At 45.8% G+C, this 71281-nt stretch overlaps 3 protein-coding genes across 3 annotated transcripts in view; 1 reads left to right on the forward strand and 2 right to left on the reverse strand.

Moving 5' to 3' along the window:
* FAM163B (family with sequence similarity 163 member B) overlaps window positions 1–4985 on the reverse strand; it is a 37678-nt gene extending 32693 nt beyond the window's left edge. Inside the window, exon 1 of the mRNA XM_070758912.1 lies at window positions 4646–4985. The gene's annotated coding sequence lies outside the window, so the exon portion shown is untranslated. The remainder of the gene's footprint in view (window positions 1–4645) is intronic.
* A 16558-nt stretch (window positions 4986–21543) lies between these two features.
* DBH (dopamine beta-hydroxylase) lies at window positions 21544–52689 on the forward strand. Its single transcript, XM_070758913.1, has 12 exons — window positions 21544–21921; window positions 26467–26613; window positions 29729–29989; window positions 31518–31694; window positions 32589–32691; window positions 35631–35797; window positions 37411–37554; window positions 39872–39910; window positions 40958–41017; window positions 43306–43433; window positions 49329–49488; window positions 51774–52689. The coding sequence occupies exons 1-12, from the start codon at window positions 21577–21579 to the stop codon at window positions 51894–51896; spliced, it is 1854 nt and encodes a 617-aa protein (XP_070615014.1). The 5' UTR covers window positions 21544–21576; the 3' UTR covers window positions 51897–52689.
* Window positions 52690–56351: 3662 nt separating this feature from the next.
* Window positions 56352–71281, reverse strand: part of SARDH (sarcosine dehydrogenase) — a 66310-nt gene continuing 51380 nt past the window's right edge. Inside the window, exons 17-21 of the mRNA XM_070758941.1 lie at window positions 70288–70381; window positions 66137–66299; window positions 64459–64627; window positions 61066–61201; window positions 56352–56842 (exon numbers count right to left, since the gene is read on the reverse strand). Of these exons, the coding sequence (XP_070615042.1) occupies window positions 56717–56842; window positions 61066–61201; window positions 64459–64627; window positions 66137–66299; window positions 70288–70381 (688 nt within the window). The 3' untranslated portion in view covers window positions 56352–56716. The remainder of the gene's footprint in view (window positions 56843–61065; window positions 61202–64458; window positions 64628–66136; window positions 66300–70287; window positions 70382–71281) is intronic.

Consider the following 71281-nt stretch of genomic DNA (forward strand, 5'->3'; position numbering starts at 1 on the left):
CAGCCTTGGCATCATCTGGAGAGCAGGCAGCAAACACACAGCCCACGATTTGGGGGCGGCCATCAAAATGCAGATGCAGAATTGAAAAACGAGCAAGTTCTCAGCCTCGGCTGCTTAGTGACACCCCAATCCCTAAAAGGATCAATTTGGGAGACTCTCCCTCCTCCCCTACACCCTCCGCCCCCCTAAGCAAAGCAGGGCTGTTGCTTTCCCTGTGCTGGGCTTCCTGTTTTATTTATTTATTAGAGTTGAAAGGGACCTTGCAGGTCATCAGGTCCAACCCCGTGCTCAAGCAGGAAATCCTACACCTCCCAATCTCCAATCTCCTCTTGAAAATGGGTTGATCAGTCTGACCGTCAGGAAATTCTTCCTTATGTCCAGGTTGAATTTCTCCTTGGTCAGCTTCCATCCGTTGTTCCTCGTCTGGCCCAATGACTCTTTCACAGTCACTACTGCTAAGTGAGGTTCCTCCCAGACTGAATGCGTGTCTAGGGTTTTGTTTTTTTTAATCTAGGTGTAGGACTTTTTATTTTATTTTATTTATTTATTTATTGGATTTGTATGCCGCCCCTCTCCGCAGACTCGGGGCGGCTAACAGCAATAATAAAACAATGTACAATAATAATCCAATAAATACTAAAAAAGATTAAAAAACCATTGATATAAAAAACCAAACATACAAACAGACATACCATACATGAAATTGTAAAGGCCCAGGGGGAAAGAGCATCTCAATTCCCCCATGCCTGGCAGCAGAGGTGGGTTTTAAGTAGCTTATGAAAGGCAAGGAGGGTGGGGGCAATTCTAATCTCTGGGGGGAGTTGGTTCCAGAGGGCCAGGGCCGCCACAGAGAAGGCTCTTCCCCTAGGTCCTGCCAAGCGGCATTGTTTAGTTGACGGGACCCGGAGAAGACCCACTCTGTGGGACCTAACCGGTCGCTGGGATTCGTGCAGCAGAAGACGGTCCCTACTCTACTCAACATTGAACATCATTTTGTTACTTTGGGCCCACAGTGTTCATCTATCTAGGTCCTTCTGTATTCTGAGCCTATCCTCTAGGGCAGTGTTTCCCAACCTTGGGAACTTGAAGATATCTGGACTTCAACTCCCAGCATTCGCTGGCTGGGGAATTCTGGGATTTGAAGTCCAAATATCTTCAAGTTGCCAAGGTTGGGAAACACTGCTCTAGGGCAGTGATGGCGAACCTTTTTTTCCTCATGTGCCGAAAGAGCATGGGTGCGCGCTATCATGCATGCGCAAGTGCCCACAGTCATAATTCAATGCCTGGGGAGGGCAAAAACAGCTTCCCCGTCCCCCAGAGGCCTTCTGGAGGCTGGAAATGGCCTGTTTCCCAACTTCTGGTGGGCCCAGTAGGCTCGTGTTTCACCCTCTCCAGGCTCCAAAGGCTTCCCTGGAGCTGGGGGAGAGTAAAAACACCCTCACCCACCCCCTGGAGTCTCTCTGGAAGCCAAAAGTGCCCTAGAGTCTCAGCGTGAACCAAAAATCAGCTGGCCGGCACACACATGCACATTGGAGCTGAGCTAGGGCAACAGCTCGCGTGCCAGCAGATATGGCTCCGTGTGCCACCTGTGGCCCCCCTGCCATAGGTTCCCCATCACTGCTCTAGGGTGTTGGCTACCCCCACCAGCTTGGTATCATCCGCAAATTTGATTAGTTCCCCCTCTATTCCCTCATCTAGGTCATTAATGAAAATGTTGAAGAGCACAGGGCCCCGGACTGAACTCTGTGGTGCCCCACTGCCTACCTTCTTCCATGTGGATTTGGAGCCGTTGAGGACACCTCATTGGGTGCGGTTGGTCAGCCAACCTTTTATCCATGTACATGTGTTATAATCTACCCCGTTTTTTTCTAATTTGTGGATGAGGAGATCGTGATTTACTTTATCAAAAGCTTTACTGGTCCAAGTATATTAGGTCTTGAACTACTGATTTGGTTATGGTGTTGAAAAATGATATGAGGTTGGTTTGGCATGATTTGTTTCTGACAAACCCATGTTGGCTGTTGGTTATTATCTTGTTTGTTTCTAGGAAGTGGCAAAGCTGGTTTTTGGTTATTTTTTTCCAATATTTTTCCAGGTATAGAAGTCAGACTGATTGATCTGTAGTTGCATGGGACTGTCTTTTTTTATATTGGGGGGGATGGGGACTACATTGGCTCTTTTCCAATCTTCCGGTAGCTCTCCTGTGTTCCAGGATTTTTGGTAGATAAGGAGTAGTGTCTCCGCGGTGATATCTGCCAGTTCTTTTAGGACTCTGGGGTGTATTCCGTCTGGTCCTGGCAGTTTGTAGTTGAGCTCCCACAAGTAGTTCCTTATTGTGTTTTTATTTATGTTGAGTTCTGGGGCTGTTTTTTGCAACTGTGTTGCAGGTTAGTGGGTTGGTGGTTTCTTTTTGTGTGAAAACTGATGCAAAATAGGTGTTGAGCAGCTGTGCTTTGTCTCTGTTATCTTTGATTTCTTTACCATCTGCATTTTTTAGTGTAGCGACTGCTTCCTTGATTTTCTTCTTCTTGTTTATGTGGTGGAAGAAGCTTCTTTTGTTGTCATTGACTTTCATTGTGAGGTATTGTTCGCGTCAGGCCTTTGCTGTTCTTATAATTTGTTTGCAGATTCTGGCTGTTTGTTGAAATTCTGCCTTGGTTATGTGTCCTTCTTTCCATTTTTTGTATTTGACTTTTTTTTTTCTTTTAGGTTGTCTGGGAGGTCTTTGTTTAGCCATGCTGGTTTCTTTTTTGGTTTTCTTTTTTTCCCTTTTCATAGGGATTCTGTTGTTTTGGACATCTATGATTGTGTTTCTCAGGGCCTCTCAGGCTTCCTTTGTAGATTTACTGTACCATTCATTCATTCATTCATTCATTCGTTCATTCATTCATTCACTCATTCATTTTTTATTGGATTTGTATGCCGCCCCTCTCCGGAGACTCGGGGCGGCTAACAGCAATAATAAAACAGCATACAATAATAATCCAATACTAAAAACAGTTAAAAACCCATTATTATAAAAACCAAACATACATACAGACATACCATGCATAAAATTGTAAAGGCCTAGGGGAAAGAGTATCTCAATTCCCCCATGCCTGGTGGCAGAGGTGGGTTTTAAGCAGCTTACGAAAGGCAAGGAGGGTGGGGGCAATTCTAATCTCTGGGGGGAGTTGGTTCCAGAGGGCCGGGGCCACCACAGAGAAGGCTCTTCCCCTGGGTCCCGCCAAGCGACATTGTTTTAGGACTTCCTTCTAGGGGATCTTTCCCAAGTTGTCTCCAAGCTTATTGAAGTCCACTTTTCTGAAGTCTGGGACTATAGTGGTGTTGGGTCCAGCAGTTAGTGATTGCATTATACAGTATTGTATTTTTGGATGTCGTGATCACTTTCACCCAATGTCCCTTTTACTTCAATTCCCTCTATCATTTCTTCTCTGTTTGTGAATATTAGGTCTAGTGTTGCAGTCCCTCTGGTTCCTGTTTCCAGTTTTTGGGCCAGAAAGTTTTATTTATTATTTATTTATTTATTGGATTTCTATGCAGCCCCCTCTTGTTGTTTGAGCAATAATTTTCTGTCCTCCTACCATTCTCTCCAACTCTGCAAATAAAGTTGCTCACCTTTCCATACACACAGAGAGAGACACACACACATCGGCTGTGAACTCTGGTCAATTCCCAGTCCTGTTCTGTCCTGCAAAGGTGCTTGGTGGAGAATCTGCTCTCCTTTGCTAGAGCCGGAAAGGCAAACTTTGCAAGGAACCAAGGATGCTGTCCCCCACAGAAAGCCCACCCGTGAGCCTCTTGGCCAAAGGGGGCGAGGGTGGGGTCTGTAGGCCCTTCTCCCACAAGCCCTTCCAGACCCAACCTCTTCCACCCTGCCAGGGCCTCTGCAGTTCTCCTTCAGGGCTTCCAGAGGGCTGCTGCCGTGACAAGGCCACGAAGGAGCAGGGCCTGCTGGGGAGACCAAGGTCACCTCTGGCCACAGGACCCCCTCCCCGCTCTCTTGGAGCCCAGCAAGGACCCTCCCCGCCCGTCCTCCCTCCCCCTGAAAGGGCTTCCAGCCGCTTTCCTCCTGGGCAGGGAGCCGGGCGCTTAGATGCCTCCAGCATCCTTCCTTTGGGCAGCCTTCCTCTTCGAGGGGCGAGGGGAAGAGAGATGACGCCTCCTCACAGGCGCTCCTTTCGGCTGCCGGTGGTCTAGTGCTCGCAGGCAGAGAAGCGGCGGCCAGTCCCCCACCCCCACACGCCATGCCTCCAGCCCCGAACTTCTCTGCTGCTCTGCCTGGCGCCCGCAGCCCGGAAAGGCCAGGCCCCAGCTGGGCACCGGCTCTCCACCGTCCGCACACTCCGGACTCCGGCTTGCAACGCTCGAGTGGCTCCCTCCCTCCCTCCCTCCCTCCCTCCCTCCGTGGACCGGCCGGCAGTCCCTGGGCCGCTCCAGTTTCGGGCCGCGTCTTGCGGCAGGCAGCCAGCATCCTGAGCGAGCGGGAGCGCCGCCACGGCTTCCCCGGGAAAAGGTCACGCGTGGCCGAAGCGGAGCCCGCGACAGCAGAGCCGAGGCTGAGCCAGGCGGAGGCGGCGCAGCGGAGTCTCCGCTCCGGAGCCAGCGTTGGGGGGGGGGGGAGGCGCCGCTCTGCATCTCTTACCTCCGACGCACGGAAGGGAGCGGGACCCGCTGGCGCAGCTGTCCGTCTGCTCTCAGGCCCGCACCGCCGCTGGCCGGGGCTTCCGCCGGGGGCGCATCAGGGAGCAAGGGAGGCGGCCGGCACGGAGCTGCTTTCCCGTTGGCTGCGCCGCCGCCGCCGCCGTCGGAACCCTCCCGGGAGAGCCGCCGGCCCCCGCACCTGCCACCCCGGGAGAGCTGGGCTGGGCCGGCAAGAGCGGCCCGCGCGGGAGCACCTCCGGCCGATGTTACAGGGCAAAGCGAGGCGGCGGGCTCAGGAGCTGCAGCCGGGCAGGAGCGAAGGATGCGTGCCGCCGTTCTCGGCGGGAGGGGGGAGCGGGAGGGGGAGGCGCGCACGCGCGAGGCGGCCCCGCGGGGGCGCCGTCTCTCCTCTGACCCCCCCCCCCCTCGCCGGACCCGCCCCCTCCGCCGCACGCCTCCGCACGGGCCGTTTCTGGCATTCCGCTGCCCGTTCCCCTCCCCCCGGCAAGGGAGGCTCGGGGGCGCTTCGGCGGATCTCTTCCCCACGCCCCGTCCGTGGGAGCCGCCCTGGGAATGGGGGAAGGCCGGGGCTGGTCCGCCCCGACGCCGCTCTGGCCGGCCTTGTCCCCAGCGGAGAGGCTGCCTTGGGCCGCCCCGGCGCCCGACGGTGCTTTGGCCGGTCCCGCTCTGCCCTGGCAGCGGCGCGTTGCTCTTGCTAGAGCGGAGCTTCTGAGCGGAGTTGGCAACCTCCGAGTCCCTTTGGTTGGCCTTCCCCAACTGGCCTCCGGGCCTGGTCAAGAGCTCGCTGGCACCCGGAGCCGCAAGGGAAGCCTCCCAGACCCGTGGACGATGGTTTGTCACCCAGTTAACGGGATGTGGTCAAGTCTCTGTCATTATATATTATTATAGGCTTCTCCCCAGATTTAATACTCAAGATGAACTATGATCTAGCAGAACAGACCTTGCGACAAAGGGTGGAGGACATGGAGAGGCAGGAGGACTTGGGTAGAGCTCCACTGTTTCTGGCCCCAGATGCCACTAGATATGTTATGGCTCTTGCAAGATACCTGGGACAGATAGAGCCGGCAAGCCATTGAAAGGCATTTGCTCTTGTACTGTGCTGTGCGCTTCCATCTGCCGTTTTGTACGGCAAGTACAAGGGAAGTCCAGCCACTGAAAGATTTTGCCCTTGTGGCTCAGGAGAGGTGGAGACTGAGGGACACATGCTCCTGAGATGCTCCTTTTACACTGACATTAGGAGAAAGAATATTCTACCACTTATTGAGGGATATCCTGGCTGCTCGGATGTTGCCTATTTCGGGTGGTTGCTTGGGGATGAGCAGGCCAGGATTATGGCGTGGGTGGCCAGATTCTGTGCAGCAACAGCGGGGATTCGTCGCAAATGTGTGCCTTCATAGCGAGATATGTACATCTCTTGTATCGTTACAATGGGTCAATCTTGGTTGTTCAGCCAAAAGTTCTGTTTCCTGTTCTTTTTCCTTTTAATTATTATTAATATTATATTGATGGTCTTTGACCTTAAATAAAATTTATATATTACTATTATTTATATTATTATTTATTAGATTTGTATGCCGCCCCTCTCCGCAGACTCGGGGTGGCTCACAACAGTTATAAAACAATATACAATAACAAATCTAATATTAAAAGTCTAAAATAACAATTTAACATTAAAAGCCTAAAAAAACCATTAATTAAACCTCATCATCCAGGGCCCGGTTGTCCCAAAGGTCCGGGGAGGCAACTGGACAGTCCTGGGTGTTGTTATTTTTTTTCAAAGAACTTTCGCTTCTCATCCCCAAGAAGCTTCTTCAGCTCTGACAGGGTAGTGGGGGGTGGAAGGATTTATATTATTTGCAGACAGTAATTTCAAAAGAAAAACAAGAATGTCTAGTTGCCTCCTGAAAAAACACCTTTGGGATAACCGTGACTTGGACGACTGAGAGTCTCTACAGACTTGTAGCTATACCATTTGGGATGAAGACCCTTTGAATGGAGTGGGAGTAGGAATGGATTTCCAGAGGGGGGGAAATTACGGACCACAGGTGAAACTCAAAAAATTAGGATATTGTACAAAAGTTCATTTATTTCAGTAATGCAATAAAAGATGAAACAATATATGAGAGAAGCTTATTGCATGCAAGGCAAAATAGTTCAAGACGTGATTTGTCCTCATTGTGATGGTTATGGAGTGCAGCTCATGAAAACCCCAAATCCACCATCACAGAAAACTAGAATATTACATGCAATCAATAAAACAAGGATTGTACCTAGAACAATATTGGACCTCTGAAAAGTATAAGCATGCATATATACTCAGTACTTGGTTTGAGCCCCTTTTGCGGCAATCACTGCCTTAACGCGATGTGGCCAGAAAGCTATCAGCCAGTGGCACTGCCGAAGTTAGTTAGTTAGTTAGTTAGTTAGTTAGTTAGTTAGTTAGTTAGTTAGTTAGTTAGTTAGTTAGTTAATTATTAGATTTGTATGCCACCCCTCTCCGTAGCCTCGGGGCGGCTTAGAGCAATGATAAAAACAATTATAATGACAAATCTAATAGTTACACTCTAAAATAACAATAATACATTAAAAAATGTACGAATCCCAGCAACCGGTTAGGTCCCACAGAGTGGGTCTTCTCCGGGTCCCGTCAACTAAACAATGCCGCTTGGCGGGACCCAGGGGTAGAGCCTTCTCTGTGGTGGCCCCGGCCCTCTGGAACCAACTCCCCCCAGAAATTAGAATTGCCGCCACCCTCCTTGCCTTTCATAAGCTACTTAAAACCCACCTCTGCCGCCAGGCATGGGGGAATTGAGATACTCTTTCCCCCTAGGCCTTTATAATTTTATGCATGGTATGTCTGTATGTATGTTTGGTTTTTATATTAATGGGTTTTTAATCATTTTTAGTATTGGATTATTATTGTACACTGTCTTGTTATTGCTGTTAGCCGCCCCAAGTCTCTGGAGAGGCGTGGCATATAAATCCAAATAATAATAATAATAATAATAATAATAATAATAATAATAATAATAATAATAATAATAATAATACAGTAATAATAATAATTCTAAAAAACAAAAAACGCAATATATAAAAAACATACATGCAGTCATATCATGCACAAAACCTACATAGGCAGGGGGAGATGTTTCAGTTCCCCCACGCTTGATGAAAGAGGTGGGTTTTAAGGAGTTTACCAAAGGCAAGGAGGGTGGGGGCATTTCTAATCTCTGGAGGGAGCTGATTCCAGAGGGTCGGAGCCACCATAGAGAAGGCTCTTCCTCTGGGTCCCGCCAAACGACATTGTTTAGTTGACGGGACCCGGAGGGAAGTGTTGTAGAAGGCCAGGATGCTTCAGCTGTTCTGCATTGTTCGGTCTCATGTCTCTCATCTTTCTCTTGGCAGTGCCCCGTAGATCAGTGGTTCTCAACCTTTCTAATGCCACGACCGCTTAATACAGTTCCTCAGGTTGTGATGACCCCCCAACCAGAAGTATAGCGCCAATTCTCCCAACAGAACTTTAAGCTGATTGGCAGGAAGGCCAGAGGGATACCTCCACTGTAAACACCTGATTGGTCGGATTGTAAAAATATGTTCCAAGCAGTGAAGGGCTACCAAAATATTGACAGCCACACTGTGGGCATGACTTATGCATTTTCTTTCAACATCTTTCAGCGCAAATTGGGTGCTCTGGAGTGCAGCTCCATTTTTTTTACCCCAATGTGTTCCCCCCTCCCACCTCAGTCCAGGCAGTAGCCCACCCCTGGTACCAAGGTGCCAGAATAGAAGCTTTCGTTCCTAACACCATGGGAAATTTGTCTTTTCCCATGGTCTTAGGTGACCCCTGTAAAACGATCATTCAACCCCCAAAGGGGTCCCAACCCCCAGGTTTATTTATTTATTTGTTTATTTTTTATGCCGCCCTTCTCCTTAGACTCAGGGCAGCTTAAAACATGTTAGCAATAGCACTTTTTAACAGAGCCAGGCTATTGCCCCCACAATCCGGGTCCTCATTTTACCCACCTCGGAAGGATGGAAGGCTGAGTCAACCTTGAGCCGGTGATGAGATTTGAACCGCTGACCTTCAGATCTACAGTCAGCTTCAGTTGCCTGCTGTACAGCACCCTACCTGCTGCGCCACCCCAGCTCAGATTGAGAACCATGCCATAAATCCTCTATGGCAGGGGTCTCCAACCTTGGGCATTTTAAGCCTGGTGGACTCCAACTCCCAGAATTCTGGGAGTTGAAGTCCACCAGGCTTAAAATGCCCAAGGTTGGAGATCCCTGCTCTATAGGGTTTGGGTCAGGCATATTTGCTGGTCAATCAAGCACAGTAATCCCATGGTCATTGAACCAGGTTTTGGTGCTTTTGGCAGTGTGGGTAGGTGCCAACTCCCGCTGGAAAATGAAGTCAGCATCCCTATAGCCACCCCAAGTCTACGGAGAGGGACGGCATACAAATCAAATAAATGAATGAATGAATGAATGAATAAATAAATATACAAGCAAGCAAGCAAACAAACAAACAAGCAAGCAAACAAGCAAGCAAACAAGCAAACAAGCAAGCAAACAAGCAAGCAAACAAGCAAACAAGCAAGCAAACAAGCAAGCAGGGAAGCAAACAAGCAAGCAAACAAACAAGCAAACAAACAAGCAAGCAAACAAGCAAGCAAGCAAGCAAACAAGCAAGCAAGCAAGCAAGCAAACAAGCAAGCAAACAAGCAAACAAACAAGCAAGCAAACAAACAAGCAAACAAACAAACAAGCAAGCAAGCAAACAAGCAAGCAAACAAATAAATATAAAGCTTGTCTGCTGAAGGAAGCATGAAGTGGTCCAAAATCTCCTGGTAGACGGCTGCACTGACCCTGGACTTAAGGAAGCATAGTGGACCGAAACCAGCAGATGACATGGCTCCCCAAATCCACACAGACTGGGGAAACCTTTGTATGTGATTTTGAAACCAAGGGCCCAGAGTATGGAGAAAGGATGGAGAGGCACTCATTGCAACATGCTTGAAGTCCAATGTGATGTTTCCACTGTCTGTGTTGATTTGGGGATCCATGTCATCTGCTGGTGTTGGGGTCACTGTGCTGTCCAGGGTTCTCCTACTTGAGAGGGCTGGACTAGAAGACCTCCAAGGTCCCTGAAAGCTCTATTCTAATTCTAATTTTATCATCCTTTCTTGTATGAAGATATTTGGAAAGCAGAAGAGGCAGTGAAAGAAGCTCGGGGATGATCCAAGAGGGATTTGTGGGGATGGACAAAATAAAATAGGTCTTATACGTTTGAATCATCCTGTGTAATATTGAAGGAGACTGAAGTAGCTAGGAATGTCTAGCCTAGAAAGGAGAAAGACTGGGGAGTCATGACAACTGTCTTCATATATTTGGGGGCCTGTCACAGAGAAGAGAGGATTGACTTGTTCTCCAAAGTACCAGAGGGCAGGACAAGAAGTGTCAATTGCCAATTAGCGAACCCAAAACAAGGAGACACTCTCGGGAGATCTGAATTCCCAAAAGTAAAACTTTAGTGGTTATATCATGTTGGTGCTGAAGAAACAAAACCAGCTCTAGTTTTCCCACGCAAATGCTTCCCCAGAAAGGGAACAATACCTTCCCTTTCTCCACAAACCTGGGTCATCACATTGTCTAATTATAAGACGTTCTTTTGTTATGGGAACAGAGTCCATCTCTTTCTTAAGCACCTCCAGTGGTGACCTTGATGGCTTCCATGCTCCCAGGATATTCTCCATACATTCTCCAGGTTCCATTTCCCTCCCTCTAGTTCATTGGCAAGGGGCGAGTACAAGTGCACTAGAGTGCCTTCCGTCCCCTGTCCTATTGCTCTCCTATATCTCCAATACCTTTCTTCTATTCCTATATCTCTTCTTCTATTCTTTCATTGATATGTTCTAATACTATATCTTCCTTTCTATTATTTTTTAGATATATTTTACTATGAGTATCCCCTCTATAACCTTCATCATGTATTTTACTATGTGTATATAGATACACACTAAAACCCTCATTGTGTATTGGACAAAATAAATAAATAAAATAAGTTGAAAAGCTTTAAGGTTTGAAAGGAGCAAAGTGGTTCAATCTTGACAAGCTTGTTAGACACCCAACCTAGAAGTAAGAAGAAATTTCCGAACAGTGCGAACAATTAATCAATAGAAAAGCTTACTTGGAGTTGTAGCTACTCCATCGCTGTGAGGTTCAAAAATAAACTGGACATTCTTTTTCCGGGAAGGTATTGAGCAAGTATTGGACTAGAATATGTTTGTGTGTATGCTTTTTAAATAATGGGTTTTTAGACTTTTAATAGTAGATTTGTTATTTTAGACTTTTAATATTAGATTTGTTACTGTAAATTGTTTTATTACTGCTGTGAGTCGACCCGAGTTTGTGGGGAGGGGCGGCATACAAATCTAATAAATAATAATGATGATGATGATGATTATGATGATGACGACAACAACAACAACAACAATAATAATAATAATAGTAATATGATCCACTGGAACTTGTGCCGGAACTACCATTTACCAGTGGCAAAGAACTGGTGGGATCATAAGCCCAAAAAAGTGGTCGAAAATGAGCAAGCAAAACTACTGTGGGACTTCCGACTTCAGACTGACCGAATTCTGAAGCATAACACACCGGACATTGTGATCGTGGAGAAAAAGAATGTATGGATCATCGACATCGCAATCCCAGGGGACAGCAGAATTGAGGAGAAGCAGCTAGAGAAATTAGTGAAATACGAAGATCTAAAAATTGAGCTGCAACGACTCTGGCATAAGCCAGTGAAAGTGGTCCCAGTGGTACTTGGCACACTGGGCGCAGTGCCAAAGGATCTCAGCGGACATTTGAAAACCATCGGAATTGACAAAATCTCCATCTGTCAATTGCAAAAGGCCGCTTTACTGGAATTAGCACACATAATTCGCTGCTACATCACGCAGTCCTAGGTGCTTGGGAAGTTCCCGACTGGTGATGAAATACGAAATCCAGCATAGTGATCTCGTTTGCTGTGTTGTATTGATGATGATGATAATAATAATAATAATAATAATAATAATAATAATAATAATAATAATAATAATAATAATAATAATAATAAAAGACTTCGGAGGTCCCTTGGAGTCTATGATTGAAGGAAGAAGTGGAAGAGACATTTATTGCTTCTGGAGTGTTGAGAGAGCAAAGATCTAAAAATAATGGAATGAAATTTAATAGAGATAGACTTTGCTCTTCCTTTACGTAACAGAAATAAAATGTTAAAGCAATCCTGGCTTGCCACTAATACTTTCCCAAAAGTTCTTGAAATGCTGGTTGATGGCACGTAGAGTGCAGGCAGCAGTTGGGTAGATCTGCAGAATGGCAGGCACCCGTCAGCTGCCTGCTAAATCCTGTTGCAGGTCAGCTGCAAAGAGGCAAAGAAAGGAGCAAAAAGGAAGAGACCTCACCTACAAAAAGATATTGACAAAATGGAACGGGTCCAAAGACGGGCTACAAGAATGGTGGAAGGTCTTAAGCATAAAATGTATCAGGAAAGACTTAATGAACTCAATCTGTATAGTCTGGAGGACAGAAGGGAAAGGGGGGACATGATCGAAACATTTAAATATGTCAAAGGGTTAAATAAGGTTCAGGAGGGAAGTGTTTTTAATAGGAAAGTGAACACAAGAACAAGGGGACACAATGTGAAGTTAGTTGGGGGAAAGATCAAAAGTAACATGAGAAAATATTATTTTACTGAAAGAGTAGTAGATCCTTGGAACAAACTTCCAGCAGACGTGGTTGGTAAATCCACACTAACTGAATTGAAACATGCCTGGGATAAACATATATCCATCCAGGCTCAAGGTTGACTCAGCCTTCCATCCTTCCAAGGTGGGTAAAATAAGGACCCAGATTGTGTGGGGCAATATCTTCACTCTCTGTAAACCGCTTAGAGAGGGCTGTAAAACACTGTGTGGTATATAAATCTAACTGCTATTGCTATTGCTATAAAGTGTTCCCTTGATTTTCGCGGGTTTGAACTTCGCGAATAGCCTATACCACGGTTTTTCAAAAAATATTAATTAAAAAATACTTTGCGGGTTTTTTTCCTATACCACAGTTTTTCCCGCCCAATGACATCATACATCATTGCCAAATTAATAATTTTTGCAAATAAATAACAAAAAAAATAATTATTGTTAATAAATAATTATGCTTATAAATATCAGGATCACTAAGTGTCTTGTTCAATGGTGAGTACCAGTAATAATGGTGAGTAAATGGTTGTTAAGGGAATGGGAAATGGTAACTTAAGGGTTTAAAGTGTTAAGGCATGGCTTGTGATCCTGTCCATAACCCAAAATGGTGTATTTACTTCCACATCTCTACTTCGCGGAAATTTGACTTTCATGGGCGGTCTCGGAATGCATCCCCCGCGGAAATCGAGGGAACACTGTAATATTGATGACAGCATTCCTTATTATTATTATTCTGATGGCTGCAAACAAATCTATTCATGTTGAAGCTTTTTTTTTAATAGTCTTCCCTAGTTAAAAAATAATTTGAATTATTTGCTCAATAGTGAAATTGCTGTTGCCACAGAAAGCAACTGCATAAACAACATAAATATCCTGTTGCTTTGAAAAGTATTGTTTTAAAATTGAAAATATCCTTTACTTGTCACGTTATGAGTTGTAATGCTACATACATTTACCCTTAGACTATCCACGGTTGACCTCTGCAGATTCCTAAGAGTTCAGTAAGGGGCGTACATAAGCACACTAGAGTGCCTTCCGTCCCCTGTCCTATAGTTTCTCCTATATCTCATATTTCTTCTCTACTACCCTGTTTCCCCGATAGTAAGACACCCCCGATTGTAAGACATATCGGGAGTTTCAGGGGGGTCAGCTAATATAAGCCGTACCCCGAAAGTAAGACATATGTCTTACTTTCGGGGAAACACGGGGGTATTGCCGGGGGGGACCCCGATGACGTCGCTTCCAAGCTCCCCGCGCGCCCCTCGCCTTCGCCTCGCCGCGGCGCCACCGCCTCTTCCCCGGCTTGGCAAAGCGAAGGACGGCGCTGGTCCGAAGCGAGCCGAGCGGGCGGCGGCTTGCAGCGAAGGTGCTCGTCCCAGCAACCGAGTCCTGCCGAGGCTCGGCTGCAAACGGCCAGCGAGGCCGACCAGCTCCGAGGCGAGCGGCCAGAGCTGCGCCCTCCTTCGCCCGCCTCCTTTCCGGCAGGCAGGTGGGGCTGCCCAACTGCGCAGAGCGGCTCCTCCCCTCCAGACACACGCTTCCCCGACACGCATCTGTGGCTCCACGCGTGCACGCCGCTTGGAGCCCTGAGGTTGAACTTGGAAAAGGGCTCACGAGGCTCCTGTCCCGCGGCTGCCCTTATGGACTCTGGGGAGATGCCTTCGGGAACGCGACCCTTTCAATTTTTTTCCAATGTAAGACATACCCCGAAAGTAAGACGTAGTGGGCTTTTGGGGGTAAAAAGAAAGTAAGACACTGTCTTACTTTCGGGGAAACACGGTATATCCTCTATAACCTTCATTGTGCATTATTGTGTATTGGACAAAATAAATAAATAAAATAAATAAATAAATAAGTGCTGGTGTGCACTAACATAAACCTAGAATTGGGAGGAATCCTGGATCATCTAGTACAGAAACTTCCTTGCTTTTTATAAATGTCTCCTTAATTTGTTGCTATTATTGGATGATCTTTGGAAAGGACTAGTCCAAAATTGTAGGATGGAACTGATAGGGGTTTTTTCTCATCAACAGCTGAGGCAGAAATAGAGTTGGTAGCTTTTGTTCATCTGCTGTTCTTCTTAGCCAGATTGCAAAAAAAAGAAAAAAGAAGATCCGTCTGGTGTTTTTTTTAAAAAAACCCAGCTGCTGAAAGTAAAACCCAGTTACCACCCACCCGCAACAGTCCCTTCCCACATGCTAGTTTTATCTAATAAATAGAAAACTCCTATAACTAAAGATTGTATTTGAACCCGGAAGTCAAAACACCATCTGCGCATGCGTGCCCTTTTTTTTCTATGGGCACGCATGCGTAGATGGCGCCCGGCAGATCAGCTGCTGGGCGGCTTCCCTGGGTCTTCCCCCTCTTGCTGGCGGGAGGGCGAGCGGTGGGCATCAGCAAGGAGTTTCCCCACCGCCCACGCAAACTCCTCGCTGCCGCCCGCCCTTCGCCCGCCCACGCCGTTCATTCTCGCCGCTTCCCACCTGAGTCCTGAAGCGAATTTGCTTCAGGACTCAGGTGGAAAGCGGCGAGAGCGAGCGCTAGCGAACGGCTTGTCCGCCGCCCGCTCGGGCGTCCCGCGCCCACGCCGTTCATTCTCGCCGCTTCCCACCTGAGTCCTGAAGCGAATTCACTTCAGGACTCAGGTGGAAAGCGGCGAGAGCGAGCGCTAGTGAACGGCTTGTCCACCGCCCGCTCGGGCGTCCCGCTCCAACGCCGTTCATTCTCGCCGCTTCCCACCTGAGTCCTGAAGCGAATTCGCTTCAGGACTCAGGTGGAAAGCGGCGAGAGCGAGCGCTAGCGAACGGCTTGTCCGCTGCCCACTCGGGCGTCCCGCGCCCACGCCGTTCATTCTCGCCGCTTCCCACCTGAGTCCTGAAGCGAATTTGCTTCAGGACTCAGGTGGAAAGCGGCGAGAGCGAGCGCTAGCGAATGGCTTGTCCGCCGCCCGCTCGGACGTCCCACGCCCACGCCGTTCATTCTCGCCGCTTTCCAGCTGAGTCCTGAAGCAATTTCGCTTCAGGACTCAGCTGGAAAGTGGCGAGAGCGAGCGCTAGCGAACGGCTTGTCCGCCGCCTGCCTGCCCGCTAGCGAGGAGCCGAAGATTGGGGGCGGCGCGGCTGTTTTAAAACATCGCCGCCGGCATGGGGGGCTTCCTAGCAGCCTCCCAAACCCGGGTTGGGGGTCCGGGGGGTGCTGGCAAGCCCCCCATGCCGGCGGCGACGTTTAAAACAGCCGCGCCGCCCCCAATCTTCGGCTCCTCGCTAGCGCTGCGGAAGTAAAAACACCATCTGCACATGCGCAGATGGTGGTTTTACTTCCGCAGCGCTACTTCGCAAAAACCCGCTCGTTGCGGGGGGTCCTGGAACGGAACCCTTGCAACGAGCGGGGGATCACTGTATATATATATATTTGCATTATCCAGATATTATTTATTTTTATTTATTTTATTTATTTATTTTGTCCAATACATAATACACATTGAAGAGAATAGATATGAAGTAATATAAATAAAGAAAAGAATAGAAGAAAAGATATAAAAGTATAGGTGAACATATTTCAAAGGAGGAAAAGATAAATGAGATAAGGAGAGACAATTGGACAAGCTGCGTACGACATTACTACTTTGTAATGTTGGTTGCTTTGTTTTTTAAAGTTAGTTTTCAAAAGTGTCACTGACACACTAAATGGAGGATTAAAGCAGGCAGCTCTCCTCCGAGTTACCGTCATGGAGATGGCTGGTGGCTTTACAGTCTGACTCAAATTGAAAGAGGAGATGGGCTCCTTGCCTGAAGGCTTCTGCCATTTACCACCAGACACAACTCCATCTCCTGCTGTCACTGTCTTGATCCAATTTAGGAGTTGCTGATCAAGTTAGCCACCCTGACTCAGAGCACTGGGTGGGGGCGGGGGAGAGCGAGCTGAGATGCAACACACAGATGCACCAGCCGCACGTCGGACTCTCCATTTTCCCTTTCCTGGTGGAAGGACAGTCTTAAGCTTCAGAGATATTTCCTTTTTATTCGCACGCTCTATAACCTGAGCCATGGCTGAAGTACAGCTGAGAACTGTGGTGTTTATATAGTTCATCCCCCTCCTTTGGGGATTTTATCCTTTGCTGTAAATTGGTGTTGGAAGAAATAACCTAGAAACATAGAAGACTGATGGCAGAAAAAGACCTCATGATCCCTCTAGTCTGCCCTTACACTATTTTCTGTATTTTATTTTAGGATGGATATATGTTTATCCCAGGCATGTTTAAATTATTATTATTATTATTATTATTATTATTATTATTATTATTATTATTATTTATTGGATTTGTATGCCGCCCCTCTCCGCAGATTCGGGGCGGCTAACAACAGTGGTAAAACAACATGGACAATCCAATTAATAAAAACAACTAAAAACCCTTATTATAAAAAAACCAAACGTACACACAAACATACCATGCATAACTTGTAACAGCCTAGGGGAAAGCATAACTTAACTCCCCCATGCCTGGCGACAAAGGTGGGTCTTAATAATTTGCGAAAGACAAGGAGGGTGTGGGCAGTTCTAATCTCTGGGGGGAGTTGGTTCCAGAGGGCCGGGGCCACCACAGAGAAGGCTCTTCCCCTGGGGCCCGCCAAACGACATTGTTTGGTCGACGGGACCCAGATAAGGCCAACTCTGTGGGACCTTATCCGCCGCTGGGATTCGTGCGGTAGAAGGTGGTTCTGGATGTATTCTGGCCCAATGCCATGTAGGGCTTTAAAGGTCATTACCAACACTTTGAATTGTGACCGGAAACCGATCGGCAGCCAGTGCAGGCCGTGGAGTGTTGCAGAAACGTGGGCAAATCTAGGAAGCCCCACGATGGCTCTCGCGGCTGCATTCTGCACGATCTGAAGTTTCCGAACACTTTTTAAAGGTAGCCTCATGTAGAGAGCGTTGCAGTAATCAAACCTCGAGGGGATGAGGGCATGAGTGACTGTGAGCAGTGACTCCCTGTCCAAATAGTAAATTCAGTTACTGTGGATTTACCAACCACATCTGCTGGAAGTTTATTCCAAGGGTCTACTACTCTATCAGTAAAATAATATTTTCTCATGTTGCTTTTGATCTTTCCCCCAACTAAGTTCAGATTGTGTCCCCTTGTCCTTTTGTTCACTTTCCTATTAAAAACACTTCCCTCCTGAACCTTATTTAACCCTTTAACATATTTAAATGTTTCGATCATGTCCCCCCTTTTCCTTCTGTCCTCCAGACTATACAGATTGAGTTCATTAAGTCTTACTGGTCCCATTCCAAGCTGGGAGCCAGACACTGGAAACATGGAGGCAGGTTAGAAATATGGTTTAATTAATGATGAAACAGAAACATTCTATTATTAACCACTCCAAACTTGACTATAAAAAATATGACTTCAGTAACCGAGTTGTCGAAGCATGGAACTCATTACCGGACTCCATAGTGTCATCCCCAAACCCCCAACACTTTACCCTTAGATTATCTACGGTTGACCTATCCAGATTCCTAAGAGGTCAGTAAGGGGTGAGTACAGGTGCACTAGAGTGCCTTCCGTCCCCTGTCCTATTGCTCTCCTATATCTTCTATACCTTTCTTCTATTCCTATATCTCTTCTATTCTTTCATTGATTTGTTCTATTCCTATAACTTCACTTCTTTCTTAGATATATTTTACTATGAGTATATAGTCTATAACTTCATCATGTATTTTACTATGTGTATACCCACTAAAACCCTCATTGTGTATTGGACAAAATCAATCAATCAATCAATCAATAAAATAAAACATGGTTGTGGGCAGCTGATCACATGGAGTTCAGAGTGAGGGGGTTTTATCCCTTCCCTTAGACTTTGAACTTGAGCTTCCTGTTCCTCTGCAAGGACATGTCTTCTACTGGCTGTTGTAGGGGGCCACAGCTGGCTCTATAAGTTATCTGAGCTCCCAGATTTGGTTGAACTTTGGACTGCTGATGCAAGGAAGGGGCTTGTTGGGCAATTCCTATTGTGGCTGAGGGCTAAGCCTACCTTTGATCAGAACTTGCTGCAGGGAATTTGCTTATGAATAGCGCTAACTAGATACTTGGCTTCTTTCAATAAGCTCTTTATCTCTTAAATGCTGACAACTGCTCAGGGCTATTAAGAAAGATGGGGGCTGCTTTAAAAAAAACACGTTTCACCAGTTCTCATCCAGTGAAATATAATATTCTGCCTTTTTAAATGTTTCCTAAAATATTTCATTTTTCTAATAGAGGGGTAGGTGCTAAATTTCTACATTGGCCTGCACAAATTTTACACACTTTTTTGTGCAAACATTTTTTTTGAAAGCCTCAGAAAAACAAAACAAAAATACTTCTGTTTCAGAGCCTCTTTGATATCAACTACATCTAATGCATTGCATTTCAAGCGTCTGTTGCAAATTAAATATCTTGAGAAAGTACAGGTGCTTCTTGATTTACAACAGTTCATTTAGTCTCCGATCGAAATGACAATGGCACTGAAAAAAGTGGCATAGAAACATAGAAACATAGAAGACTGAGGGCAGAAAAAGACCTCATGATCCATCTAGTCTGCCCTTATACTATTTTTTGTATTTTATCTTAGGATGGATATATATTTATCCCAGGCATGTTTAAATTCAGTTACTGTGGATTTACCAACCACGTCTGCTGGAAGTTTGTTCCAAGGATCTACTACTCTTTCAGTAAAATAATATTTTCTCAAGTTGCTTTTGATCTTTCCCCCAGCTAACTTCACATTGTGTCCCCTTGTTCTTGTGTTCACTTTCCTATTAAAAACACCTCTCTCCTGAACCTTATTGAACCCTTTGACATATTTAAATGTTTCGATAATAATAATAATAATAATAATAATAATAATAATAATAATAATAATTTATTAGATTTGTATGCCGCCCCTCTCCGAAGACTCGTGTCCCCCCTTTTCCTTCTGTCCTTCTGGCATGACCATATTTCACACTAAATGACCATTACAGCTTTCTCAGAGTCATGTGGTCAAAATAGGGATGCTTGGCAACTGACTCACATTCACGACAGTCGCAATGTCATGGGTCATGCAAACACATTCTCCAAAGCTCTGACCAGCAAAGTCAATGGGGAAATCAGATTCACTTAAATACTAATTTAACTGCAGTGATTTATTTAACAACTGTGGCAAGAAAGGTCATAAAATGAAGTAAAATCCACTTAAAGCTGTCTCACCTAGCAACAAAAATGTTGGGCTCAATTCTGGTCATAGTTCAGTGGTGGGTTCCTACCAGTGTGCTAGGAGACTCAGTTCGGTAGCCGCCACCAAATTGTGCAATTTACGTGTGACCGCTCCGGTGACGTCTTTGCCGGTCCATCGGGAAGCGCCTTCTTTTTTTTCTGAATTACCATGAGGGGTTAACATGAAGGGTTCTTGGAGCAAACTAGAAATGCAAGTCTACAGAAAAACCACCCGGAAGCTGTGTAAGGACAACAACACAAGAGCACATAACAGATTTAAACTTAATATTAACCGCTCCAAACTTGACCGTAAAAAATATGACTTCAGTAACCGAGTTGTCGAACCATGAAACTCATTACCGGACTCCATAGTGTCATCCCCAAACCCCCAACACTTTACCCTTAGATTATCTACGATTGACCTATCCAGATTCCTAAGAGGTCAGTAAGGGGCAAATACAAATGCAGTAGAGTGCCTTCCGTCCCCTGTCCTATTGCTCTCCTATATCTCCTATATCTTTCTTCTATTCCTATAACACTTCTTCTATTCTTTCATTGATATATTCTATTCCTATAACTTCTATTCTTTCTTAGATATATTTTACTATGAGTATATCCTCTATAACCTTCATCATGTATTTTACTATGTGTATACCCACTAAAAACCCTCATTGTGTATTGGACAAAATCAATCAATAAAAATAAATTTTGATGAGCCCAAACAGATTGCAACAACCCAGAATAGCAGAAAAAGGAAATTATTATTACTATTTTATTATTATTTATTAGATTTGTATGCCGCCCCTCTCCGTAGAGTATCTATACACCACATTCGAACAAAATGGATATCCATGCAACTTTATCAAAAAGCCCCTGGCCATTCAACCCGATGCAGCACATTGATGATGAAAATTCTTTCATTGCACAACATATAGACAGATTTAGAGCCAAGGTGGCACAGTGGTTAGAGTGCAGTACTGCAGGCTACTTCTGCTGCTTGTCAGCTGCATGCAGTTTACCCTTAGACTATCCACGGTTGACCTCTCCAGATTCCTAAGTGGTCAGTAAGGGGCGTGCATAAGCGCACTAGAGTGCCTTCTGTCCCGTGTCTATAGTCTCTCCTATATCTCGTATTTCTTGACTGTATGACTGTAACTTGTTGCTTATATCGTAAGATTTTTATTAATATTGCTTCTTCATTGCTTATTTGACCCCTATGACAATCATTAAGTGTTGTACCATATGATTCTTGACAAATGTATATTTTATTTTATGTATGCTGAGAGCATATGCACCAAGACAAATTCCTTGTGTGTCCAATCACACTTGGCCAATAAAAATTCGATTCTATTCTATTCTATTCTATGAGGTGTGTTGGTGCTAACTTTCTACAAGGGATAATTGCAAATTCTGGGGCATTAGGGCTTAGCATAAGGGCAGGTCTCTGCAATCATGGGGTGGCCATTGGGGAGAAATCCTAGCCTCCATTTGCTGTTGGTACACCAGGGCGAGACTTTCTGACCACCCAGCAGTTCACACAAAGTCTCATATCTGGGTGTATTTTGGAAGAGGGAAGAGAGAAAGCACACACAGAGCTGGGAAACAAATCCACTCCCCTGCCTGCCTTTCAAAAAGCATTAAAAGGACATTTAAAAAGGGGGGGGGGACTATCCAGTCCAGTTAAATTCCCATTGATGATATCCACAAACAATTAAAGGCAATTAGAGAGAAGCAGAAAGCGACAAGCCCCCAGGCCTTGAGGGGGGAGAGGGGGGAGGACACAGGCAGGGCTGTTCAGGGATCCAATCCAATTTCCAGCCACCAAATGTAATTAAGGGGAATTACTGATCCAGTTGCTCTATAAATGGGAAGAGCTGAGGGCCCCATGACTCTCAGCTCTCGCTGGCCAGAATGTCAAGCTCCGGGAGGCGGCTGAAGGGAGACACCTGCCTGGTGCTCAAGATGCGGGAAGCGGCATCCATGTACTTCTCCCTGCTCGCCGTCTTCTTGGTCCTTCTGGTGGTGGCCCTGCAAGGCATGGAGCCGAGAGACAGCTTCCCATACAAGGTGCCCCTGGATCCTCAGGGCCTCCTGGAGCTCTCCTGGAATGTCAGCTACCACTTGGAAGAAGTGCATTTCCAGATTGTGGCCAAGGAGCTGAAATATGGTTTTCTCTTTGGTATGTCAGACCGTGGAGGATTTCAGGAGGCGGATCTTGCTGTCCTGTGGAGCGACGGGCTCCAGTTGTATTTTGCGGTGGGTAAGCAGGGAAGCAGCTCCTATGCCAAGCTCAGGCTTGGGGGTGGAGTGGGGCTGGGGTCGTCTTCTGATGTTGGGCTCTCTGTGGATTCTAACAAGAAATCACTTTTGGGGGTCCAAGGTGATGGCCAAGGAAGAAGGAACCTCGCTTCTATATCCCCAGGGTGAGGTTTTTCATGGGGTGCTGAGTGGGTGAACCTGGGTGGGGACCAGACCAGGAGACAGGTTTTGAGAAGGTCTAGAATTCAGGGGTCCTCAAACTTGGCAACTTTAAGACATGTGGACTTCAACTCTCAGCTTTGCTGGCTGGAGAATTCTGGGAGTTGAAGTCCACACGTCTTAAAGTTGCCAAGTTTAAAGACTCTGATCTATTATTGTTGTGAGCCGCCCCGAGTCTGCGGAGAGAGCCGGCGTACAAATCTAATAAATAATAATAATAATAATCTAGATGAGGGGATAGAAGGGGAATTCATCAAATCTGCAGATGACACCAACTGGAGGGAATAGCCAACATTTTGGAAGATACTCAAGATTCAGAAGGAACTTGACAATTTATTTATTTTATTTATTTATTTACTTTGTCCAATACATAATACACATTGAAGAGAAAGATATGTAATAATATAAGTAAAGAAAAGAATAGAAGAAAAGATATAAAAGTATAGGTGAACATATTTGAAAGGAAGAAAAGATAAAGGAGATAGAGGAAAGACAATTGGACAGGGGACGGAAGGCACACTGGTGCACTTATGTACGCCCCTTACTGACCTCTAAGGAACCTGGAGAGGTCAATCGTGGATAGTCTAAGGGGAAAATGTTGGGGGTTAGGGGTTGACACTACTGAGTCAGGTAATGAGTTCCACGCTTCGACAACTCGGTTGCTGAAGTCATATTTTGAGTTTGACAAAGGAGAGAAAAGGCCCTATTTAGTCCAGTGATGTGAAAAGTAAGGTCCTACACTTGGGCAGGAAAAACCAAATGCATAGAATAGAATAGGTGATCTGGCTCGGCTATTTTCTAAAGCACCTGAGTGCCAGACAAGGAATAATGGATGAAAACTGATCAAAACTGATCAAGGAGAGAACTTCCTTGGAAATAAGGAGAAATTTTCTAACAGTGAGAGTCATCAACCGATGGAACAGAAGTTGCCTTCAGAAGTTGTGCAAGCTTCATTCCTGGAGGCTTTCAAGGAGAGACTGCACTGTCATCTGTCAGAAATGGTGTAGGGTCCAATTCTGGCTACCATGATATACAAAAGATGTCAAGAGTCTGGAAAAAGTGCAGAGGACAGCAACAAAGGTGATTGAGGAACTAAAATATATGAAGAATGAGTGCAGGAATTGGGTACATCTATTGAAAACAAGGACAAGAAGCAGTGGGCGGAAGCTTGTTAAAGGGCAATCTAAGCTAGAAGGAAGGAGAAATTTTCTGACAATGAACACGATGAATCAAGGGAACAGTTTGCCTTCTGGAGCTGTGGGTGCGCCATCACCGGAAATTTTTAAGAAAAGATTGAGCAGCCGTTTGCCTGGGATGCTATAAAGATTTCTATCTTGGGCAGGGGGCTGGATTAGAAGCCCTCCAAGGTCTCTTATTTTTATTTATTAATTTATTTTGTCCAATACACAATGAGGGTTTTTGTGGGTATATATCTATATACACATAGTAAAATACATGATGAAGGTTATAGAGGAGATACTCATAGTAAAATATATCTAAGAAAGAATAGAAAAGAAGATATAGTAATAGAAGATATCAATGAAAGAATAGAAGAAGAGATATAGGAATAGATGAAAGGTATAGGAGATACAGGAGAACAATAGGACAGGGGACGGAAGGCACTCTAGTGCACTTCTACTCGCCCCTTACTGACCTCTTAGGAATCTGGAGAGGTCCACCGTAGATAATCCAAGGGTAAAGTGTTGGGGGTTTGGGGAAGACACTATGGAGTCCGGTAATGAGTTCCACGCTTCGACAACTCGGTTACTGAAGTCATATTTTTTACAGTCAAGTTTGGAGCGGTTAATATTAAGTTTAAATCTGTTGTGTGCTCTTGTGTTGTTGTGGTTGAAGCTGAAGTAGTCGCCGACAGGCAGGACATTGCAGCATATGATCTTGTGGGCAATACGTAGATCTTGTTTAAGGCGTCTTAGTTCTAAACTTAGTTCTTCCAGCCCTGGGATTCTAAGTCAGCTTTTTTAAGGCATGAGCCAAAAAACAGTCTGTGTTTGAACAAGCTAATATTAAAACTGCACAGAATGTACTTGAAGTTAATATCCCTCATTATTTTATGCTTGGTTGAGCTATTCTATTAAATTTTAAACCATAATTGAAACTAGATTCTTGAGATTTTATCTTCTTCTTTTTTTTGCATTAATTTGGAACTCTTGAATCCTTTTCTATCCAGATAGCAATAGCAATAGCATTTATACACTGCTTCACAATGCTTTCCAACCCTCTCTAAGCAGTTTACAGAGTCGGCCTAAGACCCCCAACAATCTGGGTCCTCATTTTATTGACCTCAGAAGGATGGAAGGCTGAGTCAACCTGGAGCCGGGTGAGATTCAAACTGCCAAATTACAAGCACCTAGCAGTCAGTAGAATTAGTCTGCAGTACTGTGGGATGCGGTGGCTCAATGGCTAAGATGCTGAGCTTGTGATCAGAAAGGTCGGCGGTTCGAATCCCGTTACTTGTCCCAGATTCTGCCAACCTAGCAGTCTGAAAGCATACAAAAATGCAAGTAGAAAAATAGGGACCACCTTTGGTAGGAAGGTTACAGTGTTGTTTGTTTGTTTGTTTGTTTGTTTGTTTGTTTGTTTGTGTGTGTGTTTGTTTGTGTGTGTGTGTATGTATTCATTCTTTATTTGTTTGTTTGTTTGTTTGTTTATGTATTGGATTTGTATGCATACAAAAATGCAAGTAGAAAAATAGGGACCAGCTTTGGTAGGAAGGTAACAGTGTTGTTTGTTTGTTTGTTTGTGTGTTTGTTTGTTTGTTTGTTTGTTTGTGTATGTATGTATGTATTCATTCTTTATTTGTTTGTTTGTTTGTTTGTTTGTTTATGTGTTGGATTTGTATGCCGCCCCTCTCCGCACAGACTCAGGGCGGCTAACAACAGTGATAAAAAACAGCATGTAACAATCCAATACTAAACAACTAAAAAAAAAACTTATTATAAAAGCAAACATACATACAAACATACCATGCGTAAATTGTAAAGACCTAGGGGGAAATAATATCTCAGTTCCCCCATGCCTGACGGCAGAGATGGGTTTTAAGAAGCTTACGAAAGGCAAGGAGGGTGGGGGCAATTCTAATCTCTGGAGGGTGTTGGTTCCAAAGGGCCGGGGCCGCCACAGAGAAGGCTCTTTCCCTGGGTCCCGCCAAACGACATTGTTTAGTCAACGGGACCCAGAGAAAGCCAACTCTGTGGGACCTAACTGGTCGCTGGGATTCGTGCAGCAGAAGACGGTCCCTGAGATAATCTGGTCCGGTGCCATGAAGTGTTCCATGCACCCTGGCATTGAGTCATGCCAGCCACAGACATCTTTGAAGAGCGCTGGCTGTTCGGCTTCAGCTCTTCGGCTTTGAAACGGAGATAGAGCTCTGCCCCCTAGAGTCGGGAAGGATTAGCACATCTGTGCAAGAGGAACGTTACTGCACTGCGCCACCATGGCTCAGATCATTTTGGTTGCATAGTGGAGAGCTAAACTGTAGGCTATGCAACTTGAGAAAAGTCCTTTTGTGGGGATATTCCCCAGATGCCCCTGAAGGCTCTCACCTGTCTCTCCCTCACAGGGAATCCCTGAACCCTAGAACATGAGATGCCCAGAGATAATTGCACCTGTGAGCCTGGTTGCTTTCCTGGCAAAGGTGGGGCCAATTGCCCCATGAAAGGGCCTTTTTTCTGACCAGCCATGCAGGTCAACAAGGCTACAACATTATCACTGTAGCCATGACAATATCCAAAGTTTAGGAAGGTCAGAAGGATGACAAGCAGGGTTGGGCAGGAACCACGCAGCTCCGTCACTGCTGCCCATGCACGTGAGATTCGGTTTCTGCACATGTGCAGCAACCGAATCTCACTGCCCCAGCCAGCAACAACAGCGCCCCCTGCTAGGTGGGCCCAGAGAGTGGGCGCTCATCTGGCCAGCGTGGGGTGCCTCTGCTGATGCTGATGTGGCCAGCTGGCGGCCACGGGGATGAGTCAAAGCCCCGCCCCCGGAATCCCATCGTGGGATTCCCCACTCTCCTCCCGGGCGGCGGCGCTTCGCGGTGTTTGAGTGGACGCCAAACCCGAACTTTTTAAAAAGTTCAGTTTCGGTTTCAGCCTCCCGAACTTTGCAAGTTCAGTTCGCCCAACACTAGTCTTCACAAAATTTTAGCATTTCAGTTTTTCAAACCAGTTCATTGTTACTTATATTCTTAATTTTGAAATTTTTAAGAGGGGGACTCCAAGCTTTCTTTAGCTAAAGTGTAAATCCAAGACCAGATGCTTTAGCTGGGCCGCAATGCCTTCTCCATCTCTGCTTCACTTGTAGGATGCCTGGAGCGACCAAGACACCCAGCTACACATGGACGCCCAGCAGAACTATCGTCTCCTGGAGGCACACAGAATTGGCATGGGGCTCTCCGTCCTCTTCAAGAGGCCCTTTGCCACTTGTGATCCAAAAGATTATCTGATTGAGGTAGAATCTTTATTCACCTTCTGCTTCAGAAACAATTTTGAAAAGGAACTGTCACAAATCTAAAGAGAATAATGCAAGAAGGGAGGCAGATTAGCCTGAATATGCTTTGCTTTGCGCAATCCAATTTTATGCTTTGAAAAGGGAAATCAAAATCTCAAGTCTGAATCACTAAACATTGCTTTTAAATCTCTCTTTTCTTTTCTTTTCTTTTTTTGTTAAAAGAAGACAGTCCCTTGGTTTTCCCAAAATCACTGTTCTGTCGAGCTCTCCAGTAGAATCCTCCCGAAAATTCACAGATACAAATTTCAGACACACACACGTTTGAAAATTCAAAACAATGTTCTTTATACCGAAAATTCAAATAAACTAAGCCCTCTTTTTGTATAGCCAAGAGCACTCGTCTCCAAACAAACTGGTAATTTGTACAAGTCCCTTATCAGTTCTTAGATACTTAGCTTGCAACTGTGAGGCAATTCACAGTCCTTCTTCTTTCACAAAGTGAAACACACTTTCACAAAGTGAAACACAGCTGGCGTGCTTCTGTATTTTCAGTTTCTATTAGGAGAAACTGTTGGATTCAAGTTTAAGGATATTCTACGGCAAAAGTACTGTTAAATCACAACCAGCTCCTCTGATAGCAGATTTGGAGTCAAATGAGCCAAGTCCCTCTGAGCTTTCGAGACCTGTGTGGCTATTGGAGCATTCAGGCAGTGAGCAGGAAGGAGAGATGGAAGCTGAAGGGTCTGGAGAGATAGAGGTGGAATGCCTATGGAACCCCCAGCTAGGGCTTTGTCGGGATCCGATGAGGAGGGGGTGATTAATGATCCAAACCTGAATGTGTGTGTGTGAAGGATTAGGGGGAGACAGGAACAGTTGCACAGACTCAGGAGGAGATCTTGATCACAGCTGAGCGTAATAAGGAATTCTGCAGCATTCATAAAAGGGGAGGTTTGTAGGAGCATTCTTTACAGGAGTTATCATTCGTGGTTTAACAGAGAAAGAGAAACAAATCCAGAGTTTTCTCTAAACCAGCATCCCTGCTTTCTTGGAGAAACCTAGCCTTTGAAAAATTGCTTTATGAAAGACTGTAGCTATTGCAAAAAATAGGGAATACCTTTGCTTCAGCCCAGTTCAGAGACATTATTTACAAATCTTGGTTTTTTTTGGAAATTTGTTATCTGCCTTGAAGATAACTCAGACTCTTTGGCAGTAAACAGACATTCTTTTGCCGTAATTGCGGTTCTCAGCCAACTTGTTAATGAAATATATTTTTGTGTTTCTGAAACTCCAGTCTGTGTTTTACTTTTACCTTAATTGCTGCTCAGTTGTCACGCCAAGCAGAACATGTACAATTAGAATAGTAATTGAAATCTTTTGTTCAAAAGATTCGTCCTTATGGAGATCAGTGTGGCCAAAAGCAGACCAATGGATAGAAACATAGAAGACTGACGGCAGAAAAAGACCTCATGGTCCATCTAGTCTGCCCTTATACGATTTCCTGTATTTTATCTTAGGATGGATCTATGTTTATCCCAGGCATGTTTCAATTCAGTGACTGTGGATTTACCAACCACATCTGCTAGAAGTTTGTTCCAAGGAATTACTCTTCCAGTAATTTCAGTTATTTTCTCATGTTGTTTTTGATCTTTCTTCCAAACTAACTTCAGATTGTGTCCCCTTGTTCTTATGTTCACTTTCCTATTAAAAACACTTCCCTCCTGAGCCTTATTTAACCCTTTAACATATTTAAATGTTTGATCATTGTGCTGTGGCTTAACTAGCGGTTACTATCTTGCCTTCCCTGTTTTATGACGCAGCCTAAAGGTGGCTAGACTCTTTTGAGTGCTGTGCTCATTTCCATGATGGCATCTCTTACAAAAGAGGCTGCTCCCTGTTTAAACGAGCCCTTCAGTCGGTTTTGACCTTTCTCCAACCCAAGGAAGCCTTTCCAGGGCTCACTGCTTTCTTTCTGAGCTTCTTCTGGCCAGCAAACAAGCCTACTTTGTTTTTTATTTATTTTTATTGTTTTTTGTTCTTTAAACATCATTACATTATACTACAGATCTACACCCAATTTCATACATTTAGTCCATATACAATATTTCATATATTTACACTATCTCGTATCATTGTCTATATCTCACATTGTCTCACAATTTCCCCTTTTTTTTAGTCTAATTGTACCATTTAGTTTAATCCATACTTCATAATAGTCCAAATTATTTTGTTCTTTAATTAAGTTTGATTGTCAACCTGTCCATTTCAGCACCTGTATATTTTGTCCCTCAATACGTTTTCCGGTGGGATTTTGTTATTTTTCCAATGTTGAGCATAGGTGATTCTTGCTGACGTACTAATATGTTACAAAAAATGTTGAATGTTTTTGGGTTGCTGTTTTCTTATTAGGGATATCTAATAAGAAGTATTCCGGAGTATATTCTATTGTTCTTTCTGTAATCTGCTGTAACCAATTATGAACCTTTTCCCAATAATCTTTTGCTCCGGGGCACAACCACCACATATGAAAGAACCAAGCCCACTTTAAATGGGCCACCCAGCTTTCTTTCTTGCTTTCTTTCTTTCTTTCTTTCTTTCTTTCTTTCTTTCTTTCTTTCTTTCTTTCTTTGTTTATTTACTTACTTACTTACTTACTTACTTACTTACTTACTTACTTACTTACTTACTTACTTACTTACTTACTTACTTACTTACTTGTATGTATGTATGTATGTATGTATGTATGTATGCCGCCCCTCTCCGTAGACTCGGGGCGGCTAACAACAATGATAAAAACAACATGTAACAATCCAATCCAATACTAAAATAACTAAAAAAAAACTTATTATAAAAACCAAACATACATACAGACATACCATGCGTAAATTGTAAAGGCCTAGGGGGAAAGAATATCTCAATTCCCCCATACCTGACGGCAGAGGTGGGTTTTAAGAAGTTTACGAAAGGCAAGGAGAGTGGGGGCAATTCTAATCTCCGAGGGCAGTTGGTTCCAAAGGGCCAGGGCCGCCACAGAGAAGGCTCTTCCCCTGGGTCCCGCCAAACAACATTGTTATCCTTGGTGGCTCAGAGATAAAATGGTTGGTGACTTCCCTTCCAGGACGGAACTGTGCATCTCATTTATGGCATTTTGGAGAAACCAACTCCGACCCTCCAAGCCATCAATGTTTCTGCTCTGGTCGAGAAGGGGCTGCAGCGGGTGCAACTTCTGAAGCCGAAGATCAGAGTCCCCCCACTGCCTGGGGACCTGAAGACCATGGAAATCCGAGTCCCAGACGTGACCATTCCCCACCAGGAGACGACATACTGGTGTTACATGACTGAACTCCCGGACAGCTTTGAAAAGCATCACATTGTCATGGTGAGTAGAAGGACTGGTCCCTCTTTCCCTTTCACCGATTTAGATTCAAGTCCTCCCAATGTGCTTTGCAAGGGAGCAATTCTTCCCGAATCCAGGCCATCTCATGCAAGATAAGGACAAGGATTGCAACCATACCCATTGACACCATCTGTACAGTTAGCATCAGTCAAGATCACAATGTCCTCAAAATATGCTGATGATATTGTCTCCCCTTTTTCCAGCTTTCAGCAAAAGTATCTTCCAGCTCTTAGATGAAATGGGAGCTTTGCAGAGCCTATTTCAAATGTAGTGAACTTCTTCCTTGGTTGAAGAACTTCTTCCATCAGGAGTTGGTAGGGATCTTGTAGGATATCTAGTCCAACCTCCCACCCATCCAAGTAGGAGAGAGACCCTTTACCATTTCTGACAGAGGGCAGTCCAGTCTCTTCTTGAAAGCTGCTGCTTCTTCCTCCTCCTCCTCCTCTCCTCCTCCTCCTTCTCTTCTTCTTTTTCCCCTTCTTCTTGTCTCTTCCTCCTCCACTTCTTCTTGTCTCCTCCTCCTCTTGTCTCCTTTTTCTCCTCTTCCTCTTCTTCTTGTCTCCTCCTCCTCCTCTTCCTGTTTCCTTCTCCTCCTCTTCCTCTTCTTCTTCACTCCTCCTCCTTCTCTTCTTGTCTCCTCCTTCTCCTCCTCCTCCTCTTCTTCTTGTCTCCTCCTCTTCCTCTTCTTCTTGTCTCCTCCTCCTCCTCTTCCTGTTTCCTTCTCCTCCTCTTCCTCTTCTTCTTCACTCCTCCTCCTCCTCTTCTTGTCTCCTCCTTCTCCTCCTCCTCCTCTTCTTCTTGTCTCCTTCTTCTCCTCTTCCTCTTCTTCTTGTCTCCTCCTCCTCCTCTTCCTGTTTCCTTCTCCTCCTCTTCCTCTTCTTCTTCACTCCTCCTCCTCCTCTTCTTGTCTCCTCCTTCTCCTCCTCCTCCTCTTCTTCTTGTCTCCTCCTCCTCCACCACCTTTTCTGCTTGTCTCCTCTTCCTCCTCCTCCTCTTCTTCTACTTGCCTCCGCCTCTTCCTCCTCCTCTTTTTCTTGTCTCCTCCTCTTCCTCCTCCACTTCTTCTTGTCTCCTCCTCCTCTTCCTCTTCTTTTTAATAAATATTTTTGAAAAACCGTGGTATAGACTTTTCGCGAAGTTCGAACCCGCGAAAATCGAGGGAACACTGTATATACATAGTAAAATACATGATGAAGGTTATAGAGGAGATACTCATAGTAAAATATATCTATGAAAGAATAGAAAAGAAGATATAGTAATAGAACATATCAATGAAAGAATAGAAGAAGAGATATAGGAATAGAAGAAAGGTATAGGAGATAGAGGAGAGCAATAGGACAGGGGATGGAAGGCACTCTAGTGCACTTGTACTCGTATTGGCAAGGGTTTTTTATCCATCCCAAATCACCTGCCTTTAAAGAGACAAAATGGATAATTGGCTTCTCCCTGCCAATATCGCATGCAGAGCTGCAGGGCTTGGAGCGTCACACCTCTCCCCTTCCTCCCCCAGTATGAGCCGGTGGTCACAAGCGGGAATGAAGCTCTGGTCCATCACATGGAGGTCTTCCAGTGCAGCCCCCACTTCCCAGTCTTCCCAAACTACAGCGGCCCCTGCCACTCCAAGATGAAGCCGCAGCGCCTGAATTTCTGTCGACACGTCTTGGCTGCCTGGGCGATGGGTGCACAGGTGAGGTTCTGGGGCCTTTACTGGGAAGGGGGGAGACCTGGGTGGAAGTCCTCCTTGCTCCTCTGGCTTCAGGTGATGCTTCAGGAAGCGTTTTTTGCCCTAAATCAGCCATCCTGGCCTCCGGCAACAAGACATGACCAACCTCTCCCAGTCAAGCTGCTTGCCCCCTTAACTCCTGGAGAATCGCTTTGCTTGCTCACTTGTTTCAGGGTGAGGGGAGGAGGATCTGCAGGCTTGGAGTAGTTTGGGGCAATGGAGAATGACCCAAGCACTGGCAGAGCCCTATTTCAATAAATTTTATGAATTTTAATAAAATAGACAAAACTGACAAACGTACATTTAACATAAAAATGGGGTTGCAACTTCCCCGCTTATTCTAGACGTTAAATTTCGATACAGAAAAAAGAATACATTGTTAATACTATAAATCTACTTATTACTTTAAATGAAAAGAAGAAACTTGTTTAACCTTATATAATAAATCTTCATACATCCAACACAAAATTTAAATCTTATCCATACCTCTGCAATTCTCCTATTCTTTTTACTTTTACTTCTTCTTCTTAATTTATCCATATATACAGTTTGTTCCAAATCTCATAAAATTTCAACATGTCCCGGCTGACTTTCAGGGCAGGAGGCTCTTGCAATGGGGCTGGGCTCCTCAGATCCCCTGAGCCCCTGGAACTTCTGAATGAGATGGTAAAGCAGCAACCTGGGGGGCCTATGTGAGTCCTTCCTTATTTCTTGCCTCCCACCAAGATGGGGCAGCAGCTGAAGCCCAAACTATCCCACTCTTTGCTAAAAGCCTTTCTAGAACTATTGGGCGTCCCCAGAGGCTTCGCTTGAGCTGCTGAAGAGGGTCAGCTCTGCCTCTTTCTTCCTTCCTTCCAGGCCTTTTACTACCCCCAAGATGCAGGGCTAGCCTTCGGGGGTCCCGGCTCCTCCAAATATTTGCGCCTGGAAGTCCACTACCATAATCCCCTGCTGTTTGAAGGTGAGTGAGACCCAGCAGACCAGGGCTGGCCACTGGAGCCTGATCCTGAGGCTTTGGGGATCAGATGGAGGGAGGGAAGGAGGAAAAGAGAGTCCTGCAGGGACGTTTTTTGGCACTGGCCTCAACCAGGAAGGCCGATTAAGGTCCCACAGAGTTGTCCTTCTCCGGGTCCCGTCGACTAAACAATGTCATCTGGCGGGCCCCAGGGGAAGAGCCTTCTCTGTGACGGCCCCAGCCCTCTGGAATCAACTCCCCCCAGAGATCAGAACTGCCCCCACCCTTCTCGTCTTTCGTAAATTGCTTAAGACCCACCTATACCGCCAGGCATGGGGGAATTGAGACATTTCCCCCAGGTTTATATAGTTTTATGTATGGTATGCTTGTGTTGTATGTTTTTATATAATGGGCTCCGTAGACTCGGGGTGGCTCAGAGCAATAATAAAAACAGTGTACAATAACAAATCTAATATTTAAAAATATCTAAAAACCCATTATTTAAAAAAAAACCATACACACAAGCATACCATACATAAACTATATAGACCTGGGGGAGATGTCTCAATTCCCCCATGCCTGATGGCAGAGGTGGGTTTTAAGGAGTTTACAAAAGGCAAGGAGGGTGGGGGCGATCCTAATCTTCAGGGGGAGTTGATTCCAGAGGGTCGGGGCCTCCACAGAGAAGGCTCTTCCCCTGGTTCCGGCCAGACGACATTGTTTAGTCAACGGGACCCGGAGAAGGCCAACTCTGTGGGACCTAACTGATCGCTGGGATTCGTGCGGCAGAAGGTGGTCCTGGAGGTATTCTGGTCCGATGCCATATAGGGCTTTATAGGTCATAACCAACGCTTTGAATTGTGACTGGAAACTGACATTGAGAGCGATCCATCAATGGAACAGATGCTGCCAGCTGATTTTTGCTTCTTGAATCCTGGGGAAGCAGAAAACGGCCCAATGGCTCAACCAGAAGTTTGTTTCTGAACTTCTGGTAGATCCGTTGGGTCTGTTTTTCACCATCCACAAGCTCCAGAGGCTCTCCTGAAGCCTGGGGAGGGCAAAAATGGCTTCATTTCCAAACTTCTGGTTGGGCAGTTGGGCCATTTTTCGGCCTCCCCAGTCTTCAGGAGGCTTTCCTGAACGGGCCTACCAGAAGTCTCGAGGCTTCAGTGAGGTCTGCGCGCATACGCGGGGGGGGGGACAGTATAAAGGTTGTCTGCAGGGAGAGGGCATTGCTTTATTGGTGTGGGCAGGTGTGCACCTGCTATTGCATGCGTACACACCCTTTTGACGCCCGAGCAAAAAAAAAAGGTTCATCAACACAGGTGTAGAATCTCTTCTTGGGTGGGAGATTGGACTATATCAGTTTTTCCCAACCTTGGCAACTTGAAGCTATTTGGACTTCAACTCCCAGAATTCCCCAGCCAGCATTCGCTGGCTGGGGAATTCTGGGAGTTGAAGTCCAAATAGCTTCAAGTTTGCCAAGGTTGGGAAACACTGGACTATATGACCTAAAAGGTCCCTTCCAATTCTGTTAATCTCTTCCTAATCCTAATCCAGACTAATCAAATCGCATCTATGGGTAGCAATGGTTAGGATGACTTGAGGTCCTGGTGGAGTTGAGGTCCCCCGCGCCAAAGGCCCATCCTGGAAGCAGACCCTGGTCCTCCTCTTCTGACCTGTAGAGACTTTCAGAGAAGAGCGGCATAAAAATCCAATTAATAAATAATAATAATAGAGGTTGATTATCCCATCCTCAGAGAAGGCACACTGAGATGCCTTCAGTGTCCTTCAGCTAATTCATGGCTGGCCTTACTTGTATCCTGAGAGGCCCAAGCAGTGGGGATTAGGTCTGGGGGACTCCCTTGGAGTCACCAAAGGACTAGAGGGGCAGATTGGTTGGAGTATGGGAACAACCAATGGGCAACAGCCAATAGGATTAGGAATACATTAACAGAATTGGAAGGGACCTTATAGTCCAGTGTTGGCAACTTGAAGCTATTTGGACTTCAACTCCCAGAATTCTGCCAAGCCCCAGAAGGGCACATGCCCTCTAGTTGTTGTTGTTGTTGTTGTTGTTGTTGTTGTTATTATTATTATTATTATTATTATTATTATTATTATTAATTATTATTTAAATTTGTATGCCGCCCCTCTCCGTAGACTCGGGGCGGCTCACAACAATAGTGGCAAAACAATATGTAATACAAATCTAATAATTTAAACTAAAAACCCATAATTTAAAAACATGCACACAACACACCATACATAAACAATATAGGCCTGGGGAAGTTGTTTCAGTTTCCCCATGCCTGACGGCAGAGGTGGGTTTTAAGGAGTTTACGAAAGGCAAGGAGGGTGGGGGCAATTCTAATATCAGGGGGGGAGCTGGTTCCAAAGGGTGGGGGCCGCCACAGAGAAGGCTCTTCCCCTGGGACCCGCCAGACGACATTGTTTAGTCGACGGGACCCGGAGAAGGCCAACTCTGTGGGACCTAATCGGTCGCTGGGATTCGTGCGGCAGAAGGCGGTCCCGGAGTTATAAGTCCTCCCACGTTACTAGGACCAAAAGGGCTGCTGTAATTTCCAGGGGCCAGACAAGAGCAGGAGACGCAGGGAAAGTAACGCCAGGGTCCCTTCTCAAGATAGCCTCTCTGAGTCCCAGATGCCATGAGAGGCAGATGGCAAATGGGAGTTTGACAGCACCAATGCCAAGGTCACCTGGCATTCCTGGGATTATTTATGAGCAGAGTGCTTCTTTCCAGGGGGGACTTCAGCTATGTTGGAGAGACTGTCTGTGCCATCCTGCTGGGCACTGAGGCTAGTTTGGGCATCTTGGTATTGTGCCCAGAACTGAACTTGATCCTGCAGGATTCTCTGTGGCCTTCCTTGAGAGGAAGGCGGTGCCCATTCATCAGCAAAAAAGGTCTTTTTGCTTCTTACCAGGCCGGCGTGACTCCTCTGGGATCCGACTCCATTACACAGCCTCCCTCCGACAGTATGACGCAGGGATCATGGAGCTGGGCCTGGTCTACACACCCGTGATGGCGATTCCCCCTGGCGAAAGCCATTTCTCCCTCACCGGCTACTGCTCGGACAAGTGCACTCAGCTGGTGAGGCCTCTGCTTTCCTAACCCTGCAGATCTGGTGGAGGTTTCCCTTCCCTTTCAAAGTGGAGATGCTGGTGTCTAGGGTGGGCAGGAAGTGGCCTGCAACACTTCCAGTGACTACTCCCTTTCCTTCCTTCCTTCCTTCCTTCCTTCCTTCCTTCCTCCTACCCTCGTTCGCTCGCTCCCTCCCTCCGTCCTTTCTTCCTCCTCCTCCCTTCCCTCCTTCCTTCCTTTCTTCCTTCCTTCTCCCCTCCCTCCCTCCTTTCTTCCTTCCTTCCTTCCTTCCTTCCTCCTCCCCTCCCTTCCTCCCTCCCTCCTTCCTTCTTTCCTCCCTCCCTCCCTCCTTCCTTCCTTCCTTCCTCCCCTCCCTCCCTCCCTCCCTCCCTCCTTCCTTCCTTCCCTCGCTCCTTCCCTCCCTCATTCCTTCCTTCCTCCTCCCCTCCCTCCTTTCTTTCTTCCTTCCTTTCTTCCTTCCTTCCTCCTCCCCTCCCTTCCTCCTTCCCTCCCTCCTTCCTTCCTCCTCCCCTCCCTCCCTCCTTCCTTCCTCCCTCTTCCTCCCCTCCCTCCCTCCTTCCTCCTTCCTTCCCTCGCTCCCTCCCTCCCTCCTTCCTTCCTTCTTTCTTCCCTCCCTCCCTCCTTTCTTCTTTCCTCCTTCCCTCCCTCCCTCCCTCCTTAACTCACCCACCTGCCTGCCTTCCTCCTTGCCATTCTTCAGCTCCTCAGTCAGACTGATTCTGAATGGTACCCAATTTCCCCAATAGTGGAATTGGGTCAAAAAGACTAACGTACATGGAAATGCTGGTCAAGGGCAGAGGAGACACCCACTCCCTTCCCATCCACACAGGCAGCAGTGACATCCCCCCTCCAGCAGACCTGTCCAGTTGCAAAAGACCTGGGAACGTCTGAGGGGGGGAACCCCACTCTGCCCCCTCCCCATAGCAGAGCCTGGCAGGAGCCCCAATTTGAGTGCCCCAGTCTCAGCTTATGGCTCCATTGGGATATCAATTCTCTTGGCTGCAGTGCCAGAGGAAGTTTATTTATTTATTTTTATTTTTATTTATTTATTTTGTCCAATACACAATACATATTGAAGAGAATAGACATGTAGTATTATATATAAAGAAAAGGATAGAAGAAAAGTTATAAAAATAGAGGAGAAGATATATGAAAGGAAGAAAAGATATATGATACATGAGATAAGGAGAGACAATTGGATAGGGGACGAAAGGTACACTAGTGCACCTATGTACGGCCCTTACTGGCCTGTTAGGAACCTGGAGAGGTCACTCGTGGATAGTCTAAGGGAGAAATGTTGGGGGTTAGAAGGAGCCGCTGCAAAATGGGGGGCGAGGGGCTCCAGAGCTGAGACTTCATTTCTGATCCTGGACTGCATTCAGCGGATGAGAAGCAAACGGGGGGGCAGCCTAACGCTTCCCCCACTCTGGGAAGCTGCACCTGTGCCCTTGCCCACAGCCCAGCCTGGGCCCACCAGGCCTGGCATCAGGCAGGGTCCTCCCCAGAGGGTCCCAGTGTTGGTTTCCCCACAAGGCGAGTGTTGTCCTCACTGCGAAGGAATGTGTCCATCTTCCTCCTCCTCCTCCTCCTCCCCTCTGTAGGCTTTGCCACCTGCCGGGATCCACATCTTTGCTTCTCAGCTCCACACCCACCTGGCCGGGAGGAGCGTGGTGACCACGTTGTCCCGTGAAGGGAGAGACTGGGAAGTTGTCAACAGGGACCAGCACTACAGCCCCCACTTCCAGGTAAAACCATTGTGGTCTTCCCTCCCAGTGATTTTGTGCAGACAGAAGAGAAACTCAGCCCGCTCCTCAAAGGAGCAGCGGGAGGGGCAGCCTCCCCCCCCCCCCGGAGAAAAAAGCGGCAATTCTGCTGTGCAAAAGCTCCTTCCCCCCTTGGAGGCTCTGAGCACAGCAGGGTCTCCCACGCAGGGCCCCCCCCCCCGGACTCTTTCCTCTGGCGCCTTCTCTGGGTCCCAGGGCCAAAGGATGAGTGGGGCTGCTGCCTTGTGGCTTTGCTGGAGGGGCTGGTATACTTCTTACCCTGCAGGGAGTGTGTGTGTTAGGGGGGCATGTCCTTCCAAAGAGCTTCTGACTGAGCCAAGAAGGGGGGAAAGACGCAGGAGGCCTGGAGGGCAAAGTCAGAACGGAGGGGAGCAGGCTGGGAAGCCAGGAAGCAAAGAAAGGTTGCAGAAAGAAACGTAGATTGTATCAGGACAGTCATAGAAACTGGGCCAGGCTTGTGAAGTCCCGCCCTTCCATTGATATCTGTTGTCAATCAAAATTATTATTTTTATTTATTTATTAGATTTGTATGCTGCCCCTCTCCGCAGACTCGGAGCGTCTCATGACAATAATAAAACAATGTACAGAGAACAAATCTAATATTTAAAAATCTAAGAACCCATTATTTAAAAAAACATACAACACAAGCATACCATGCATAAAACTATATAGGCCTGGGGGAGATGTCTCAATTCCCCCATGTCTGATGGCAGAGGTGGGTTTTAAGGAGTTTGCGAAAGACAAGGAGGTTGGGGGCAACTCTAATCTCCAGGGGGAGCTGGTTCCAGAGGGTCAGAGCCGCCACAGAGAAGGCTCTTCCCCTGGGTCCCGCCAGATGACATTGTTTAGTCGACGGGACCCGGAGAAGGCCAACTCTGTGGAACCTAACTGATTGCTGGGATTCGTGCGGCAGAAGGCAGTCTCGGAGGTATTCTGGTCCGATGCCATGAAGGGCTTTATAGGTCATAACCAACACTTTGAATTGTGACCGGAAACTGATCGGCAACTAATGCAGACTGCAGAGTGTTGGTGTGACATGGGCATATCTGGGAAAGCCCCTGATTGCTCTCACAGCTGCATTCTGCACGATCTGAAGTTTCCAAACACTCTTCAAAGGTAGCCCCATGTAGAGAGCGTTACAGTAGTCGAGCCTCGAGGTGATGAGGGCTTTATAAAAGGATTATAAAAGGAAGATCAAAAGCCAAAGACCATTTTTGCAGATGAGCTGCGGTGGCACAGTGGTTCAGTCTGGCAGTTTGAATGTCATTGGGCGCCAGGTTGACTCAGCCTTCCATCCTTCCACGATGGGTAAAATGAGGACCCCGATTGCTGGGGACAAGAGGCTGGCTCTGTATACTTCTGTAAAGCACTGTAAAGTGGTATCTAAATCTAAGCGCTATTTCTGTTGCAAGCAACTCCTGATACATTCGAGCCCCCTCTTGTGCCAGGGCCTCCATGCTGGCCATGGTGATGCGGGTCAGGGTCTCCCATGATAGGTGGGGGCCTTTCTCCTAATCCAGTGGTTCTCAACCTTTCTAATGCCGCAACCCCGTAATACAGTTCCTCATTTTGTGGTGACCCCCAACCATATGTCAAGAGCGAATTCTCCCAACAGATCTTTAAGCTGATTGGCAGGAAGGTCAGAGGGACAGCCTCCCTTGTAAACGCCTGATTGGTTGGATTGTAAAAATATGTTCCGAGATGCCAGAATAGAAGCTTTAGTTGCTAACACCATTGGAAATTTGTCTTTTCCCATGGTCTTAGGCGACCCCTGTGAAATGGTCGTTCGACCCCCCAAAGGGATCCCAACCCCAAGGTTGAGAACCACTGGCAAAGCCCCCTCTGTCGCTCTGGCTTCCTGGCAGGAGATGAGCCACATTGGTGGTCAGCCTGGTGCGCCTCCTTTCTGTGAGGGGTCTCCTTGGCATCCATCAGTCTGGCGGCCAGAATAATTTCGGGAGTGGCAGTATTATGGAAAGGCCTCTTGTTGGTCCCACCCAATGCCCCCCTGCCTCCAATGTGATCCCCAGTGAAAGAAAACGAGGAAGAAATCTTTTTTGGGGGGGGAATGTGACTGGGGGGTGGGGTGTCCAATGCCTTGCATCAGAAGAACAGCTTGTTTCAGTGGCGCTTGTCAATTGCTAAACCTCTTTTAGGATTGCCTCTGGGTATCTGATGAATGCATTGAGAATTAACAAAGGGGAGTGGTATATTTAGAGACAGCCTTGTCTTATATCTTGTTCCCCCCCCACCTTCCCCCCCACCTTGTTTTCTTTAGGAGATTCGCATGCTGAAGGAAGAGGTGTTCGTCTACCCGGTAAGCAAGGGCAGCTCCGCTTCAGTGGGGGATTCAGGAATGGCTTAACTAGGGCCCCGAATGGACTCCTCTTTCAGAGCTCTGCTGGTGCAATGGAAGGACCCCTTTCCCCCTGGGCAGGGTGAGCCCATCTCCCTGGAGGGGGGCACAGTTGTGAGAAAGAGGGGCACTGGCCAGAGCAGGCGGGAAGGGGTAGCCAGAGGGAAAGGCTGCAGCTATAGGCACCTTTTCTTCCCAGCTCATCTGTTCTGCCGGCATGTTTCAACCGCCCGTAATTACAGAGTAATGAGTCCAAGAAGACACACACCACACGATAAAAGGAAAACTCAAAAGTTTTTGTAAACAGAAAAACAGAAACAGCTCCCTTTTTGATTGTCAAAGGGATTTTCTGGTACACACAAGACACAGGTTAAATGCCATCCAATTGCTCACCCAATAACTGGGAAATTGAGTCCAATTCTAAAGTCCAGAGAGTCCACACACACAATCCTGAACAGCAAAAAAACACGATCTTGATGAAACAATGAATCAGATAAACTGCCATGAGGCTAACACACCAGGCTGCACTTTTATCTGTAGCACTAATTACAGCAGCCCCACCCAACCACAGGTGGCCTCATTTTCTCTTGTAATAATCCTTCAGTTGTTGTCTCCTATGCATCACTCTACGCATGCGTGGTTGTGTCATTAATTCTTGTTCAGAATCCAGGGATGATACAGACGATTGATCTCCTCCTGGGCTGTCTGCCAAACTCCCCTCTCCCCTGTCACTCACGCTTCCTTGGTCAGAGGAGACAGGTTCTACTGGAAGCAAAACAGGCCTGCGGCATGTGGATGTCTCCCCCACATCCACTTCCACATTGCTTGGGGCAGGAGCTGGGCCAGAGCTAACCACAACATCATCTAATGCCCCCCTCCACATTAGGCCCTGTGGGGGATGGAAGGGAGTTGTGGACTTCAACTCCCAGAATTCTTCAGCCAGCTTCTGGGACTTGAAGTCCTAAAGGTTGCCAAGGTTGGAGACCTCTGCCCTGCTTTCTTTCGTAGGGGGATGTGCTGAGGACCACCTGTGTGTACAACACAGAAGACAGGAATGAGACGACAGTGGTGAGTTGGGTTGGGATTTTGTGCTGGGCTACTTTTGCTGCTCGGAGATTCAAATCAGAAACCCGCAGTTGAAGGGAGGCTTTAATTTCAGCTGCAGGAGCTCAGAAGTATGGCTGTTTGCTCCACTGGAGCCTTCCCCCTCCCTCCCCAACTGACCTTCCTTTAAAAAAAAAAAGTTTTTATTTAATTTTTTTTAAAAAACATAACAAAAATAAACAAATATACATTTACAAAATACAAAAAGAAAAAGAAGAAAAACAAAACAAAAACAAAACAAAAAAACCAACATCACCATAACAAATAACAATCAATGTATACTTTACATCATCATGTGAGGAGGGAAAATGTACTAATTAAATATTTCCTATTCTGGTAATATATATATCTATAAATATTTTATATTTATATATATTATATATTTTATATTAATATATAAAACATGTGATACATACATACACACACACAAACACACACACACAATCACACACACACACACACACACATATATATATATAACATATTTTTGCTGAATATTTAAAATTAAGGGAGACTAGGATAGTGCCATTTCGGCCTTGTTCTGGCCTCACATATATATATATGTTTTTTCTGTTGGAGGCAGAAGCCCCAGGATCAAATCCCAGTAAGGGTATGGCTAGCTGATGAGGCCAGAACAAGGCCGAAATAGCGCTATCCTAGTCTCCCTTAGTTTTAAATATTCAGCAAAAATATGTTATACATATATGTATATATATATATATATATATGTATCACATGTTGTATATATTAATATAAAATATATAATATACAGTGTTCCCTCGATTTTCGCAGGTTCAAACTTCACGAAATGTCTATACCACGGTTTTTCAAAAATATTAATTAAAAAATATTTCGCAGTTTTCCCCCCTATACCACGGTTTTTCCCGCCCGATGATGTCATATGTCATTGCCAAACGTTCGTCCGCCTTTAATAAATATTTTTTTTAATAAACTTTAATAAATAAACATGGTGAGTAATAATCTAAATGGTTGCTAAGGAAGTGGGAAATTGCAATTTAGGGGTTTAAAGTGTTACTTCCGCATCTCTACTTCACGAAAATTCGACTTTCGCGAGTGATCTCGGAACGCATCCCCGCGAAAATCAAGGGAACACTGTAAATATAATATATATAAATATAAAATATATATAATATATTAATATTTTATTAATATTTTATATATATATATATATATATATATATATATATATATATATATATATATATATTATTTATAAATATTTAATTACATTTTCATATATATACATATCCAGTATCCACTATTAATCATTTTCATATTCTATTAATATTAGTTTATTTTCTAACCGCCTTCTATACACTCTTTGTTAAGTATTTAATTTCCTAAACTGATCAAGGAGAGATTCAATCTGGAAATGAGGAGGAATTTTCTGACAGTGAGCCCCATCAGCCAATGGAACAAGTTGCCTTCGGACGTTGTGAGAGCTTCATCACTGAGAACTTTCAATAATAGGACTGTCAGAATGCACAGAAGGAGCCTGGCAAGCTTCTAAAGCCTTCTAAAGCTTCTCCTTCTGAAGCCAAGATGAAGGCAGCACTGCCAGAGTGTGGGAGCAGGCTTCCATTGCCCAGTTAACCAGTGTATTCCCCTATTGCCAGCCAAACAGGAAAACAAATTTCAGACTTAATTATAGTTCATAAAATCATATACCAAAATGTCCTACCTGTTAGCGACTACTTCACCTTCAACCGCAACAACACATGAGCACGAAATCGATTCAAACTAAAAGTCAACCGCTCCAAACGTGACTGCAAAAAATACGACTTCAGCAACAGAGTAATCAACGCCTGGAATGCACTACCTGATTCTGTGGTTTCTACTCCTAACCCCAAAACCTTAGACTATCTACAATTGACCTCTCCCCCTTTCTAAGAGGTCTGTAAGGGGCGTGCATAAGCGCACCACTGTGCCTACCGTCCCTGTCCTATTGTCTTCTTTTGTTACTTTTTATCATTACTTATCTAATGATTTATTTGTACAAATTACCACCCTATAATTGTTTGACAAAATAAATAAAATAAAAAAGAAATAAAAATAAATTATTATGCTCCCAAGGAGGGAATTTGCATCAACAGGTCACAGTTCCTTGTGCCCATAATCCTGGCTGTGGGTTGAAAAATGGAGCAGGCAAAATGGAGGCAAAGCGGGGGGGATGGGGTGGGGGCTTTCTGTGTGTGTAAAATGCTGAGGAGCTTCCCTTCCCTTTTCTGCAGGGAGGATTTGGAATCATGGAAGAGATGTGTGTCAACTACGTCCATTACTACCCCCAGACAGAGCTGGAGCTGTGCAAAAGTGCCATCGACCCCGGATACCTGCACCGCTACTTTCAGCTTTTGGAGAGGTAACCTATTGCAGGGACAGCAGCAATGGCAGCCGGGCATCCCAGGGAGAGGCGATGTTTTTAAGAGGAGGGCTCTGCTACCAAAGAATAGAATAGAATCTGATTGCAGACTGAGGAGGGAGTGAGGGCTGCCCTGGGCTATATTTTATTTATTTATTTATTTATTCATTCATTCATTCATTCATTTATTTATTTATTTTGTCCAATACACAATGAGAGTTTTAGTGGGTATATATATTATGTTCTGTCGGGCTCTCTGGTAGAATCCTCCCGAAAATTCATAGGTACAAATTTCCGACACACACATTTGAAAATTCAAAACAATGTTCTTTATAACGAAAATTCACTTAAACCAAGCCCTCTTTTGGTATAGCAAAGAGCACACGTCTCCAAACAAACTGGCAATTTGTACAAGTCCCTTATCAGTTCTGAGATACTTAGCTTGCAGCTGTGAGGCAATTCACAGTCCTTCTTCTTTCACAAAGTGAAACACACTTTGCTCTGGTTTAGTTTCAAAGCGGGGGAAAAGCAGCACACAAAAAGTCAAAGTCAGTAAAGCAGTCACGAAACACAAGGATCAGGTAATCCTCCACAATGGCCAAACCCACAGGCTGCTATTTATAGCAGCCTCACTAATTACCACAGCCCCACCCAACCACAGGTGGCCACATTTTTTCTTTGATAATAGTCTCTCAGTTGTTGCTGCCTATGTATCACTCTCTGCATGCGTGGCTGTATCATTAACTCTTGTTCCAAATCCAAGGAGGATATAGATAATTGATCTCCTTTCTGAGCTGTCTGCCACACTCTCCTCCTCCCTGTCACTCATGTCTTCTTGATCACAGGAGCCTTCATCAGCAGATTCCACCGGGAGCAAAACAGGCCTGCGGCATGTGGATGTCTCCCTCTCATCCACATTCCTTGGGGCAGAAGCTGGGTATGATGGTCATGGTATATTCGGGTTTCTTCCTGTGTAGGATTTAGAAATTTCTGGCGACGTTTTGACGAGGTCCCACTCGTCATCTTCAGGCCGGTGCTTCTGTCCTTGTTCTAGGGTGAACAAGAACAAGCACAGAAGCACCAGCCTGAAGATGACGAGTGGGACCTCATCAAAACGTCACCAGAAATTTCTAAATCCTACACAGGAAGAAACCCGAATATACCAAGACCATCATACCTGCACCCGTGAAAATCTATGAAAATATATATTTATATATATATATATATATATATATATATATATATATATATATATATATATATATATATGTCACATGTTGTTTTTTTTTGTTTTTTTGCTGAATTTGAAAATTAAGGGAGACTAGGATAGATCTATTTCGGCCTTATTTTGGCCTCATCAGCTAGCCATACATATATATATATACAGTGTGTATGTGTATATATATATATATATATATATATATATATATATATATATATATACATACACACACACACACACACACACACACACACACACACACACACACAGTATAAAATACATGATGAAGGTTATAGAGGAGATACTCATAGTAAAATATATCTATGAAAGAATAGAAAAGAAGATATAGGAATAGAACATATCAATGAAAGAATAGAAGAAGAGATATAGGAATAGAACAAATACAGGCTGGGGACCCTCCTCATCCTCCTGGGCTCTCTGCTCGGCTGGTTCTCTCCTGCTGGAGACAGTGACAACTGCAGAGAGGCTCACTGGGAAATCCTGAGCCTTGTTGGAGCAAAGGCGGTGGGTTCTCTGGGACCCTTGGCTTTGAGGAGAGCCTGCCGAAAAGCAGGAGGAAACCTCCCACCTTCATCTCAGGACTCTTCTTGCGAGGCTTTTAGAATCGTAACTGGCTGGATTCACAACCAGCTGAGTTTCTGATGGCGTTCTGAAGGCAATACATCTTTTCCCCTGAACATTCAGTGGAGAGTTATTCTGTAGTCCTTGACTTGTGACTATAATTGAGCCCAGAATGACAGGTGTAAGTTGTGGCAATGGTTCAGCGAGTTACAGACTGAGCCTGATTTGCTAAACTTTTTTTTTTTTTTTGCAGTGGTTGTTAAGCACATGTTAAACAAATCCATTTTATGAAACGGGCATTTTTTGCCAGATACTAGAAGTAAACACTGCAGAAAACAGGCCAAAATTCCAAAATTCACAGTTGCCTAATTGCAGGCCACTGCAAACATCCATAAATACAAATCAGTTTTCAAATGCTCAAAACAGAGTTGTGGGAGTGCACAGATGGGGGGAGGGGTGGCCACACAATCTCCAGGACCAGATTATAAATACCTGGAGGGGAGGAGTCTGTCAACTGGGTGACTAGAGGTAGGATGTGATCTATAATTATACAAATATGAATACCATTAAAAGCAGAGCTGATTGCAAGCTGCTAAAGTTTTGTGGCAACACTCAGTCACCTTTGGCTGATTGGAAAAACTGAAGGGCCCAGTAACTATTCAGTTATTTATTTTTCAATCCAACTGCCCCAAATTGCTCCCAAAATCACCCCTCCAAAAGCTTCCTATGTGTTCTGCCGACGTGTCCCAACTGCCCGTAATTACAGGGTAATTAGTCCAAAAAGACACACACCACACGATAGAAAGAAAACCAAAAGTCTTTATCAACAGAAAAGCAGAAACAGCTCCCTTTTTAAATGTCAAAGGGATTTTCTGGCACACACAAGGCACAGGTTAAATGCAATCCAATTCTCACCCGGTAACTGGGAAATTGAGTCCAATTCTAAAGTCCGGAAAATCCACACACAGTCTTGAACAGGGAAACAGCAAAACCATGATCTTGACGAAACTATGAATCAGATAAACATCCACGAGGCTAAACCAGCACACTGCTCTTTTTATCTGTAGCACTAATTACAGCAGCCCCATCCAACCACAGGTGGCCTCACTTATCTCCTGTAATAATCCTTCAGTTGTTCTGTCTATGCATATCTCTACGCATGCGTGGGTCCGTCATACGTTCTTGTTCAGAATCCAGGGATGATAAGGATGACTGATCTCCTCCTGGGCTTCCTTTGTCAGAGGAGCCTTCGTCGGGAGATTCTATTGGGAGCAAAACAGGCCTGTGGCATGTGGATGTTTCTGGCGAATATTTTTCTTACTTTGAATGTTCCAGGCGGGCTGGCAGGGGGATGGGGGAGCGCGCGCCAGCCCGTGCGCCCGACATTGAAAATCACCTTCGCCAGCCTCCGGAGAATGAGAGACAGAGCAAGATAGAGAGAAAGTGAGAAAGAGAGAGAGAGAGAAAGAGGGGGGAGAGAAAGAGATAGCAAGAGAGAGAGAATGAGAGAGAGAAAGAGTGAGAGAAAGAAAATGAGAGAAAGAGTGAGAGAGAGAAAGCAAGAGAGAGAGAGAAAGAAAATAAGAGAGGGAAAGTGAGAAAAAGAGAGAGAGAGAAAGAGGGAGAGAGAGAGAGAAAGAGGGGGAGAGATAGAGAAAGAGAGAGAAAGAAAGAGAGAGAGAGAGAGAGAGATGAGAGAGGAAGGAAGAGAGTGAGAGAGAGGAAAAAAGCAAGATAGAGAAAGAGATAGAAAGAAAGAAAGAAAGAAAGAATTAAGAAAGAGATGAGAGAGGAAGGAAGAGAGTGAGAGAGAGGAAGAAAGCAAGAGAGAGAAAGAAAGAAAGAAAGAAAGAAAGAGAGAGAGATGAGAGAGGAAGGAAGAGAGTGAGAGAGAGGAAGAAAGAGAGAGAGAGAAATGATAGAAAAAAGGGGAGAAAAAAAGAGAAATGAGAAAATGATTGAGGCAGAGAATGACAGGAAAGAGAGAGAAACAGAGAGAGAAGTGACTCTTGATTTAAAGCATATGGTAAAAGCACTTAAATAATAACAGAAAAAAAACCCAGCCCTCACCTGTTTTTATTAATAGTTTTGCTGGTTGTTTTAGTTTTAATAGTAATGGATTTTGGTTTTTTTAATTATTAATTTCTTTTAATAAAAAAGAAGGGATTTATTTGTTTGTTTGTTTGTTTGTTTGTTTGTTTGTTTGTTTGTTTCTATGCCGCCCAGTTCCAAGTTTTTCCTTATTTCCAGATTGCATTTCCTCTTGGTGAGGTTCCACCCATTGCTTCTTGTACTACCTTCAGGTGGCATGGAGAATAAATAGATGCCATCTGCTCTGTGGCAGCCCTTTAAGGATTGGGAAACTACTATTATGTTCCCCCTCAGTTTTCTATTTGTTGAGCTAAACATACTTGTTCTCTTAGCCCTTGGTCATAGGATTTAGCCTCTAGGCCAGGGGTGTCAAACTCAATTTCATTGAGGGCCACATCAGGTCTGTGTTTGACCTCAGAGGGCCGGGGGAGGGCTTGCCCAGGGTGTGTGGCCATGGTGGGCATGGCACGGGATTTGGGGGGCAATATTTTTAAAATGGGGGGGGCAGACACTTAGGCTGTATAGGGCCCCAAAATTCCTGATGGCGGCCTTGATAGTAGACCATTTGAAGCAAGAAGGAACATAGCCCAACTCTAGTGATTTGTTGAAGATTTGGGTGAAGATGGGGGCCAATTGCTCAACATAGAAGCAAGAAGGAGTTATCTTGTCTGGGCCTGGTGCTTTTCCTGTCTTCTGTCTGTGAAATAGATCTTGCACTTCCTTTTCTGTGATCACTAAGGTTATAGTGAGAGGATGATGGCCAATATCTGCTTTATACTGGACAACTCCCTGTAGACAAATGAGCATGCAACATAACCCTGGGATTAGTTTACTCTGCCTTCATAGTGTCCATTAAGTGGGATTCTTTCATTAATACTTTCTTCCTCTTCCTCGCTGTCATCTTCTTTGCTTGTTGTAGCGAATTTTCTAAAACAGATCCTATTAAATACATGTTCCTTATCTCTCCCACGCCATGAGATTGAAACTGCAGTGCAGGGGTGGATTTCACTTACCTTTTGTTGTGGTTAGCTCTGGCCCAGCTCCTGCCCCAATGACTGTGGATGTGGGGGAGACATCCACATGCCGCAGGCCTGTTTTGCTCCCGGTGGAATCTGCTGATGAAGGCTCCTCTGACCAAGAAGACACGAGTGACAGGGAGGAGGAGAGTTTGGCAGACAGCTCAGAAGGAGATCAATTATCTAGCTCCTCCTTGGATTCGGAACAAGAGTTAATGATACAGCCACGCATGCAGAGAGTGATGCATAGGCAGCAACAACTGAGAGATTATTATCAAAGAAAATGAGGCTACCTGTGGTTGGATGGGGCTGTGGTAATTAGTGAGGCTGCTATAAATAGCAGCGTGTGGGTTTGGCCATTGTGGAGGATTATCTGATCTTTGTGTTTTGTGCCTGTCTTGCTGACTTCGACATTTGTGTGCTGATTTTTCCCCGCTTTGAAACTAAACCAGAGCAAAGTGTGTTTCACTTTGTGAAAGAAGAAGGACTGTGAATTGCCTCACAGCTGCAAGCTAAGTATCACAGAACTGATAAGGGACTTGTACAAATTACCAGGTTGTTTGGAGACGAGTGCTCTTTGCTATACAAAAAGAGTGCTCTGTTTATTTGCATTTTCGGTATAAAGAACATTGGTTTGAATTTTCAAACGTGTGTGTGTGTCTGAAATTTGTACCTTTGAATTTTTGGGAGGATTCTACCAGAGAGCCCGACAGAACACCTTTGCTACCGGTTCAGGAATTGGAGTTTGACATGTGCACTGCTTCTGCGCATGTGCAGAACCTTTTGCACATGTGTAGAACAGTCCGAGCAGATAGGCGTAGTCTCCCGCTGCTCCTACCAGTTTGCCTGAATCGGGCCGAACCAGTAGAAGACCACAACTGCTGCAGAGCTTTTGTGAAGTGTGCCTGCATTCTTTGCTCTTGTAGTTGTCCCCTCCTCCCCCCTTTCTCATCCCTGATGCACAGCATTTCTCTCCTCTGGTAGATTCAACGATGAAGACATCTGCACGTGCCCCGACACCTCAGTCACAAGGCAGTTTTCTTCCATCTCTTGGGACCTGTTCAGCAAAGAAGTCCTGAGAGCCCTTTACGACTCTGCTCCAATTTCCATGCACTGCAATAAATCCTCAGCTGTCCGGTTTCCGGTAGGAAGAATCCTCTGGGGCATCCTTAGACCAGCTTGGCTGGCAGGCTCTGCTGATCCAAGGGGGTTGGGGGTGAATCTGGCTTCTTGTGGATGGACTCTTTTGACAAGAGATGGGGAGAAGGAGGGGGAGCGAGAGGGGCTGAACTATGGCTATGTCCATGTCAGCCATAGTTTCCACTGGGAACTTATGTGTTCTGCCGGCGTGTTTCAACCGCCCATAATTACAGGGTAATTAGTCCAGGAAGACACACACCACACGATAAAAGGAAAACTCAAAAGTTTTTATAAACAGAAAAACAGAAACAGCTCCCTTTTTAAATGTCAAAGGGATTTTCTGGTACACACAAGGGACAGGTTAAATGCAATCCAATTGCTCACTCAATAACTAGGAAATTGATTCCAATTCTAAAGTCCAGAGAGTCCACACACAATCCTGAACAGCAAAAACCACGATCTTGACGAAACAATGAATCAGATAAACTGTCATGAGCCTAAAACTCCAGGCTGCACTTTTATCTGTAGCACTAATTACAGCAGCACCACCCAACCACAGGTGGCCTCATTTTCTCTTGTAGTAATCCTTCAGTTGTTGTCTCCTATGCATCACTCTACGCATGCGTGGATGTGTCATTAATTCTTGTTCAGAATCCAGGGATGATACAGATGATTGATCTCCTCCTGGACTGTCTGCCAAACTCCCCTCTTCCCTGTCACTCATGCTTCCTTGGTCAGAGGAGGCTTCGTCGGCAGATTCCATCGGGAGCAAAATAGGCCTGCGGCATGTGGATGTTTCCCCCACATCCCCCTCCACATTCCTTGGGGCAGAAGCTGGGCCAGAGCTAACCACAACATTATGAATATCCTGGACCAACCTAAAACCAAAACTGCTAGGGCCTGTGAGAGGAGAGCTTCTTGCAGCTTTCCATGGGACTGGAGGTGGGACATGACCTCCCTCCCTTCCTCCCCTTCCTTCCTTACCCTACCAAGCACTTGAGGCTGGGTACCTCTGCCATCTGACTGCTGCTCATGCCCTAGACCCTACAGCCTCTGTGGTCTTGAACTATAAACTGCCCAATGGGACCAAAGACCCCAGGACAAATGGTGTCTCAATGAATGGATCAGGCCTAAAGGCATGGGGTGGAGGGCCAGAGACCCATTGGTCAGGGCGGGTGACCTGGGGAGGGGCAGCAGAGGAGGAAAGTTGGCTTCAAGCGGCCGGAGGCTGGAGGAGAAGGAGGTGTGGCCAAGGGTGGGATCCTAAAGGTCGCCTTCCATCCCTGGAAGCTTGGCATTCAGGCAAATCAGCCATTTATCAGCAGACATATAAACCACCATATTTACAAACTATCCAAAACAGACAATCAAAACGCTAAGAGGGAAACAAAAATATCAGAACAAGTTGTCCCCATCAGCCTACGCCCAGATAAGCAGAGAGTGACACCAAAAATCAGACAAAAAAACGATACCTTAACCAAGGAGACAACCACACCTCTACCTGCATTGACAAGCCACGTGACTGGACATCCACATGCTGCAGACCTGTTTTGATCCCGGTGGAATCTGCTGATGAAGGCTCCTCTGACCAAGAAGACATGAGTGACAGCGAGGAGGAGAGTGTGGCAGACAGCTCAGAAGGAGATCAATTATCTAGCTCCTCTTTGGATTCGAAACAAGAGTTAATGATACAGCCACGCATGCAGAGAGCGATGCATAGGCAGCAACAACTGAGAGATTATTATCAAATAAAATGAGGCCACCTGTGGTTGGGTAGGGCTGTGGTAATTAGTGAGGCTGCTATAAATAGCAGCCTGTGGGTTTGGCCATTGAGCAGGATTATCTGATCGTTGTGTTTCATGCCTGCTTTGCTGACTTTGACCTTTGTGTGCTGATTTTTCCCCGCTTTGAAACTAAACCAGAGCAAAGTGTGTTTCACTTTGTGAAAGAAGAAGGACTGTGAATTGCCTCACAGCTGCAAGCTAATTATCACAGAACTGATAAGGGACTTGTACAAATTACCAGTTTGGTTGGAGACAGTGCTCTTTGCTATACAAAAAGAGGGCTTCGTTTATTTGCATTTTCGGTATAAAGAACATTGTTTTGAATTTTCAAACGTGTGTGTGTCTGAAATTGTATCTGTGCATTTTCGGGAGGATTTTACCAGAGAGCTCGACAGAACATTGATGATGATGATGATGATGATAAGGTGGGGCATATTGCCACCTGGCCTTGTAGATGGTTGTTAGTGTGCTCTGCAGACCCTTATAGTCTCCATTTTCTTTCTAGGGTGAATGGGAAAGGCAGCCGTTACCAAAAACCACCCCCTTACCGCCCACACCGGCTCCTGCTCACTGCCAAGACCATATCCCTCTGGGCCCCACCCGTGTCAAATTAGCCAAGGTTCAGTGAGACAGGGGCTGCCCTTGGGCCTCTTTCATCCTCCCCAGCTCTGCCTTGTTGGTACTTCAGATCTGGGAGGCTTTGCCTGGGGAGTGGAGAAGGTGCCCTGGACAGTCGCCCTCCTTCCAGCGGCTGTGCTCCCTGCAATCTGCAATCAGCTGGATTTTGCCCATTCTGCCTTGGAAAATCATCGGAGAAGCCTGCAGCACCTTAGACTGAGTGAGAATTATAGCCTCTCCCAGCACAGGGGCTGCAGATGGGCAACGCGGCATCTCCAAGCCCAGGAATGGCCACCCTCTCTCCCCACCCCCATTCCAGAAGGATGTTCTCACGCATTTCCACCTGTGGATCTGAGACAGAGCACATCGTTGCCTTCCCTCGTCCTCAGTTCCTTCATGCGGCTACAGAGGCCTTGGCCAGCCCATCTCCCTCCATCCCTGGTCCTTGGATATTTTGCTCTTCCCTCACAATGGACTCCAAGTCTCTTTCTAATAAAGGCAGTGATGAAGAAGCCTTCAGACGTTCAATGTCCATTATTTCATCATCTGGATAAATGGCAAGAACTTGTGGAAGTGGAGAAATATATAAAAATGGCTCCTGGTAAGAGTGGTGGCTTTGACCCTCCCCACCACCTCATGCCCTCCAGAGAGAATGGGACAACCTGCCGTAGCCAACTTGCTGTGGCAAGCTCCCATGGGCATCTTGGAGCAGAACAACTCCCTTGGCCAACTCACCACAAGACAACTTAACAATTCTATTTAATTATGTAAAATAAATTTTAAAAAATAATTTTTGCTACTCATATTTTATTTTTATTTATTTATTTATTTATTTATTCATTCATTCATTCATTCATTCAATTTTTATGCCGCCCTTTTCCCTAGACTCAAGGTGGCTTACAACATGTTAGCAATAGCACTTTTTAACAGAGCCAGCCTATTGCCCCCACAATCCTGGTCCTCATTTGACCCACCTCGGAAGGATGGAAGGCTGAGTCAACCTTGAGCCGGTGATGAGATTTGAACCACTGATCTACAGATCTGCAGTCAGCTTCAGTGGCCTGCAGTACAGCATTCTACCTGCTGTGCCACCCCGGCTCTTTTATTCTGTCCCTCCTTTTGCATCATTTCTTTGATGATTCTATTGCATTTCTTTGTTGCTAATGTAACTCTTGTCCTGCAGTGAGTTGTCCTGTAGCAAGATGGCCATGACAAGTTGACTATGGTGAATTGCCATAAACCCCCCTCCCACTCCAGAGGCCCCTGGCCAGCCATGACTCTTGCTCTGCCACAGCTGATCCTTCTTCTTGCCACCAGTCTCTGTCCTGAAGTGGCCACTTTGAAATAAATGGCAAGTTTGGGCTAGCCGAGATTCATGTAGCGGCATATCAGACAGCCTGGCTTCCCTGGGGGAGGATGGTGTGTGTTTATGTGTGTGTGTGAGAGAGAGAGAGTGTGTGTGTGTGGATCAACAGTGTCACTGCAGTGCCTGATCCTGCACAAGCACCAATTCTCACTTGTGTTCCAGCAGAAAATCTCATTAGTTAACATTGTGATAATTGCCTCTCAATCTATACACACATACCACACACAGAGAGAGAGAGAGGTACGCATACGTGTCTGATGACATGCAGGCAGCCAACTTCCCCCTCCCTCACCATATCCAGTTGCAGTTGTGAAGGAAAGAAGCACAAAAAATGCAGCACCTTCTCCAGAGCATATATTTATTTATTTATTTATTTGTTTGTTTGTTTTATCCAATACAAATAACACACAACGAAGGTTATAGAGCAGTGATTTTCAACCTTTTTTGAGCCATGTTCTGCCGGCGTGTCCCAACTGCCCGTAATTACAGGGTAATTAGTCCAGGGATTTTCTGGTACACACAAGGCACAGGTTAAATGCAATCCAATTTCTCACCCAGTAACTGGGAAATTGAGTCCAATTTCCAAAGTCCAGAAAGTCCACACACAGTCTTGAACAGGGAAACAGCAAAACCACAATCTTGACGAAACTATGAATCAGATAAACGTCCACGAGGCTAAACCAGCACACTGCTCTTTTTATCTGTAGCACTAATTACAGCAGCCCCACCCAACCACAGGTGGCCTCACTTATCTCCTGTAATAATCCTTCAGTTGTTCTCTCCTATGCATCATTCTACTCATGCGTGGGTCCGTCATAAGTTCTTGTTCAGAATCCAGGGATGATAAGGATGATTGATCTCCCCCTGGGCTGTCGGCCAAACTCCCCTCTTCCCTGCCATTCACGCTTCCTTCGTCAGAGGAGCCTTCATCAGGAGATTCTATCGGAAGCAAAACAGACCAGTGGCATGTGGATGTTTCCCCCACATCCACCTCCACATTCCTTGGGGCAGGAGCTGGGCCAGAGCCAACCACAACACCATCCCTGTCCTACTGTCCTCTTCTCTCCTTATTTTTTACTTATGTTTATACAAACTACTGCTATCCTATACATGTTTGACAAACAAACAAACAAATTTCTGACAGTCTCAAAATGGGTGAACAGTGCAGTCAGGCGGTAGGGAAAGCAAGTAGGATGCTTGGCTGCATAGCTAGAGGTATAAGAAGCAGGAAGAGGGAGATTATGATCCCGCTATATAGAATGCTGGTGAGACCACATTTGGAATACTGTGTTCAGTTCTGGAGACCTCACCTACAAAAAGATATTGACAAAATTGAACGGGTCCAAAGACGGGCTACAAGAATGGTGGAAGGTCTTAAGCATCAAACATATCAGGAAAGACTTAATGAACTCAATCTGTATAGTCTGGAGGACAGAAGGAAAAGGGGGGACATGATCGAAACATTTAAATATATTAAAGGGTTAAATAAGGTCCAGGAGGGAAGTGTTTTTAATAGGAAAGTGAACACAAGAACAAGGGGTCACAATCTGAAGTTAGTTGGGGGAAAGATCAAAAGCAACATGAGAAAATATTATTTTACTGAAAGAGTAGTAGATCCTTGGAACAAACGTCCAGCAGACGTGGTTGGTAAATCCACAGTAACTGAATTTAAACATGCCTGGGATAAACATATATCCATCCTAAGATAAAATACAGAAAATAGTATAAGGGCAGACTAGATGGACCATGAGGTCTTTTTCTGCCGCCAGACTTCTATGTTTCTATGTTTCTATAAATAAATTGGGGGGAGGGAGGTTGAGAAGGCTTGCTGTTATCCCATGTGCCTTCAGCAAAACTTAGAAACCAGCTTCTTATACATGCGAGCTAACCAGCTGGTATTTGGGAAGCTGTTATTACCAGCAAACGCATCCACCCTGCTTCCTAAATCATTGAGAGCAATTAATGGAGCAATCCAAGTAACAAATCCAAGGTGGAAGGGCAAGAATCTGAGTGGGAGAGCAAGCTTCGTGGGCTGCATTTTGCCGGTCTGGCCCATAAAATACCTTTGACTTTCCATCTTTGTCAGGGAAAGTCCCTGAAGCATTCGCAGGGAATAATATACGAGTGGGTTTTGGAAAAGATTCAATTCAGTAACAATATCCTGCCTGCCATCAGTCGGAGGCTTTGAAGGGGGAGGCATGTCGGCTGGCCTTTTCTTCCTTTGTTCAAGCACAGGCACAAGGGAGGAGGACCGAGGAAATACCGGCAGTCCCAAAGTGGTAGCAACAAGTGTTGGTGATGACCTATAAAGCCCTTCATGGCATCGGGCCAGAATATCTCCTGGACCGCCTTCTGCCGCACGAATCCCAGCGATCGGTTAGGTCCCACAGAGTTGGCCTTCTCCGGGTCCCGTCGACTAAACAATGTCGTCTGGCGGGACCCAGGGGAAGAGCCTTCTCTGTGGCGGCCCCGACCCTCTGGAATCAGCTCCCCCCGGAGATTAGGATTGCCCCCACCCTCCTTGTCTTTTGCAAACTCCTTAAAACCCCCCTCTGCCATCAGGCATGGGGAAATTGAGACATCTCCCCCAGGCCTATATAGCTTTATGTATGGTATGCTTCTGTTGTATGTTCTTTTAAATAATGGGTTTTTAGATTTTTAAATATTAGATTTGTTCCCTGTACATTGTTTTATTATTGTTGTGAGCCGCCCCGAGTCTGCGGAGAGGGGCGGAATACAAATCTAAATAATAATAATAATAATAATAATAATAATAATAATAATAATTGCTTGGGAAGCGCCCAACTGGTGATGAAATACGAAATCCAGCATAGTGACCTCGTTTGCTATGTTGTACTGACATAATAATAATAATAATAATAATAATAATAATAATAATAACAACAACAACAACAACAACAACAACAACAACAAAAAACCCGTGTCATCTTTTTGTCAAGGAGCCTAGCAAGAATTGGACAACTTAGCTGGACTGAAAAAAAAACTTACCTCCGATGCTTCAGGAAATGTCAATATAGACTCTGAAAAAAGCTAAGACCTCCTCGACTTATGACAGCGATCAGCAAAGAAAACACATTATCGTGGGAAATATTTATTTTATTTAAGCTCGATGCTAAAATTCAGTTTCTGAATTTAAAAACGGGATGCAATTGTCTTTTTTATTATAATTATGTCAGAAGTGGCCAACAACAGGGACCATCTTTAAGGGGTGCTGCTTAAATCAGACTGTATATAGAATGAATGTGTGAGGTGGTTAAAAAAAACCTCTCCGTCTTCAGGAACAGGTTGGAAACACACAGCGGGCCATCCGAAAGAGGAGATTCGTCTTTCCCACACTCAGCCTCGGGACTTTTCTTGATGTGGACGAAGCTATGAATGTGGTCTTGCTCCATTCCATTTAACTGTCCCCTCTTTCTGGCGAGCTGGATCCATGTTCAACAGATTCAGTAGATCCCTTTGACTCTCTTGTTCTCTGGATCAAAAGGCGACTTGGGGTGGACCTTGGCTGGAAAGGGAACTCCCATCCTCTCCAAAAGGTAGTCGCCGCTTTTTATAAACTCAAGGGAGACCTGAGGGGGAAAACAAAGCAAAGACTGGCCTGTCACTCTGGCTCCTGTGGGGGAAAGGGGGACAACCCCCTCCCTGTCTCTCTCTGCAACTGGGAAAGCAGTTCGACAGGCAAAATTCTCTCTCTTGGCAAACTGCTTCTTTTAATGTCAAGAAAAATCCTTTAAAAAAAAAACGAGCTGTGATAAGTAGTGTCATATTATTTATTCTAATTGCAGACTGCTCGTGTCCTGTAGGAGGTGAAAAGTTGAGGCAGTGCAGGGGAAGGATCTCTGCTGGTGGGTGGGTGGGGCTCAGAACCCCAAGTTTATTTATTTATTTTATTTATTTATTGGATTTGTATGCCGCCCCTCTTCGGAGACTCGGGGTGGCTACCAACAATAATAAAAAACGGCATGTAAATCCAATACTAAAACAACTAAAAAACCCTTGTTGTAAAACTAATCATACATACAAACAAACATACCATGCATAAATTGTAAAGGCCTAGGGGGAAAGAATATCTCAGTTCCCCCATGCCTGACGGCAGAGGTGGGTTTTAAGGAGTTTACAAAAGGCAAGGATGGTGGGGGCAATTCTAATCTCCAGGGGGAGTTGGTTCCAGAGGGCTGGGGCCGCCACAGAGAAGGCTCTTCCCCTGGGCGCCGCCAAACAACATTGTTTATTTGACAGGACCCGGAGAAGGCCAACTCTGTGGGACCTAACTGGTTGCTTGGATTCATGCAGCAGAAGGTGGTCCCAGAGATAATCTGGTTCTTCTGCTCGCTCCAAAGAGGTCCCGAAGACCAAGCCACGGATACCCCCCCTCACTCCCCCCCTTCTCCTCACCTGCCTGGCTGTTCTCTCCTCCTCCCCTCCGAGTCTCCCTCCCAACATAAGCATTCAGCAGCCTCCCCCACAATCTCTGCAATTTGTGCAAGTGGCAACCCCCCCACACATACACACAGCCCCACCGGATGGACTTTGTGTTTCTGCTGGGCCCACTGGGGGCTCTGGGGGAGGCAGAAAAGTGCCACAGTGGCCTGTGGAGGTAAGGGGGAGAACTAAATGCTGCCTTTTGAAGGAATGGACCCAGCACGGTGCTATTCATGACAGTTTAATTGCGGTTTGGCATCGTCTGAGCAAATACTTGAATAGGTCTCTGGGGGCAGGACCCCTCCTGGCAGTTCATTGTCAGGGTGTTTTGTAGGGTATCAGAAATCGGGGGGGGGGAGAGAGTTTGGAGGCTGCTCCTTGGAAACCAAACAGAGGGGGAGGCAGCTTCCGTTCAGGATCTGCCTCAAGTTCTATGGCAATCTTTCGACTGCACATCAAATGTACCCTCCTTGCCTTTCGCAAGCTCCTTAAAACCCACCTCTGTCGTCAGGCATGGGAGAGTTGAAATTTTCACTTCCTCCCTAGGCTTATAGAATTTATACATGGCATGCTTGTATGTATGATTGGTTCTTTAAATTGGGGTTTTTTAGATTATTTTTAATATTAGATTTGTTTACATTGTCTTTTTTATTGTTGTTAGCCGCCCCGAGTCTTTGGAGAGGGGCGGCATACAAATCTAATAAATGAATGAATGAATGAATGAATGAATGAATGAATGAATGAATGAATGAATGAATGAATGAGCCCGTCACTGAACTTAAGGGATTTGGCCTCAACGGGTTGGGTGGGGGCTTTTGAGGGATTTCACTTTCAGGTCAGCAAACAGGTGCAGCACAAGTTGCAAAATTGGGGGTGGGCACCATGCCCAGATTCAGAGTTGGCTCTTTCCCAGCAAGGGGGCCCAGCCATGGCCAGCTGCTTTTCTGGCTCCTGGGACACAGCAGGGCCCTTCCACACAGTGTCTTTTGAGGGGCTTCTATGCCAGGTGCCCTCCCAAGCAGGAATTGAGGGGGGGAGAGGAAACACCCCACCTTGAGGGCAAAAGAGGGTTTCAGCCCACTGAGGCCCTGAAGCTGCCATCCTTGCGATGGACACCCCAAGAGTCAAAAACACCCACCTCAGTGCAAACCGTGCACGAATCCCAGCGACTAGTTAGGTCCCGCAGAGTTGGCCTTCTCTGGGTCCCGTCGACTAAACAATGTCGTTGGGCGGGACCCAGGGGAAGAGCCTTCTCTGTGGCAGCCCCGACCCTCTGGAACCAGCTCCCCCCAGAGATCAGAATTGCCCCCAACCTCCTCGCCTTTCGTAAGCTCCTTAAAACCCACCTCTATCGTCAGGCATGGGGGAATTGAGATACAGTGATCCCTCGATTTTCCGGGTTCAAACTTCACGAAACGGCTATACCACGGTTTTTCAAAAAATATTAATTAAAAAATACTCCGCGGTTTTTTTCTATACCACGGTTTTTCCCACCCGATGACGTCATATGTCATCACCAAGAGTCACTTCTCTATCTCTTTCTCTTTCTTTCCTGTCATTCTCTGCTTCAATCATTTTCCCATTTCTCTTTTTTTCTCCCTTTTTCTATAATTTTCCTCTCTTTCTCTACCTTCCACTCTCCCCCCTCTTGCTCTCTCTCTCTTTCTCCCTCTCTCTCTCCCTCTCTGTGAGGCCGGCAAAGATTGTTTTGAATGTCAGCTGCCCCCGCCCCCTCAGCACCTCTGGCCCCCTCGCCGCTACCGCCCGCCCACCCGATCCGCCCCTCCCATCGGCTTTCTTGGGACATGGGTCCTCCTACAGCAGCGCTGGCGGCTATGGCTTCTCATCCTCTTCATTCGGCCGGTAGCCGCTCTGAGCGCTTTGAGAATGCCCGCCCCGCCCCCCTCACAGTCCCTTAGCTGAGAGAGCTTTCGTCCCAGCTATCAGCGAGGGGGCTGCAGGAGAGGTGGGGCAGGTGTTCTCAAAGCGCTCAGAGCGGCTACCGGCCGAATGAAGAGGATGAGAAGCCGTAGCTGCCAGCGCTGCTGCAGGAGGACCCATGTCCCAAGAAAGCCGGTGAGAGGGGTGGATCGGGCGGGCGGGTGGTAGTGGCGAGGGGGCCGGAGGCGCTGGGGGTGCAGGGGCAACCAACATTCAAAGGAATCTTTGCCGGCCTGCGCACTTTCGTCGCTCCCCGCCCTAATTTCAAGCCCGGCTCCTTGAAAAAGGGTGCGTGGGGGTAGTTTTTGCCTGTCCATAGCCAAAAATGGTGTTTTTACTTCCGCACCGCTATTTCGCGGAAATTCGACTTTCGTGGGCGGTCTTGGAACGTAACCCCCGCGAAAATCGAGGGAACACTGTATTCCTTTCCCCCCAGGCCTATACAAGTTATGCATGGTATATTTGTGTGAATGTTTGGGTTTTAATAAGGGTTTCTTAGTTATTTTAAATATTAGATTTGTCATATGCTGTTTTATTATTGTTGTTAGGTGCCCCGAGTCTACGGAGAGGGGCGGCATACAAATCTAATAGATAGATAGATAGATAGATAGATAGATAGATAGATAGATAGATAGATAGATAGATAGATAGATAGGTAAGATAGATAGATAGATAGATAGATAGATAGATAGATAGATAGATAGATAGATAGATAGATAGATAGATAGATAGATAGATAGATAGAAATATGTAGATAGATGATAGATAGATAGATAGATAGATAGATAGATAGATAGATAGAAATATGTAGATAGATAGATAGATAGATAGATAGATAGATAGATAGATAGATAGATAGATAGATAGATAGATAGAAATATGTAGATAGATGATAGATAGATAGATAGATAGATAGATAGATAGATAGATAGAAATATGTAGATAGATAGATAGATAGATAGATAGATAGATAGATAGATAGATAGATAGATAGATAGATAGATAGATAGATAAATAAATCTGGGATCGCCCAAAAAGCAGAATGCAGGCAAAGAGCTGACTTCTTAGTCCTTCTACTGACTTTCCTTTGGGTAGCCTGGTGCTTGGGGTGCTTTGCAAAGACAACCAGTGCTTGCTTTCTCCTCAAGGGGTCAAGGGAGTGGTCACAGAAGCAGGACATTGCTATCCCACCTGCCCAACTGGATGGGACCAGCGCTTTCTGGGAGAAGCTCTGGATTCATGCTTTGGGGGTGTTTGGACTCTGCCAATGGCGACATTATCTGGGCGAAAGGAAATGCAAAGGATCCTCTTTTCATCAGCTGCTCGTTTTTGCCAACCCGGATCAAGAGAGGAGTCCTCAGCACCCACAGTAGCCTTGGGGGATGACGCCCCTGCGAACCAGACCAGACGAGAGGGTCTTGCAACTCACCGGCCCTCCTTCGGGATTTCGGATGTAGCCATAGGCGATCGTTTTGTTGATAGCGTGTCCAAAGTCTGCCCTTCGGATGTGCCCCACCACCTGGTTGTTGCGCCAAATAGCTTCCAAGCCAAAGAGGGGGACTTTCCTGCAACACAGAGGAAGCCGCTGCCTCAAGAGAAGCCAGGGAGGGACTGTACCACTTCACGGTCACTGCAAATACAGCAGCCAGTCAGCCTGAGGAGCCAGGCTGAATTTAGGGGTTTAGGACATTTACCCTCCGCCAGTTGGATGAAGCTCTTTCCTCCGCAGCAGCTGATGATAGAGAGGGAAGTGACCTCGGTGGCCATCTAGTCTCTCCTGAATGAGAAGAGGGATCAGACTAGATGGCCACTGAGGTCCTTTCCCTCTCTATCATTCTGTAAGACTCCTGAATGAGAAGGGGGGTCAGACTAGATGGCCACTGAGGCCCCTTCCCTCTCTATCACTCTGTAAGTCTCCTGAATGAGAAGAGGGGTCAGACTAGATGGCCACTGTGGCCCCTTCCCTCTCTATCATTCTGTAAGTCTCCTAAATGAGAAGAGGGGTCAGACTAGATGGCCACTGAGGTCCCTTCTATCTCTATCATTATGTAAGTCTCCTAAATGAGAAGAGGGGTCAGACTAGATGGCCACTGAGGTCCCTTCCATCTCTATCATTCAATGTGTGTGTTTGTGTATGAAAGAGCAAACTGTCCCATTCTTTCCTTCCAAAAGTAGCATTTTGTAACAACTGTTCTGATTGGATGGTGGCGAAGTGTCCCATGTGGCCAAAAGGCTGTGGCTGAATTTGGATTTTTGTGGCCAAAGGGCTGGGGCCAAGAGCTAGGGGCCTTTGGTCGAGGGAGAGAAGGCAGCGGCCGATCAGCTGCTGCGGAGGAAAGCGCTTCATCCAACTGGCAGAGGCAAAAAGTCCCATCCCTGAATTTAGCACAGACTGCCTCAGTTGGACTGGACCTTCGGGGTGATAGGTTTTGACAACCCCGGCAACAAGGCTGGACACACCTGGTCAGCAGCAGGAGCAAGGCGGCCAAGGCCAGCTGGGCTGCAAAGCCTGTGGTGGGTGCATGAGTGCAGAGTGGTGAAGGCAACCAGGGCTGAGACTGGATTGGAGCCACTGAGGCTTCCTGGTGGGGCAAGGATCCCCGAGATATGCTGCTCAAGGCAGGTGCAGGCAGTTAAAAGGGCAGAGATGGCGAGCCCTTCACTAGGGCTCAGGTTGCGGAGGGGCTCAGCTTGTGGCATGGCTAATTCATTTCACAGTGGTCATGGAAATGCCAGATTGCCATCACTTAGCAATTCAGTCATATGATGTGTCCAGGTAGTGATTTAAGAGCTGACCAGCTGTTGCAATGATGCAATGATGGGAATGAGTCAGCAAGGTTTTTTTGGCTGTTATCTTTTAAAGAGCCTGTATAATAAGAGGAGGCCCCATTAGGGCCTCTCTCTCTTGCTATGTTGTTCCCTGCTGTAATTGCTGATTGTTTGACTTCTGCCTATAGTACACGTATGTATATATTCTTTTCTAGATAAAACCACTGTTACAAACCTCTTTTTGCTATTAATGCTCCTGGGTTGTCTCACGTAGTAAAGCTGTACACACTCGGACATCACATCTTGCTTTACAATCACATTACTCAGCAGCAGAAATTCCCACTCCCAACTGTGATTGCAAGTCAAGGACTACGCGTGGCTCTACTCTGAGTCCACTCAAGCTTCTCCAGGACTTTTCAATATCCCAGAACAGGACACCAATTCCAGATGGCATCAAATGGAGCGTGCAAGATTGCCACATATCTGTACAAGCCCCAAACTGGTCACTATTTCAGCCGATGCAGCCACTGCTTGCTCAAGATCTAGAACCCAATCTAATTCTTCTAATTTTCAGGATAATTTTCATCTTAATTGAATCTGAACTTCTTCATGTTGGACATAATAGACATGACTATTGGCAGGGTGGGACTAGAAGACCTCCAAGGTGCTTCCGACCCCAGGATTTCAGCTGCCGTAAGTCCCACTGGGATTAGGTGGCATAGAAGTCGAATAACTAAATAAATACAGTGGTACCTCTACTTAAGAACTTAATTCGCTCCGTGGCCAGGTTCTGAAGTAGAAAAGTTTGTAAGTAGAAGCAATTTTTTCCATAGGAATCAATGTAAAAGCAAATAATGCATGAAAACCCATTAGGAAAGAAATAAAAGCTCTGTATTTGGGTGGGAGGAGGAAGAAGAGGAGGACAGTCGCTTCTTATAGTGAAGGGAGCGTTTCTTTTCTCTGGGTGTTGGCAGAGGTTTATTCCCTCTCCAAGCGCCCAGAGAAAGGAAAATGCTTTGTTCGCTCTGGGCTGCCAAAGCCTCCTTAAGCACCACCAAAAGGCTCCTCTGGCAGCCCAGAAAAGCCCGAGATGGCCAAGATTAGAAACATAGAAACATAGAAGACTGACGGCAGAAAAAGACCTCATGGTCCATCTAGTCTGCCCTTATACTATTTCCTGTATTTTATCTTAGGATGGATATATGTTTATCCCAGGCATGTTTAAATTCAGTTACTATGGATTTACCAACCACGTCTGCTGGAAGTTTGTTCCAAGGATCTACTACTCTTTCAGTGAAATAATATTTCCTCATGTTGCATTTGATCTTTCCCCCAACTAACTTCAGATTGTGTCCCCTTGTTCTTGTGTTCACTTTCCTATTAAAAACACTTCCCTCCTGAACCTTATTTAACTCTTTAACATATTTAAATGTTTCGATCATGTCCCCCCTTTTCCTTCTGTCCTCCAGACTATACAGATGGAGTTCATTAAGTCTTTCCTGATACGTTTTATGCTTAAGACCTTCCACCATTCTTGTAGCCCGTCTTTGGACCCGTTCAATTTTGTCAATATCTTTTTGTAGGTGAGGTCTCCAGAAATGAACACAGTATTCCAAATGTGGTCTCACCAGCGCTCTAAAAAAGGGGATCATAAAGGGAGAAGGGCAGGAAACTGGCTGGGCCCTCGTGCCGCTCTCAAATTGCCTGGGAAAATTTTCCGGGCTTGGGTTCTTAAGTAGAAACTGGTTCTTAGGAAGAGGCAAAAAAAATCTTGAACACCTGGTTCTTATCTAGAAAAGTTCTTAAGTTGAGGCGTTCTTAAGTAGAGGTACCACTGCAAATAAATACATACATAAATTTTGGAAGGAAGTGGGAATCCTACTGCAGTCAGCAGTGAACATTGTCAGGAGATGGTGGCTACTCAGCAAACTTTAAATAAAATCCGTTATGAAAGATCAAAGTGGGAAGTTTTGAAATTTCAGAACTGATTATCCAGAGAAGGGTCCTGGACAGACTGGAGTGGGTGGGGCCATGCTTGCCATCAACTACTCACTCATCGATGGTGAAACAGACCAGGCGACGGAAGAGACCAACGCCCTTCTGAGCCTCAACTGCCTCCCGTCCCAGGAAAGCCACGTCCGATTTCAGCTTGCAGGTAAAGGCCAGGCCGGCTTCCAGGGGACTGTCATCTGAGCGCAGATCTGCGTGCCAGTGCCGATAACCTGGTGGTCCCAAAAGAGGCTCCATGTCAAGATGGAATCGCTTCTACCGCCAATTCATCCCCCTCATTCACACAGATAACCCTGAATTCTATCACTGAATGGATAGAAACATAGAAGACTGACGGCAGAAAAAGACCTCGTGGTCCATCTAGTCTGCCCTTATACTATTTCCTGCATTTTATCTTACAATGGATATATGTTTATCCCATGCATGTTTAAATTCAGTTACTGTGGATTTACCAACCACGTCTGCTGGAAGTTTGTTCCAATGATCTACTACTCTTTGAGTGAAATAATATTTTCTCACGTTGCTTTTGATCTTTCCCCCAACTAACCTCAGATTGTGTCCCCTTGTTCTTGTGTTCACTTTCCTATTAAAAACACTTCCCTCCTGAACCTTATTTAACCCTTTAACATATTTAAATGTTTCGATCATGTCCCCCCTTTTCCTTCTGTCCTCCAGACTATGCAGATTGAGTTCATGAAGTCTTTCCTGATACGTTTTATGCTTAAGACCTTCCACCATTCTTGTAGGATAGAGGGGGAATGAAGATGCTTGGTAGAGGCTTGGAACTAACTTCCAGCAGGTGTGGTTGGTCAATCCACAGGAACTGAATTTAAACATGCCTGGGATAAACATAGATCCATCCTAAGATAAAATACAGGAAGTCTGCTGGACGTTTGTTCCAAGGATCTACTACTCTTTCAGTAAAATAATATTTTCTCATGTTGCTTTTGATCTTTGCCCCAACTACCTTCAGATTGTGTCCCCTTGTTCTTGTGTTCACTTTCCTATTAAAAACACTTCCCTCTTGAACCTTATTTAACCCTTTGACATATTTAAATGCTTTGATCATGTCCCCCCATTTTCCTTCTGTCCTCCAGACTATACAGATTGTGTTCATTAAGTCTTTCCTGATACGTTTTATGCTTAGGACCTTCCACCATTCTTGTAGCCCGTCTTTGAACCCGTTCAATTTTGTCAATATCTTTTTGTAGGTGAGGTCTCCAGAACTGAACACAGTATTCCAAATGGGGTCTCACCAGCGCTCTATATAGCGGGATCACAATCTCCCTCTTCCTGCTTGTTATACCTCTAGCTATGCAGCCAAGCATCCTACTTGCTTTCCCTACTACCTGACTGCACTGGGTGAGACTGTCAGAAATCACTACCCCTAAATCCCTCTCTTCTGAAGTTTTTGCAAACACAGAACTGCCAATACAATACTCAGATTGAGGATTCCTTTTCCCTAAGTGCATTATTTTACATTTGGAAACATACATTTCGATGAGAAGGGAAATATCTGCCAAGGAAAACCAGAGAGTCCAGACGCCTCTTGGAGAAAGAGTGGACCCACCGGACCCTGGAGGACTGTGGCCCAAGCATGTGGGGTGGGCAGGTGGGGTTCCTGGACACCTGATGCAGGAGAGCAATGGGGAAGGGCAGGCCACCCTAGGTCTTTGGATGCACAGGGCCACTTGGGAGGGGAGGGGGGGGCTTCCCCAAACCTTTCTCGATGCTGAGGGAGTCAATGGCTCTGTATCCGGCGTTGGCAATGCCGTGCTTGGCCCCGGCTTCCATGACAGCCCGGTAGACTCTCAGGCAGTGTTCCCGAGGCACGTGCAGCTCCCAGCCCATCTCACCCACGAAGGAGAGCCTCATGGCCCGCACCTGGGATGGGGAAGAGGCGGCAGGTGAAGCCCTGGGCAAACCGCCCCCCCCCCGTCCAGAAACCTCTCTTCCCCACAGCAAAGAAACCCCACCCTTCCCCTTCCCCCCTTTCTTCAAAGCGAGCCCCCTCCTGATTGGCAAAGTGTTCGGAAACTTCAGATCGTGCAGAATGCAGCTGCGAGAGCAGTCATGGGCTTACCTAGGTATGCCCATGTTTCACCAACACTCCGCAGTCTGCATTGGTTGCCGATCAGTTTCCGGTCACAATTCAAAGTGTTGGTTATGACCTATAAAGCCCTTCATGGCATCGGACCAGAATATCTCAGGGACCGCCTTCTGCCGCACGAATCCCAGCGACCGGTTAGGACCCACAGAGTTGGCCTTCTCCGGGTCCCGTTGACTAAACAATGTCGGCTGGTGGGGCCCAGGGGAAGAGCCTTCTCTGTGGCGGCCCCGACCCTCTGGAACCAGCTCCCCCCCGGAGATTAGGATTGCCCCCATCCTCCTTGCCTTTCGTAAACGTCTTAAGACCCAACTCTGCCGTCAGGCACGGGGGAATTGAGACATCTCCCCCAGGCCTATATAATTTATGTATGGTATGTTGTGTGTATGTTTTTTAAATTATGGGTTTTTTAGTATTTAAATATTAGATTTGTATTTTACATTGTGTTCTACTGTTGCTGTGAGTCGCCCCAGTCTATGGAGAGGGGCGGCATACAAATTTAATAAGTAAGTAAGTAAGTAAGTAAGTAAGTAAGTAAGTAAGGAAGGAAGGAAGGAAGGAAGGAAGGAAGGAAGGAAGGAAGGAAAGGAAAGAAGAAAAGAAGGAAAGGAAAAAAGAAAAGAAGAAAAGAAGGAAAGGAAAGAAGGAAAGAAGGAAGGAAGGAAAGAAGGAAAGAAGGAAAGAAAAGAAGGAAAGAAGGAAAGAAGGAAGGAAAGAAGGAAAGAAGGAAAGAAGGAAAGAAGGAAAGAAGGAAAGAAGGAAAGAAGGAAGGAAAGAAGGAAAGAAGGAAAGAAGGAAAGAAGGAAAGAAGGAAAGAAGGAAAGAAGGAAAGAAGGAAAGAAGGAAAGAAGGAAAGAAGGAAAGAAGGAAGGAAGGAAGGAAGGCTCAACCCTGCTCAGAAGGACCCCCCTCGGTATCTGGTTTGGCTTCTTAGTTGGGGGAGCGGGGGGGGGGGGCTTTCGTGCTTGCTAGCAGGTGAGGAAGAAGTTGAGGTGTGTGTCCCTTTGCTCTGTGACAGAGGGGTGGGGGGCTAGGAAGGCCCTTCTGGGAGCTTCCCCGGCCATGGCCTGGCCTTGCCCTGGGCTGACCCCCTCCTTGTTCCCTGGGAAAGGCTGGAAGCAGCTCTTGGCACAAGGCAATTCACACACGCAGCTCTCTTGTCAATGCTGCCGGGAGGGTGACAGCCAACCCGCCTGCCTCCATTGTCAGCGACCCAAAATAAACCCTCATCCTCCTTCCCCTCCCAGCTGCCTCGGAAGCCTCTTCAGGGAGAACAACTAGGATTGGGGCGGGGGGGGAGAAGAACAGATGCTCCCCCCTCCCATGATGGCCTCTGCCCTGTCCCAGGCCTTGAAGACCCCCCCCCTTCCATTCCAAGGCACACCCTTCCCCCCACAACCAACATAATCCTAACACCCAAGATTGATGGGTGGTGGAAGGGGAATTGAACTCTTTTTGCCATTGGCATCATTGCCCAGTTCGGTTCTTTGCCGGCTGGGCCCCTTCCCCATAAAAGTCCTTCTGTACAAACCCAGAACCACTACACGCCTTCCCAGCAGGGGAAGCTCTGCAGACGGTGCCGACTGAAGCGGGCACCATCGGTGGGTGGCAGCATTTTAGCCCAGCTGGGAACATCTGCTACCACCCAGAAAGCGGGACAGCACAAAACGTCTCGTTAGATGCCTAAGAACCTGAGGGAGGGAGGAAGGAAGGTAGTAATCCAGGGGCTTCTGGACCCACCTGAAAGTCTCCTTTCTGCCCTAGGAAGCATGGCATTGGACCAGAATACATCCAGAACCGCCTTCTACCGCACGAATCCCAGCGGCCGATAAGGTCCCACAGAGTTGGCCTTCTCCGGGTCCCGTTGACCAAACAATGTCTTTTGGCGGGCCCCAGGGGAAGAGCCTTCTCTGTGGAGGCCCCGGCCCTCTGGAATCAACTCCCCCCAGAGATTAGAACGGCCCCCACCCTCCTTGTTTTTCGCAAATTACTCAAGACCCACCTTTATCGCCAGGCATGGGGGAGTTGAGACACCTTCCCCCAGGCTTTTATATTTTATGTTTGGTATGTATGTGTTGTATGGTTTTAAATTGTTGGGGTTTTTAGATATTTTTAATTTTAATATTAGATTTGTCTCACTGTCATATTGTTTCTATTATTGTTGTGAGCCGCTCCGAGTCTTCGGAGAGGGGTGGCATACAAATCTAATAAATAATAATTAAAAAAATAATAATAATTTTGGGCAGAGCCCCAGGGTGGTACCCAGATCCTGCCTCTCCTGGCCCGGCCCCTCCTCAGCTCTCCTCTCTCCCAGCTGGTCATTCATCCTGATGACCGTCAGTGTCCTTTCTCTCTCCGGCAAAAAAAATCTTAAACCCCGGGTTTGTATCTTGAAAAGTTTGTATGATGGGGCGTTTGTAAGATGAGGTATCATTGTATATACATAAATTTACTTCTTAGAAATGCTTTAATATATGAAAAATTTAAATAGAATTTTTTTATTCTCTGTATTGATCTTATAAATTTTAGTTTTCTCTTTTCTGTATTAGAAAGACTTCTATTTTGAGCAGGGCAATTGTAGCCCCTGTATATGTTCAATGTTTGTTTGTCTTGTTTGTCTTTTTATGAAAAATTAATACAGTGGTACCTCGAGATACGAGTTTAATTCGTTCCGGACCTGGGCTCTTAAGTCGAGCAGCTCTTATCTCGAACGACTTTTCCCCATAGGAATTAATGTAAATAATTTTAATTGGTTCCAGCCCTCAAAAAACTCACAAAGTTAGTCTAAATTATGCAGAAAGACATGTTTTTAATGAAGAAATGTACATGTACATATAAATGAATAATGAAGTTTCTTTCACTTAACTTGTAAACTTTCTTAAACTTTTAAATTTACATATGTTCAACTTCTCTGCCACCCAATCCTGTAGGACAGAGGTCCCCAACCCTTTTTGCACCAGGGACCGGCTTTAAGCGATCAAGAGAGGAATGGGTGAATGAATGGACGGAGGGTGGGAAGGAAGGAAAGAGGGAAGGGACAGGAACAGAGGAAGGAAGCAAGGAAACTTATGAAAGGGGAGAGTAAGAGAGGAATGAGTGAAGGGAGGGAGGGAGGGAAGAAGGTGGGAAGGAGAAAGAAAAGAAGAAATAGAGGAAGGGAAGGTAAAAGAGAGAAAGAAAAAGAGCAAGAAAGAAAGAAAGAAAGAAAGAAAGAAAGAAAGAAAGAAAGAAAGAAAGAAAGGGGGAAGGGACAGGAACAGAGGAAGGAAGCAAGGAAACTTATGAAAGGGGAGAGTAAGAGAGGAATGAGTGAAGGGAGGGAGGGAGGGAAGAAGGTGGGAAGGAGAAAGAAAAGAAGAAATAGAGGAAGGGAAGGTAAAAGAGAGAAAGAAAAAGAGCAAGAAAGAAAGCTGCAAGCACCCCCCCGAGCCCCCCAGGCCGGCTGCAACCTTTTAAAACACGCGCGCCGCTTCGCAGCTGTCTCCTGAAGCCGAACGCGGAAGTTAGCGTTTGGCTTCAGGAGACAGCTCCTTGGCGCTTGTATCTCGAATTTGGGCTTGTAAGTAGAACAAAAATATCTCTCCCCTCCCAGCTCTTATCTCGAGTTGCTCTTAAGTAGAGCAGCTCTTATGTCGGGGTTCCACTGTATATATATTTTAAAGAGAAATGGCGCTTTCCTGCCCTGTTCCCCCTAGCCCAGAAGGAGCCCCAAGAAAAACATCTCCTTCCCAGCCCCAGCCCTGGGAAGGCAGTTGGAGGTCCTACCGTGCAACCAGCAGCCTTGGCCAACCGGTGGGTGGAGAACGGGAAGGCCTCGTTGCTCAGGTCCACATCCAGAACTTCCTGCAGGACAGTCCGGCTACACAGAGAAGAAGAACCCAATGAACACCCCCACCACCCACCATCAACCCCACACCTCCCAAGAGGCGAAGGGCTCCCCCGTGCCAGAGGGCCCTTCAGCCAGCGCACCACGAGCCCACAACAGATACAAGCTTAATATTAACCGCTCCAAACTTGACTGTAAAAAATACGACTTGAGTAAGCGAGTTGTCGAAGCGTGGAATTCACTACCGGACTCTGTAGTATCATCCCCTAACCCCCAACACTTTACCCTTAGACTATCCACGGTTGACCTCACCAAGTTCTTAAGTGGTCAGTAAGGGGCGTACATAAGTGCACCAGAGTGCCTACTGTCCGCTGTCCTATTGTCTCTCCTATATCTCCTATATCTTCTATCTTTTTTATCTTTTCTATCCCTTAAATCTCTTCTATCTCTTATCTTTTCTGCTATTCTATACCTATATTTTTTTTCTGCTATTCTCTCATAGTTATATTTATTTTCTCCTCTATTCCCCCTTTAATACATTCTTCCTGATTATATCCTCTATAACCCTCATTGTGTATTACTGTGTACTGGACAAAACAAATAAATAAATAAAATAAAATAAATAACCCTCCTTGTCTTTCGCAAATTACTCAAGACCCACCTTTGTCGCCAGGCATGGGGGAGTTAGGATATTCCTTCCCCTAGGCCATTACAAGTTATGTATGATATGTTTGTTTGTGTGTATGTTTGGTTTTTATAATAAGGGTTTTTAGTAGTTTTATTAAATTGGATTGTTACATGTTGTTTTTTATCATTGTTGTTAGCCGCCCCGAGTCTGCGGAGAGGGGCGGCATACAAATCCAATAGATAATAATAATAATAATAATAATAATAATAATAATAATAATAATAATAATAATAAATAAGAGCTCC

Source organism: Erythrolamprus reginae, chromosome 8 (genome assembly GCF_031021105.1).
Source record: "Erythrolamprus reginae isolate rEryReg1 chromosome 8, rEryReg1.hap1, whole genome shotgun sequence".
NCBI lineage: Eukaryota > Metazoa > Chordata > Lepidosauria > Squamata > Dipsadidae > Erythrolamprus > Erythrolamprus reginae.

What these genes read in the sequence shown, in the direction of transcription:
- DBH (XM_070758913.1), top strand. Translation starts at nt 21,577, where the DNA reads ATGTCAAGCTCCGGGAGGCGGCTGAAGGGAGACACCTGCCTGGTGCTC. An exon ending in CCTGGGCGATGGGTGCACAG is followed by an intron (nt 31,695 to 32,588) that starts GTGAGGTTCTGG and finishes CCTTCCTTCCAG; the next exon opens with GCCTTTTACTACCCCCAAGA. An exon ending in CGGACAAGTGCACTCAGCTG is followed by an intron (nt 35,798 to 37,410) that starts GTGAGGCCTCTG and finishes TCCCCTCTGTAG; the next exon opens with GCTTTGCCACCTGCCGGGAT.